The sequence below is a fragment of the Eschrichtius robustus genome, chromosome X, assembly GCF_028021215.1.
Source record: "Eschrichtius robustus isolate mEscRob2 chromosome X, mEscRob2.pri, whole genome shotgun sequence".
NCBI lineage: Eukaryota > Metazoa > Chordata > Mammalia > Artiodactyla > Eschrichtiidae > Eschrichtius > Eschrichtius robustus.
The window spans coordinates 19,084,022-19,150,131 of record NC_090845.1 but is presented as its reverse complement, the minus strand read 5'-3'; the positions used below and the strand labels follow the sequence as shown (position 1 = coordinate 19,150,131).

General features: G+C 38.6%; 1 protein-coding gene and 2 pseudogenes across 2 annotated transcripts; 2 read left to right on the top strand and 1 right to left on the bottom strand.

The window, feature by feature from the left end:
* Positions 1–17,878: 17,878 nt before the first annotated feature.
* On the bottom strand, positions 17,879–58,691 carry MBTPS2 (membrane bound transcription factor peptidase, site 2). 2 transcript variants are annotated; one of them, XM_068533616.1, is made up of 11 exons: positions 58,480–58,691; positions 55,491–55,639; positions 53,194–53,428; positions 43,534–43,637; positions 41,703–41,830; positions 33,877–33,995; positions 32,780–32,960; positions 24,565–24,659; positions 24,004–24,199; positions 21,874–21,949; positions 17,879–20,746 (listed from the first exon to the last, which is right to left on the bottom strand). In XM_068533616.1, the coding sequence occupies exons 1-11, from the start codon at positions 58,552–58,554 to the stop codon at positions 20,524–20,526; spliced, it is 1,581 nt and encodes a 526-aa protein (XP_068389717.1). In that variant the 5' UTR covers positions 58,555–58,691; the 3' UTR covers positions 17,879–20,523. The 2 variants fall into 2 exon arrangements, with proteins under 2 accessions (XP_068389717.1, XP_068389716.1); XM_068533615.1 differs by lacking the exons at positions 17,879–20,746; positions 21,874–21,949; positions 24,004–24,199; ... (1 more) ...; positions 32,780–32,960; positions 33,877–33,995 and adding an exon at positions 37,581–39,084.
* Positions 46,663–49,000, top strand: LOC137757366 (heterogeneous nuclear ribonucleoprotein A1-like; annotated as a pseudogene).
* A 4,329-nt stretch (positions 58,692–63,020) lies between the features above and the next one.
* Positions 63,021–63,480, top strand: LOC137756237 (nudC domain-containing protein 2 pseudogene; annotated as a pseudogene).
* Positions 63,481–66,110: the final 2,630 nt, after the last annotated feature.

The following is a 66,110-nucleotide window of genomic DNA, read 5'->3' as shown; positions in this document are numbered from 1 at the left end:
ACAATAACAAAGATAAGAAATCAATTGTAAAGGGCTTCCCTGGTGGTGCAATGCAGGGGACACGGGGTTCCCCTGCCAATCCTCCTGCCAATGCAGGGGACACGGTTCGAGCCCTGGTCTGGGAAGATCCCACATGCCGCGGAGCAACTAAGCCCGTGCACCACAACTACTGAGCCTGTGCTCTAGAGCCCACGAGCCACAACTACTGAAGCCCGCGCGCCTAGAGCTCATGCTCTGCAACAAGAGAAGCCACAGCAATGAGAAGCCAGCGCACTGCAAGGAAGAGTAGCCCCCACTCGCCACAACTAGAGAAAAAGCCCGTGCGCAGCAACGGAGACCCAACGCAGCCAAAAATAATTAATTAATTAATTTAAAAAAAAGAAATCAATTGTAAAGACTCCCAGTTTTGTTTCAATGGTAATGACTAACATGAAGCACTGAACCACCAGATAAACTAGAACCTAAGGGATCATGATGTTGACCTTTTCTGACCTTCATGACTTAACTAAAGCTTGGACTCTGTTAACCTTTGTCCCAATTCTATGTTGAATTCTCCCCTGCTCAAGCCCCTTCATGAATATGCATGTACTCTTAGCTTAAAACTTCCCCAATTTTGGTGTTTGGGGAGACTCTGCTTTGGGAAAGATCCTCGGGGTTCTCCTTACTTGCTGCAAGTAATAAATCCTTCCTTTTCCTGCTCTTCGGCTTGGTTATGTCTTTGGCTCAACACCCACCAAGAAATGAACCCAGTTTTTCGGGTAACACTCCCAACAACTATGTTTAGATTACCCACCAAAACTTCATGAGACATTGGACAAAAATCAGCCATCATTCTAAGTTATTTTTGTTGACAAATCCCATAACAGAGATAACATGGACTTATTTGAGTAGTAAGAACAGGTAGAATAAAAGTTGGTTATCTGCCTTATATTCAGTGTTGATAACTTTAAAGGCATGTCTTAACTAAACCAATGAACTTAAACTACCTTTTATTTACTGAAGATTATCCCAGATTACTTGAACTTGAAAAGCATCTGGGGGACTTCCCTGGTGGTCCAGTGGCTAAGACTCCGCGCTCCCAATGCAGAGGGCCCAGGTTCGATCCCTGGTCAGGAACTAGATCCCACACGCTGCAACTAAGATCCCACATGCCACAGCTAAAGATCCCACATGCCGCAACGAAGATCCTGAACGTAGCAATGAACGTCCTGCAAACCGCAACTAAGACCCAGCACAGCCAAATAAATAAATAAATAAATAAATAATTTTTTAAAAAAATAAATATTTTTTAAAAATCCTTTATTTAAAAAAAAAAAAAATGAAAGAAAAGCATTAGGGTTAGTTTCTGTTAATGCCCCATCCTTGCAAGTGCTTGCCTTCAAACCAACTAAATAGAGCTCTTTTACAAATTAATTTTGGCAATACCATCAAGAGGTAGGAAAACATCACACATTTAATATATATACATATATGTGTATATATATATATACACACATACACATACAACATATATACAGACAGATGCAAACAGAGAACTTACAGTTACTAACATCTGTGGAGAAGATTTGTAAGATTTTTCATTAGCCCAATTACAAAATACCCCTTTTTCTTTTTTTTTTTCTTTTGATGGGAAACTTCTTCCTAAAGTTTGCATTTCAAAGAATGGCTCTTAGGTGCTGGAGAAGATGGGGGTAGAAAATCTATATCACAAAGGCATAGAGTAAGCTCAGGACGATTCTGTTTCCAATGTCCTGATCTTTTCAAGCATTTTGAGAGGAATAGGTGAGGTCTGGGGGATTGGCAAAGAAAAAAACAGCAGGTAAACTTTAAACTTTAGGATTGCAGCCTAAATCATAAAGAGGCTGACCTGTTCTTACAACTACTTACAACTTTTCTCCAATTTGCATCTTTCCTTCTGGGTACACGGTTTTATTTTAGCTAAGGAGAGAAAGCATTTAAAAAAAAAAAAAATTCCTATCAGCCTCTGAATATCAGCTTCTGATTTGGGCAAATTTCTGACCAAATAGTTATTAAATCCTTTCAAATATCTTATCAGATTTCAGGTTGGATAAACAGTATTTCTGGCAGTATTAAACAATCCCATTAATTTTAATTTTAGTTTCCCCTTGCTGCTTAAGAGAATAATGTAGCAGTTTACCAAAAATTCCTGAGTTTCATCAATTCTAGGAGGAGTCCATACAGGTGCATTGGAGTTGATGTTGAAGAATTCACATAGGGCTTTTGAGGACAATCTGTCTTCCAGTGTCCCCAGTTGATTGCAATGGAGACATCAATTTTTGGGCCAGTGATTTGATAATGAATCCTAGGAGGGTGAAATGTAGGAGGCCTAGGTATTGTTTTAAATACCTTTTGTGTCTTTAATCTTTCATTAGCCTTTTGCCATGAATCTTTCAACAAAGCAAGTTTGGAATTTTGAAAAGTTTTGGAGCCTTCTGCATGCTAATCAAAATCAAAATCGGTATTCCATTCTGTTAGTTTGATTTGGGAGCCCTTGTTTTTAAGTCACATTAAAAAGGATCTTATCTATTTGGAACATTCCTCATAATGGTCATTGTAATCTCCCTGAGGGCTGGCAGCAGGTCGGTAGGTTCCTGGCTGCAAATGGAGTTTAACCCCCATTTCTATGCTGGGCATATTTTGGAGCCCCTACCCTTTCAGCTACCAAGCTAAGCTCTTAGGACACAGAACAAGCTTAGCAAGATATTACCATTTTTGTAACTATCTACAGCTTCCAGAATCACAGTTCTCAAACATATAATAAGCAGGTGTGCTTATTTTAGAGTGGAACGTTCAACTCGTTGGATGTAAAGGATCCCATTAGCAGTTAGCCTTTGTCTACAAAAAATAAGTCAAACAAATACATGACGATATTGGCAGTAACCAAGAGATGTTACTGTGTCCTGGCTGAAAGATGGCCTAGTGCACACGACCAACAATCCCTGTGGACCCTTGAATGGGGGAAGGATTGAACCAGCAAACCTGAAACAATGGGGACTGAGGACTGATTCCAAACAAAATGGAGAACTGCAGCTGCCAACAGTGCCAAATGTGGAATCTGGGGAAGGATTCCAAACAAATGGGGGGACTGCAGACTAAATTATCAGCAGTTCCCTATGTGGAATCTGGGAACTGAATCAAGGGCTGGGGTTTTCCATTAAAAAACTTGGGAATTGTGATCAGAAAGGCTAGGGGCTTGGCTCTGGGCAGAACTATCTGCTAGCTCAATTGAGCTCTGGGCAGAATCGTCTACCAGCTCAAGCTGACCTGCCCGGAAAAGGAAAGCCAGTTGGTTTGGGAGCTTGAATGCAAAGAGAGTGGAGCTCAAATTGAGAGGAACTTACCAATGGCCTTCAGAAACGGCGGGAAAAACAGTGAACTCAAAAGGGCTTGTGGGGCACCACGCCTGTGTTTCTTGTTGTCCCCGAATGCCATCGTAAGTTTGCTTTGGATCCCACCACTGCCAACAAATCTATTAAAAAACAAAATTAAACCAAGTAAGTTTGAAGATCTAATTGGCCCTATTCAATGATTCTTGAATCAGGTAGCATTCCATCTAGTAAACAGAAGGGTATTGTGAAGCGCTGTACAAAATGCAAGGTTTTTATAGGCAGAAGGAGGGTGGAGCAAAAAGGTATTAGCAAAAGAGAAGAAAGGATTGTTTCAGGCGAGACCATACTTTCTTGGGGGAAGGGAACAGCAGGGGTCTGTGTCATGCAGATGACCTCACTAGTGTTGATCAAGAAATTTCAGATTGTCTGCTTAAAGGTCACATTCCTGGGAGAGGTTGAAACTGCAAGTAAGTCTTGGTTTGCTGTTGTGGAGGCAAATGACTCCATTTTGGGCTTGTTGTTTCGTTTTATCAGTTTTGTCTTTGCGTGAAAGAAAATATAACATCAAAAGGAGTTTCTCATACAAAACACACAATACATACAAGCTGGATGTTAACCTAATGTTTTACAGTTTGTAAGAATCCAGCCTTCCCCTGAGAAAATGTTGAGATGATCTTAAAATGATAATTATCTATTCTTTCCTCTATAGGAATTCTAATGAACAAAGAACTGTTGTCGAACCCAAGTTCAGGTGCCCAATGTACACTGAGGCCAAAGTAAATGAAAAAGTCCGAGTTTGTTTCTTCCTTTTCCTTTGTTTCTGCATTCCCTCACTTCCCTAGTTAGTTTGAATCGACCCTTCGGAACTCAGAGAAGTTCTAGGACGCTGAAGCCGTTTTCGTACAAAGAAGAAAGAGGGGACACAGAAAGGCTTTGTACCTGGCAGGGCCTTGCAGGGTCCTGCTTGGTTTTAATCCCCTTCTTCTTTGATACTCCTCAATCTTGAGGGGAACAGGTGTCGGACAAGAAAGGGAATAAAGTTTTGGATAGAAAAGTTAATCATAAACTCGGCAGAGGAACTCAGTTTTAGGTGGACTAGGTTTCAGAACCAGTTTGTGCTGTATTTTAAACATCAGGGTGCTTGGTGTAGACCAGAGTTTCTCAAACCTGGAACTATTGATACTTTGGAGATCATTCTTTGTTTTGGGGGGCTGTTTTGTGCATTGTGGGGTATTTAGCAGCATCCCTGGCCTCTACCCACTAGATGCCACTGGCACCCTGCCAATTCCCCAGTTGTGACAATCAAAAGTGTCTCCAGACATTGCCAAATATCCCCTGGAGGACACAATCATCCCAGTTGAGAATCACTTGTGTGGTACATATGGTATATTAATTGTATTTGATAAGCTCTGATCATGTCCAGATGAGTAACAGATGGCAAAAGATGGAGAGCTTGGACACATCCTTTAACAGATATTTTTATATTAATTTCATTTTTTCAACTTGATTTGATGCATTTTGAGAAAAATATATGTCTTATCTTAGCAAAATAAATGGAAAAGGAAAATGGACATCAATTGCTAAGTATAAAGTGTTCCAAGTCTGCATATCAAATGTGTGGGTTCCATATAAATTACAGTAAATCTAAATGTTAATGAAGATAGTTTTCTAGCAAACTCGATAAAAACAATGGATTTGTTCATTACGTAATTACCTGTGAACGACAATACTTTATCAGTCGATGGCTTTTCCTGTTTTATTAAGAAAAATACAAGGTCAGATATCTAGGTTTTCTAAGATATTACAGAAACAACTTCTAAGCTGCTTTATTTATTAATTCTACTTTCAATCTGGATGATTTATGTGGCATTTCAAACTGGACAATTTAAAAACCTCATTACAATCAGAATAAATGACAGATTTGAATCCATAAGAAAATCCTTGACTAATTAAGATTGGCAGTCTTATCTTTGCCCTTAAAATTTAAACCAGTTAATTTTGGATTGTATTCTAATACTTGTGCCAATAAATGTGGCCAAAAAATTTTCCTAATACATATTTTCACTGTTGTAGTATGTCTTCCCTCATATGTTATGAACAACTCTTTCTGACACTACAGTGCCTGAGACATTCTAGGGCAATCTTCAGGGCTCTACCTTGGGAGCGTCCATTTATCTTAATGTTATAAAGATTTTCTTATGTACTTGCGTTCAGTAATATGCCCTCCTAATATCCGAGGGAAAATTAGTAAATATTTGGTGTAAAATAGTTTCCTCCTGGACTGTATTTAAAATCTCCTTGGATCAGTTAAGATGCTTTCAGCTGTGAATAACAATATCCAACTTAAAGTGGCATAGGTAACAGGAAGTTTTGTCTTACCTACAAGAAGTTTAGAGGTAGATGGTTGTCCGAGGCTAAACAGTGTCATCAGTGACCCAGACTCTTTCCATCCATTTTTGTTGCCATCCTCAGCACGTTCACTTTTGTCTATCGCTTAATGGCTGCAGTATGGCCTCCACAGCCTATGAAATGACAGGAAGGAAGCAGTGGGAAAGAAAGTTCTCCTTGAATAAATATCTTGCTTTCATCAGTATGGAAAATCTTTTTAGAAACCTTTAGAGAGAGTGCTGCTGAAACGCTCATTGACCAGACCTGGGCCATATGGCCAGCCCTACCTGAAGTGAGAGCGGGAGAGAGAGTACCTGGCAATTTTAGCCTCTATTGTGGGAAGCAGACCCTGCCAGAAGAGAAAAGTGACAGAGGATTGGCTTTTGGGCAGGCAACCAGAAGTGTACGCCAACTCGTATTTTCGGAGAACGTCCCTCAATTTAAAAACCTGTGGTGTTACCAAGTTCTACGAGCATTCTGAATAGTTACCTCTTTTCTATATTTCTTGTTTTGATTTGAAAATTAACAATGTAACCCACTTCACTATGAGAAATATTTTATACTACGTAACAATCGCAAGTAGGTGAAGGTTACAGTAGGTTACTAAAATAAAAGCCTGCTGATTTCCCTTTACTCAGGGAGATCCTTTGAAATCCTGTGTGTTGCCTTATTTCCACAGAGCTTGCATGTTCAAAAAATGTGCTAATGTTGTTTTTGCCGACATACAAAGGGAAATCATTTAGTATCTTCAACCGCTTTGCTTCTCAGGTTGCATCCAGTTACTTCATACCAACCACCCTCCAAAGTGTGCTAGAGGTCCTGGCTCGAAAACACTTGAGTGAATCCCTCAGGTTGCATCTCTTCTGGATGCCCTTGTTTGAAGTAGACTTAGGCTGGTTGAAGCATAGCTTTTCTCACTGGAAGTAGGTACCTTCTGCTTTTCAGACACACTCCTTGAACATTCTGCTTCAGGAGTGGGACTGGTGGCATGTGGTCCAGCAGCAGCTCCTGCCAGATGAGGCGATGAAGACCTGTGGGCTTCCTGGGGCTGCCCCTGACCTGGCCACATTTCCCACTGGGCTCTGAAGCCAGGTTTGACCTTGAAGCTCTGCTGCTTCATAGAGGTGGAGGCCCGGCATACTTGTGAGAAGGGTCTTGAAAGTCTTTACCTTCTGACAGTCACTAGTGGGTGGCTGAGCTAAACCTGGACCCCAAATGTTTCTTGTTCCATTTCTCCTTTTTTATTCTTTAATGTTTATTTGAACTATTTAATAATCAAATAGCATGACAAGGCAAATGCATCTCCAGTATACTCAGATGACACCAAAGATTAATGACCAATCATGTGAGAAGTTCATTCTTACCATGTGACTAGTCACTTTCATTTTTCTCAGAGGAGGAAAAAAAATTAGCAGACTCTCCCTCACCTCATATTACTAAAAGACAAGATCTTTTCTTTTCTTTAAAGAATATTGCATGTATATTTTTTTTACAGTGAGCAGGGAGCTACATGCCTAAAATTCACATGCCTGCCATACTTCCAACCTGGGGAAACATCTTAAGTTATGTCTGACTCCCACTGCAATGGTAGAGAGAACAATTATGCTCATCCACCTCCTTGTCTCCAATACCTGGGAGTCGGAGTGAAAGTGGAATGTACAAGTATAAGAGGGGATCATTTTCTGCTTTACAGTGGCCTGTATCTATCCACTCAAGAGAACTTGTTGAGTATTATTATAAACTAGGCACTATGAGCGTGGGCATACCAAGAGTAAGTACAGGATCACAGCTCTCAAGGAGTTTATAAACCAGGAAGGGAAATAGGATACATGAGAGCATAGGTGAATGTCATGAGCACAAATGATTTTAAAATCTGAGAAGGACACATCTTACTACATGGACGAACCTTGAAGACATGCCAAGTTAAATAACCCAGTCACAAAAGGACAAGTACTGTATGATTCCACTTATATGAGGTACCTAGAGATGTCAAACTCATAGAGACAGGAAGTAAAATGGTGGTTGCCAGGGGCTGGGGGATACAGTTTCAGTCTTATAATATGAAGAGTCCTGGAGAGGATGGTGGTGATGGTTGCACAATGTGAATGCACTCAGTGACACTGAGCTGTACACTTAAAATGACTAGAATGGTAAATTTCATGTTATGTATATGTTACCATAACTAAAAAAAAATAACCATTCGAGAAGGAGAAATATCAAATTATGGTGTAACATAAAGAACACAAGACTTGGGGCTAAAAAAACTCTTGAGTTCTCATCTTTGCATTTCTACCGACCGTGTGATCTTAGCCAAATCATTTATGTATTTATTTTTCTTTATTATTCATTCTTTTTTTATTGAGATATAGTTGATTTACACTATATAAGTTTCAGGTGTATAACATAGTGATTCACAATTTTTAAAGGTTATACTCCATTTATAGTTATTATAAAATATTGGCTATATTCCCTGTGCTATACAATATATCCTTGTAGCTTATCTGTTTTACACATAGTAGTTTGTACCTCTTAATTCCCTACCCTTAACTTGCCCCTTCCCTTTCCCTCTCCCCACTGGTAACCACTAGTTTGTTCTCTATATATGTGAGTCAGTTTCTGTTTTGTTATATACATTCATGTGTTGTCTGTTTCTTTTTTATTATATTCACTAGTTTATTTTTTAGATTCCACATATAAGTGACTTCATACGGTATTTGTCTTTCTGACTTATTTCACTTAGCATAAAACCCTCCAAGTCCATCCCTGTTGTAAATGGCAAAATTTTGTTCTTTTTAATGGCCGAGTAGAATTCCACTGTGTATTTATATAAATATACATTCTTTACCCATTCATCTGTTGATGGACACTTAGGTTGCTTCCATATCTTGGCTATTGTAAATAATCCTGCTAAGAACATCGGGGTGCATGTATAATATCTCTTTGAATTAGTGTTTTCATTTTCTTCGGATATATACCCAGGAATGGAATTGCTGGATCATATGGTGTTTCTATTTTTAGCTTTTTTGAGGAAACTTCATACCGTTTTCAGCAGTGGCTGCACCAATTTTACATTTCCACCAACAGTGTATAAGGGTTCCCTTTTCTCCACATCCTCACCAACATTTGTTATTTGTGGTCTTTTTGATGATAGCCATTCTGACAGGTGTGAGGTGATATTTCATTGTGGTTTGGATTTGCATTTCTCCAACGATTAGCGATGTTGAGCATTTTCTCATGTGCCTGTCGGCCATCTGTATGTCTTCTTTCAAAAAATGTCTATTTGGGTCTTCTGCCCATTTTTTGATTGGGTTGTTTGTTTTCTGATGTTGAGTTGTATGAACTGTCTATATATTTTGGATTAGCCCCATATCTAGCCAAGTCATTTAGCTTCATTAAATGTCCCAACCTATAAGGCAGAGAAAATGATTGTAAAGGAGAAATCAAAGAGGTAATGTATGAAATTTAGCCACTTAGCTAAACGTATGGTGTGATACAAAATAAGTTGTTATCGTGGGGGTGATGAGGGGAGGTTTCATAAGGGCAATGAGATTTGAACTGGTACTGGAAGGGTAGAGAATAACATTTATTGTGTGCCTACTCTGTGCCTATCTCAGTTTACATAGCAACATTTTTGAAGGTATTATCCTCAAAAAGAAGGAATTAAAACACAGAGATATAATTTGCCCAAACCTCAAAGTAGCTCCATATTTCAAATTCCTCATTTTTTCCACTCATAGGAAGTTGTGAAATAAAAAGGTGTCGATATTGGAAAGAGATGATAATAGAAAATAAAAAAGCAGAGATGATCAATAAATGCAGAAGCTGGTTCTTTTCTAAAAAACCATTTTATTTTGAAATAATTTCATACAAAAGTCTCAAGAAGAGTACAAAGAACTGCCTCATACCCTTCTTCCAGATTCAATAATTGTTAATATTCTGCCATATTTGCTTTATCATCTCCCTCTCTCTCTCTCTCTCTCAACCATCTGAGAGGATCATGCCCCTTTACTCTGTCAGAGAGAAAACAGTTTTTCCTCTACCCTCTTAGGTTAATGATTTGGGGCCTACAAATTAAACTGACAAAAGACAGATTAGCAAGAGAAAAAAAACACACCAGATTTAATTACGTATATAACACAGGGGTTCACCAAGAAATGTGACTCAAGGAGGCAGCTGGAACTTAGGGCTTATCTAACATCTTAATGGGGGATGGGAAGGGGCGGAGGGGCACTTCTAGAAGAACAAATGACTTCTTAGAAGCAGGGGAGAAAGGGCACTTAGGAAAAACAAATGACTTTTTGGAAAGATAAATGGGCCCTTAGGAGTATAGGTAGGAGATAGGGTAGTTTTGTGACAATGTTTGAGAAGATTAGAGGTGCACCTGGGGAGGCACTTTATGATAATTGAGCTCTTCTGGGAGGCTCTGCTTTTAGGCAGAGAGAGGGTTTTAGGAACTCAAATGCCTTCCGCTCAAAATCATTTTTATGCCACAATGCCTTATTCTGGACCTCTTCGACTTTTGTACCTCAGCCTTGTGTTTCCTGAGAATTTTGGTAAACACAAAACATTCTTGAAATCATGAAATTCAGTGCTGTTATCCCAGAGCTGAGCACTGTGTGCCTGTTCCTCAAGTGCCTCTGCTGGCAGGTCTTACCTAGAAGTGGGATTGGCTAGGCTGCTTCTTGCAGCTATGTGACGACTATCTTACTCAACAAAGATTTCTAGAGTGCCTACTCCGTGCCAAGCACTGTTCTAGACACTTAAGACTCAGTTGATGTTTGATGGAGAACTTCAACTGAGGTTCTCCATCAAACCCACAGATAACCACACCTGAATCCGTGTTTCCTCTTTCTCTCCTCTTAGAAAGGCATCCCTCTTGCTGCTCTGCTTGTGCTCTGGATCCCATCTCCTCCCTTGATGGTCTTTCTTTCTCTAGGGTTCTTCCCATTAGCACCAAAAACATGCCTCATGGACTTCCCATTGCTAAAGCAACGACAGTAACACTAAAAACTTTCCCCTACATCCTTCACCTAGTCCCTTCACTCTTTCTCCCCACCCCTTCCAAATGGAACTTCATGAGGGCATTTTCTGCACTTGCAGTCTCTATCTGCACGCCCCCCCCCCTTCCCCCATCCCCACAATTCCTCCATTCACTACAACCTGGCTCAGCTTCCCCTGCTGTACTGGTGCTGCTCTCTTAAGATCATCTATGAACTCCTGCTAATCCCATGGACATTTTGCAGCCTCTCAACCACAGCTCATATTATTGGCACCTCCTTCTTGACACATGCTCTTCCTTTTGTTTCTCTAATACCAAACTCTCACTTATGATTTTCTTACTAATTTTTCTGAAGCTCCTTCTGTTTCCTCTTCCTTGTACCCTTCTTACCTAAATGCTGGTGTTCCTGAGAGCTCCATTCTAGGACACCTTCTCTTCCCTTTTCCTTTTTCTACATTCTCCCTGGACTATCTATCCACTCCCATGGGTTCAATTACATATTTGGTTTGCATGGTATCGCCAACTAATTTCTTTTGAGTTCCAGACCTGTATGCCCAGTGGCCCACTTGAAGTCCTCTCAGGCATTCAGACTCAAGAGTTCCAAATTGAACTGTGCATTTTCTGATGCTCCCTAGCTCTGTTAATGGCACTGCCATCATTTAATTATCCAAGCCAGAAATGTGAAGTCCTCTTGACTCCCTCCTGAACCTAAACTATGTGTAACCATCAAATATAGTGGATTCTACTTTTGAGTTGGTCTTCTTCTCTCTTTTGATCTTTACGGCCACCATTCCATTCTCTCTTTCTTTTATTTTATATTATTTTTTAATTTTTTGGCCATGCTGTGCAGCATGCAGGATCCTAGTTCTCCAACCAGGGATCGAACCGCGCCCCCTGCAGTGGAAGCACGGAGTCTTAACCACTGGACCGCCAGGGAAGTCCCGTGCCACCATTCTATTCTACATCATCATCATCTCTTGCTGAGATTACTGAAATAGTCTCCTAACCAATTTTGTTGCCTACAGACTTGCTTCCCTCCAATCCATGCTTTACCCTCAGCCAAGGTGATCCATACAAAATGTAATTCTGATTATGGCACTCTCTTGCTTGAAACTTTCAATAACTTCCCATTTTTGATAAGAGTAAAGTCCACAGTCTCCTTATCATATTTGTAAGACTTGGCCTCTGCTAACCTTCGTTTTTTTTTTTGGCTGCACTGGGTCTTTGTTGCTGTGCGTGGGCTTTCTCTGTAGTCGTGGCGAGCGGGGGCTACTCTTCCTTGCAGTGTGCAGGCTTCTCATCGCGGTGGCTTCTCTTGTTGCGGCGCGCAGGCTCTAGGGCCTGTGGGCTTCAGTAGTTGTGGTTCGCGGGCTCTAGAGCGCAGGCTCAGTAGTTGTGGCTCACGGGCTTAGTTGCTCCGTGGCATGTGGGAGCTTCCCGGACCAGGGCTCGAACCCGTGTCCCCCGCATTGGCAGGCAGGTTCTAAACCACTGCGCCACCAGGGAAGTCCCTCTGCTAGCCTTTAATCTCTTGCCACCCCATGCCTACAACACTTAGTAGTAGTCAGCATATACTTACTGTTTTAAAACATAAATGGCATTTTTTTCTTTCAAAATACAAAAGAGAAAAATTGTCTTACTTACTGCAGCATCCCCAGAGCCCAGAACACTGCCCAGAACATAGTAGGTATGCAATAAATATTTCTTAAATGAAGGAAAGAATATATGTATCAGTTCTAGTGACAGCAGAATGAGGATGAGCAAGAAAAAATGGGACATTTTTAATCCAATAAGCATCTATTAGAGTAGCATACTTACAAGAGTCATACTCTAAAATATGGCAAGTTAAAAAACCAACTACAATGATCTCAGAAGCATTTTAAATGGGGGGGGGAAAAAGCACACTTAACCAACTTCTTTTAAACTGATCATTTATTATGAATAGAAAAAGTTAAATTTTTATAAGAAATAAAATACAAATTCATAGTATCCTAACCTCTTATTTTCCTGATTTTAAACCGTGACTAAAATTAACGCATATATTTGAACAAGTAATCAAGAAATGCAGTGTTCCATACTTAATCATTATATAACTAAAACAGATGAAGATAAGATACTTACTTTAAAATCAGGACATCTATGTCAAAGACAGATTTTTTTTTTTAAGCTTTAAAGACTAATATTTAAAATTCCACAGAAAGAGGAATTAATGTTTGAAAATCTCAGCAAAAAAAATTTTAATTAAGAAGTTGATGAAAACAGTACCTTTAGATAATGATATATATTAAGGATAATCTCCAGATTGCTAATCTATATTGTTTAGGAATGAGAAACACTATTTCAAAAAAAACAAAAAACCCCGAAAAACTTACCTTAAGGAAAATAAATTATTTAAGCACTCTATTCAATTAAAACACATGAGATATACTCTCAGTTCATTGTATTAATGAATTGAAAAAGTAAAATAATAAATAGTTGCTTCCTATATAAATAAGAATGATTTATCAAATGAGAGATAATTTCACTTATTATATCTATTCTCTCCAAGGGATATAAATTTATGCCTCTTCCTGGCTGGTATGAAAAATTTCTTAAGACTAAACCATCTCCTTTGAGACGACTGGTTAATCATTTGGGGATAACAAAACACAAGGTTACATCCGTACTTTGCACCAACATCAAAATACACTGCACGTAGATGAACGATTTGAATGTTTGAAAAACAAAATAATAAAAATATTATAAGAAAATGTGAATACTTATAAAATCTTGAGGAGACTTTCAAAACATATCATCAAAGGTGGAAAGCATAAGGCAAAGACTGACAGACCATGATATATGAAAACATAAAAATAAGCATTATACTTAAATGATGTTTTAATATATTTTCAAGTAACAAATCAAATGATGGAGCTGAGCTTATGAGGAAAAGCAGTAAGAAGACAATAATCACTCCCTTGCAAAATGGGCTAAGGATAGGGATAAACAAAAAGAATATAATGGCCAATAAATACATTTTAGTATTCAACCTCTTTTCTAATCAAAGAAATGCGAATTAAAATGAGACGCCATTTTACCTTACCCAATTAACAGAAAAAAATGTAAATGCAACAAGGCAATATGTATATATAAAACTTTGTTCATTTCAAGATAGCAAGTTTTCCTTTTAGTATTAAATTTCTAGAATTACCCAAAATCATAGATATGCAAAAAGATGTAGTTATAAGGATATTCCTCACAGCTTTGTTTATAATATTGCAAAATTGGAAATAATAGGGGCTGATTAACTTATGGCATATTTAACACTGCAATATTATACAGCCATTAAAATAACACCAGAATATTAATAACATTGAAAAATGCTTATAATACATTGTCAAGTTTAAAAAGTAGCTTACCAATTATCTATAATATAATGCTATTTTTTCAAGAAATTACAATTTACTTTCATTTAACATGTTTTCTATAATGAACTTGCCTTTCTTTTCTAGTAAGAAATATTCTATAAAGGCCCCCAAATTACATTATCTGTCTCTTTCTGTTCCAATTCCATATTCCCAAAGTTAACTCCTGATAACCAACCTCTTTTTCCCAGTTATTTCCGTAACAGAAAAGGGGATGGCCTGAACTGGACGAATGAAAATTCTGTAAATTGCTAAGTGCTACCTCCCACTGTAGATTGCTGGTGATACATAAAGCCTAGGAAGAAAATTAGAAGCCATTAAAGGATGGAAACAAAGTGGCTGAAAGGGAAGATAAGAATGCTAGGAATAAAGCATGAAAGTCAAGGGCAGGTAAAAGAAGTTAAGATATGGTCCAATATATTTGCAAACCCTTTGGGAAAATGTGAGTCTTGAATGATGACAAGCAGTAAGAAGGTGATAATGGCTGCAGGGAAATATGGGCAAAGGATGTGGATAAAAAAGATCTACGAAACAACAGACATTAAAAAAAAAGTTTAGCCTCTTTTCTAACTAAAAAAATACAAATTAAAATGAACTTGTTTAAAAAAAAAAAAGAGCTTACTTTGAAATGCAATATCCCAGACTGTGTACAGCTTTCTATTGTAGGATTTAGTCCTCAAAGTTCATCCTACCCCAAATTCTCTCCTACATTGGTTCATCACAGTGCCTCCTTCTGAGTTAAGACAGTTTGGGTTAAATGCCCATGTTACTATCAATGAATACACCCATGAACACAGATTATTTTGAATAGTTTCAGTGAGCAAAATCCTTAGCCAACACCTTAAACACGATTTTAGGTCCATTTTGATTGCAGGAAAAAAATATTTAAAAGGGTCAAGGCCTGGGGAGACACTCTGGAAAACCAGAGCTAGCCCGAAGGCACTGGAAGCCAAAAAGGCATACCAAAAGGAGACAAGATCTAATGCCAGTGTGGACTGAGATATGAGGGCAAATTTATAATTCTGCATTCTGAAAATAAATAAAGTACATAATAGTAACTTGAGCGTGTCAGGTGCCATATTAAGAACTTTAGGTAAACTGTTTTATTTAACAATATTATAAAGGAAGATACTATTATGTCTATTTTAAAGACAGTTCATTCTATACAGAAAAATAAACCTGGATTTCCTACCTCACACCATATATTCTAGATATTAAAGATCACATTGTGAAAGTACAACTCTAAAGCAAATAGAAGAAAGTATAGGATATTATTCCGACTTTGGGACAGGACAGAACTTTTTAAGTAAGACTCACAAAATACAAACAATGAATCAAGAAATTAATAGATCTGACTACATCAAACTAAAAATCCTTGTTCAACAAAGGATCTCATAAATAAAAATTTATAGACGGATGATAGACTGGGAAAAATTATTTGCAACATCTAAAATGGACAAGAGTTGATATCTAGAACTTGGGTTATTCTGTAAACAGATAGTAAATATTTTAGGTTTTATGGGCCATATGGTCTCTGTTGCAACTGTTCAACTCTGCTGTTGTAGCGTGAAAGCAGCCATAGGCAACACATAAATGAATGAATATGGTTGTGTTTCAATAAAAACTTATTTACCATAATAGCTGGTGAGCAGGATTTGGCCTTCAAGCTGTAGTCTGTTGATCCCTAATCTAGAATATACAAGAAATTCCTATGGATCAATAAGAAAAATTTAGGATGCTTGATGGAAAACTGAACAAAGGATATCAATAAGCAGTTGGCAGAATGAAAAATCCAAATGGCTAGACAAATATATAGATGTGCAATATTATTAATAATATGAGAAATGCAAGTTCAAAGGAAATGCCATTTTGCACCTAAGGGATTTGTCAGGACATGGAAGTCAGATAATTCAGGTGGAGGTAAGGGTGCGGGTAAACATGAAACCCTCACGCCTTGCCAATGAATAAGTTTCAGTTACAGAGAGCCATTAAGTGCTAAGTGAAATTATTGCATTTCCATACTCCAAATAAAGGAGGGCTCTTTGATAAAGGGCAGCAGGCAACCTTTTAACAACACACATACATTATCTTTATTTTGTAATTAGAGATAATACACATTATCTTTATTTCACTATGGATCCAAAAACACCAACATAGACTGTCACAAGTCTACAGACCAGCTGTTATATACTTTCTACCAATGTGTTTTATTTTATTTATTTTTTGGCCACACCGGGTGGCTTGCGGGATCTTAGTTCCCGGACCAGGGATTGAATCTGGCTCATGGTAGTGAAAGTGCTGAATCCTAACCACTGGACTGCCAGGGAATTCCCTCTACCAATGTGTTTTAGACATGAAGAAAATCTTAATATTCATAGGGTTTAATTCTTTTACAGTTTAGAGTTTCATATCTTTAAGAGGAGGACTGGCTTTATGATGCCTGATTAATGGAATGTAAAATTCACATGAATTTAAGATAAAGTGAGATTCAACTTTATAGGATGGAGAGCCAATTACAGGGTTCTACTCTTAGATACTTCTGGGTTTTCCCTTCTCTACAGTGTCAGGAGCACTTCAGTACAAAAGTCTGAGAAGCATTCAGATAATAAGGGACATTTATTGAATATCCATCAATCTTTAGCTAAATAAAACTAAGATATAAGGGTGTTTTTTTTTCTTTCTTTAATGGGAAATCAAATTACACAATATAACCTGCTTGGTAATTAGAAATGCAACTTCCTTTAGCCATTTTTTTCTACCTCCACCCTGAATATAACCTATTGTAGCATTAGGTTCTGAAATAGAGGCTTTCCCCTCATTGAATTCATTTGCCATGGTCTGATAAAATATACAATGGATTATTCAAATTAGTATGGCCTAAACAGCAAGAGTAGCTTGCATATGCACTGATTTAAAAAGGCTTACTGTTTAAATAAAGTATATCCACATGCTTTACCTTAAAAATAAATTTGTTAAAAATAAATAAATAAATAAATAAATTTGTTACTTAACTCTATCATTTATCACATGTTCATGTACTTAAAAGGTTAGATTATACCAAAGCATATGTATACTATTGTCTGATGAGTCATTAAAAGAAAACTCGTTTACATTGAATCGTACATTTTAAACAGGTGAATTTTATGGTATTTAATTATATTTCTGTAAAGCTGATAGATAATCAATCATCTAGTCTTGTGGCTCTTAACTGTAGTATAATGGGATCAGAGGCAAAGAGGAGGTGTGAAATGGGGCTAGCCAGTCAGGAATTGCGCTAAATTCCCAGCCTATTTTATCTGGCCCTTAGTAACCAAGAAAAGAGAGGAAGAGGGGGAGGGGGAGAGAAGGAAAGAGAATGTGAGAATGTTAGAGAAGACTTCTATCAGACACTAATGAAACATGATGGTCTTCTTTCTTTATCCATGAACAGGCCATTTCCAAAACAGTAGTGAGAGTACAGGGATTTCATTTAAAAAAGACTTCTTTCTGTGGCCTACCAACAACTTTCATATACGGATTGCTTGAGTGAAAACTGAGGCTGCTTTTAGAATCAAGAATTTTAAAACATCTAAGATGGTACTGTATGTAGAGGGAAAAATTTTGACAGAAAAGAATACAAATTAAAAAAAAAATACAACACATAGATGATAAAACATAGAATGCTGGTACACATTTATTCTTTTATTGCTAAACATTAAACGCCAGCAACTATGATATCTTCAAGTTAAAGCCTAAGAATGAATTACAGCTCAGTTGAAAGATTTATAGAAAAAAATACCTGTGTACCATTAGTATGTGGACATTCAATAAATATCACAGGACAAACTGATGACTAAGAGCCACATATCCATGAAGTGCACGGGGTTACAATTTACTGTCAGAACAGATAATGACCTGTAAGAGCGATTATCAGAAGGTCAAGTTTAACTGCATGTCTTTTCAAACTGAAATGCTAAAAAGAATATATACATCCTTTACGGATTTTAAGTGATTAAAAACAACCCTGAAAAATGTAAACAGTGCAGAGTAGAAACACTGAAAATAAAGTTTTACTGTTGAACAAGTGCCAACACAACACTTTCTTCAAATCCTCAAAATAATTCATTTTTCTAATTGCTCTACAGAAACCAAAATGGACTATTTTCATAAAGATGATAATATATCAGGGACACAAAGACCTTCCAAGTTATTATTTTATGTCAACATATATTTACAGTATATTCAACAATACTTCTTACAGCTTACTTAAATAGAAACATGCTTTTCTAATCCATAAATAACACTAATCATCATCCATTCAACCACATTTATTAAGTATTTTTGATGTCTCATGCACTGTGCCAGGGATGCAAAGATGAATATGACATGGTCCTCGCTCTAGAAGTGCCCACAATCAAGCTGAAGAAACAACACATAACATTTCCTTTCTTACACAATGAGGCCATTTCTGTAAAAATGGGACTGATCTGCTCAATATCCTAGTAGAGTGTTTGCCAAATCCTGACCCAATGTAGCAGAAGACCAAGGTGTTTAAAAGCCATAAGAAAATGACGTGCTTGGGGATTTTTTTCCACCCAGAAAAAGAAGTTTACAGGTAGGATTTCATCTATTAAATTTTTTTCTCAGTTTAAAAAAACTGACCTGCACATATATAGCATTTCCATTAATAAACTGCTTAGTTCATGTAATCGAATTAATTATGTAAGTATTTCACGGTATTCCCCAAACTTTACTACCTGAACAGGTCTGCGTATTACTCTGCTAATATACTTTAATCCTGAAAGACTGTCTGCCTGAAAATAGAACAAATGCCTTTTTCCTAGGATAAACCAATAATTTGTACAGTTTTAAGTAGTGGTAATAACTGATGACCTTGAGTCATTAAAAAAATGTTAAAATTATATTCAATATATAATTTCTGTTTAAGAAGGCAGGCAGATTTATAATACAATCTAAAGTTTCCTTAAAAATGGTTAAAAAGTTTTAGTGCCTAAAAAGCAACGCAGTGATCTGAAAGAGGTGAACCCCACGAATACCTCAATTAGTGAAAAAGTTGGATACATGACTATTCATGTTCTTGAGTATATGAGAGAAGCAAATATTTTTCATCAAAGAAACAGCTTGCTCATATACTTCTAATACCAACAGCTTCACACTGGCCTATTGACTTCCCAGATCTTCCAGGGCTGCATCTCCAGTCCAAAAGATCTCAAACTAGGCAGGGCTCTTTCGGACTCAAGAGTCAGTTCCCGGGCACTGGCAAATCCACATTTGTACTCACATGCAGCCATACTCACTCTACTACCAAGTCTTTCGTGGACCCACAGAGGTAGCTTAGGGGAAAGATGGAAAGCAAGGACTACATATTTAATTACCCAACACAGAGAAACATCGGAGCCACTGGTGAGGACAGAGTATGGTTCAGGGCTTAAGGTAATTGTTCTTGAAGACAGGGACCTAGGAGCTAGGCCCCAGATAGCTCCAGCAGCACAAGAGAAAATATCTACCCCGGAAGGATTTCAAGCTTTGAAGCTCTGTAGAGAACAGTAACCAGGACTGCAGAAGGTCCTGTGATCTGTCTTGTGACCTGCCGCAAGACCCACCTGGCTCAGTTCTGAGGTTCACCCCTAACTGTCTCAGCTCACATACTGCAGGTGGGAGATACTTCTGCAGCTCACTCTGAATGTCAAGGGTAGTGTGGCTTTATGAGAGTATACGGACATATTATCAAAGAGGCAACTCTTGTGGGGCAAAACACGTCTCACCCTATTACAGACCCTACTTCCTCCTTGTTCATTTATTTGGCGTCATTTGACAAAGATTTTCCCTTTCATGTCAGCAGATTCTTTTACAGAATTTTATTAATTTAATTGTAATCAGACCTCAGTTGTCAGAGTACAAAATAATACACAGTTTAATTTAAAAATACTTTTCAAACAAGACAAGGGACAAGAGATATAGACCAAGAAAATGCTCACCTTTCCACTTGGCCAAAGTCTGGTCTCCTTCAAATCTGGATTAATGATGCTTTTTCAAGAAGTTTTTCCCAATTAATCCTACCCAATTCTGTTTTCCTTTACATTATTTCAACATGATACGTAGCCACACAAAAATGGTTTAATATGAATTTGCACTTGTTTAGAAATTGTTCCACAAGCATCTGAAGGTTGTAGGTTCAGTCTTTGAAACTAGAATGTAATCAGGGACTATGCCTTTCATTTCTTCTGTTTATCCCCCATCCCAGAGTTTGGATACTCTGGATAAAGAACTTAAAGTTGTTGGCTAAAATGTAATTTTAAGGAAACACTTTATATTTCACACCAAGTAAGGTTTTCAATATTGTATATTGTAACTCAGAGATTCTATCAAATGAGTGCAAATATTACCGTGCTGTAACCATCCAGAGTCCCAGGGTCACATTGGCAGCCAAAAGTATACTGCCACCAAGCAAGATGAAAAATCCTATCAGATCTTTGACATCATTGTCTCCAATCACTGAGGTAAGAGTAGCATCTAGGAAAGAGTTTAAAATCCATTGTCCGTCCAAAGCAAAGCAGGGCACTGCATTAACAATAGCCAGAGCTCCCGAGAGGGAAATCAGGTACCTGGTTAAAATCGGTTAAGGAGCTTACGGAGAGGTCTGAGGGCAAAGCACATTTCTGGGAGTCAGAAGCAGGCATTTTACCAGGACTGGATTTGAGATTACAGGTGACTTCCTTCCTTTCTTTAAATCTCTGCTTACCAGTATACACCAATGCTTCTTAGATCTCTACTATTTAAAACAAATGACATATTATTTCGAAGTTCAAAAACCTTGACTAGAAAAATAAAGGCCAACCACTTGTAAACCAAGACAATCTGTAATGAACTCCTTCAGAAGACTAACTCTTTCTAATCCTTTAATGATACATCAAGAGAAAGGAATAAGAAATAAGGGAAAATTACTTTTTGATCCTTACGAAGTATACGTTATATTAGATATATAAAGATTTTGGCCCCTTGAACTCTATTTTACTATCATCTGTAAGCTCATAGTGTAAATACCTCTGAGAAAAAGCTGCAGTCTGCAAGGTACAATTTTGACTATACACATTTTTTAGTAACTCATTTGTTAACTAATTTGTTACTAATTTGCTCATTTGTTTTGTTTCATTTTTTTGCAAATCATTAAGGAAAGAAATTAAAAAGATTTAAAAGTGACAAAAATAAAGAACCTTTCCAAACTGTTCAGTTTATTCAAATTCTATATAATAACCAATTAAAATTTTTCTTTATATGCGAATATAATATGCTAAAGAACACATGAGATTTTGTCCTCTGAATGCTATTTTAGTAGTGGAAACCAGTTTGATCTCCCTTACGCATTCCTCCACTTGGTCAGAGCCAACAGGCTCAGAAGGGGCGGAATTCGTCACCTCATTAGTAGCTGAAGCATTCGTTCATCCTTTATAAACGTACTAAAAGGTTTTATACTTCTAAATTCAACTCTCAATTTGTATTCTAGGTTCCTTCCCTTCGACATCTTAACCTTTCTCTCTTCCCAATCAATCTTTCTTCTCTGACTTCTTCCTCCCTAGGTACAATCTGATCTTTTTCAACTTTAAAGTCTCTTTTTTTGGTATTAGCAGTTAACTGATACTTGTAAGGTCTGTTCATGTTCTCTAGTCAAGGTAAAACTGATGAAGTTCCAAGTAGCACATTTTAAAAACATCTTTCACGCCAGAAAGGATACTTGACAAATGTCTCCACAACCACAGGCAGATCTATGCTTAGAAAGTTGAAACGTGGGATAAAACTGGTGATGCTCACTAAAAAAGAAAAATAAGAAATAATGAATATTATTTATACAGATAAGCAACAGCATTATGAATTTTACCATATGACTAAAAATTGGGCTAGCCTATTAAATTGATTGAGAAAGCCCTTCCCAAACATATGCAGGCAGGCTCTATGGCCCACATATAAAAGCAACTGGCAATTCTAGAACATCTAATAAAAATACTGGAATACAGAAATTCACGTCTCAGTGTACTTATATTTTGAGGTGAGAATACGATAAAACTGATTATATAACAACTATGACTACCAAATACAGAGACTGACTTTAAAAATACACTAGAATTTATATCAAAAGAGTCCTTATTCCTTCAAAGAGGTATAACCTTAAAATCACATTCACTCCAACTATCAATATTATGCCACTTAATCTCCTTCTGGTCTCGGTGTTTTTTTCATTGCTAAAACAAGGATTAAGACTAGGGGATTTTTAAGGTCTCCTCCACTTTGTGGATTCCATGATCCTGTTTTTGTTCAAAACATTTAAAAACTCTGTTATAATTAAATAGAACCCATAGCACACATTTCTGAATTACCCTGAAAAGGGACATTTCTACATTTGTTGAGGAGGTATTATGCACTCTAGAGTCACTTAGTGTCAAACTAATAAATAAGAAGAATGACCCGACTTTTATCTTAGGATATGACTATGGAGAAATGAGAGAGCTTTTTAAAGAGTAACATAAAACCCACATGTCCATCAATTGATGAATAAATACAGAAAATGTAATATATCCATACAATGGAATATTACTGGGTTGGCCATAAAAAGGAACGATGTACTGACACATACTACAACATGGATGAACCTTGAAAACATTATGCTAAGTGAAAGAAGCCAGCCACAAAATATTCCATTTATATGAAATGTGCAGAAACAGGCAAATTTGCAGAAACAGAAAGTAGATTAGTGGTTGCCAAGGGCTGGGGGTGGGTGGGTGTAGAGAAGTAGAATGACTGCCTAATGGGTATGGGCTTTCTTTTTGGCGTGATGAAAATATTCTGGAACAAGACTGTGGTGATGGTTCCACAACTCTGAATATATTAAAAACTACTGAACTGTACACTTTATTGTTTATTTTAAAAAATTTTTTAACATCTTTATTGGAGTATAATTGCTTTACAATGGTGTGTTAGTTTCTGCTGTATAACAAAGTGAATCAGCTATACATATACATATATCCCCATATCTCCTCCCTCTTGCGTCTCCCTCCCACCCTCCCTATCCCACCCCTCTAGGTGGTCACACAGCACCGAGCTGATCTCCCTGTGCTATGCGGCTGCTTCCCACTAGCTATTTTACATTTGGTAGTTGTATATATGTCCATGCCACTCTCTCACTTCGTCCCAGCTAACCGTACAATTTAAAAGGGTGAATTGTATGATATGTGAATTATATTTCAATAAAACTGTTATAAAAAAAGGAACATAAACAAAATCTTGTACAACAAAATAAGTTAGACTGTATGATCTTCAGCCATATGGAAAAGCTATATGTTTAATCCAATCATGTTGCCATTGTTAAAACAATTATGCTGGCCCGGTTTTGAAATTATATTCATATAAAATTCATGTGTCATGCACAACTTACTTTATCATCATTATCACTATGATTCCAATCGCTTCTCGGCCTTTTGGCTAAGATCAAGTGTAGTGTCACTATGATTCCAGGCATTCTTTGACATATGCTGCTCTTGCTACTGTTTTGGGAGCTTGGATAAATTTAATAAACGCTCAGAGAATATCTGAGAGATCATCTATGTGACATAAACGGTAGCGAAGGAAAAATGCGTCATGTGTCACTCTCCATAGGCAGACATGGGGTTCAGCTCCATCCTGCTTTATAAATTCAGATTATTTTCCTACTGCTTAAACTTCATTTCGTGCTTAAGAACAAGTTAACAAGACTTTGAAAAGTGATCAAATATAATAGATAAAATTAATGCAAGATGTGTACTGAGTTGCTACCACTGAGAATACATGCCATTGAAGCGATATTCTGAGGGTCTACCACAATAATACCCACCTGTGTAGTGAAGGTGCAGTGGATGTCCTACATACAACATATCGATTTGAGGTGGGTGTTTCACTTTTATTAAGCGAGTATGAGTTTCCAAAGAAGGTATTATACAGAAACTTGAACTTGAGCTTTTTTTACAATCTTTATTGGTTCTACAAACTTGGGTGGCTTCCACTGCTTTCCGGGCAGGTAGACATGTATGCTAGGGATAGAACATTAATTAGTCAATACTAAAAATGACTTGTTAACAAGAAAAACACCAAGTTACATTACTTCAATATCTTTCATGTCACCTAGCATATTAGGAACGAAGTTCACATAAAGGAAATGCCATTTATGTGTATCTACTATAAATTAGATTCAATTATTCCACTTTGGCCAAATAAGATATTACCATTATAAAATTTTTAAAGATTCTCAGATGAAATATGACATGTGAAATGTAGAGATTCTAATAAAATGATACAAAGCAAAAGGGCAATGGTTTCGTAGATTCCATTTTAGTTCTATATGCTTATTTTGTAATAATTATATCAGGCAAGCAAGACTGCTTCAGGGACAACTTACCAAACGCTTATTAAAATTATTTCTGTAGGAAAAGCACACATCTGTAAGGCTGTGATTGTTACAGCATTCAGTCGAACCGTCTAGCCGTTTGTACGCTGAAGAGAAATGGTTTATTAAAATCTGTTATTTAAAAAAAGAATCCATTACATAGAAGTACATTTGTAATAAGAATTTTGCTTTCAAGACAAAAAGAATTAAGTAAAATGCATATGAATTCAGAAACAACTGTATAATTGACAGTTCAGCTTGTCAGCTACTCACTGCAGAGTTTGATTTTACATTATAAAAAGAGATACATCCAATTTGAAATCAAGAAGCATCAATTACCCTAGGTTAGTTGTCTTCATATAAACTTACCCACTCGTAAAGCTGGAGTTCCAGGGTCTCAGTAGGTTTTGCAATAGCTCCAGGTGGTCAAGCACAAATATCGAATGAGCCACTATTAGATGTCCTAACGCTGCTGATCCACTGATCCAATTGCACTACTGAACTCCTGTGCTGTGCTGTTAGCAGAGTGAGCTAGAGCAGGGGGTCCCCAACCCCGGGGCCGCGGACCGGTAGCGGTCCGTGGCCTGTTAGGAACCGGGTCGCATAGCAGGAGGTGAGTGGCGGGCGAGCGAGCGAGCGAGCGAGCGAGCGAAGCTTCATCTGTCGCTCCACATCGCTCCCCATCGCTCCCCATCGCTCGCATTACCACCTGAACCATTACTCAAATTACCACCTGAACCACCACCCCTGCCCCCTGCCCCGTGGAAAAATGTCTTCCACAAAACCGGTCCCTGGTGCCAAAAAGGTTGGGGACCACTGAGCTAGAGGATGCCTAAGAGACTCTCATCCCTAAGGACATCCCTATTATATCAAATATCTATCCCACCTCCAGGCTTATCTTGAGGCTTTCCCCACAGAACCAGGGCAGCCCAATTTGACCCCACAGATATGCACATATTTGCCTGCATACTAGTAATCCAGTTACCATTTTTGGGAGATAAGAGAAACAGGGCAAGTATCCCCATTATTCATTTATTTTTTCAAGTTCTTTGGTAGACTGCTTCACTTGTGTCTAGGGTAGAATAAGGAAGCTAAATCACTGATACAGCTGGGACACAAATTTTTTTCCACGTATTTATTTTGGAAGGTTTCCTGCATTCAGCACATCAAACTTGTAAAGCAAAATTGATGTGTGGGGACTTCCCTGGCAGTCCAGTGGTTAAGACTCCCAGCTTCCACTGCAGGGGGCGCAGGTTCGATCCTTGGTCGGGGAACTAAGATCCCACATGCCACGGGGTGTGGCAAAAAAAAAAAAGAAAAAGAGAGAAAAAAAATTGATGTGTGGCAAGGACCAATTAAACTTAGAATCTTATATACCTACTACCATACTCATATGTGCTGAAGAAGAGAGAGTAAAGTTATCCCCGATTTCCAATACTACGAAAAGCATTATTAACAAGAGTGTCTTTAGGAGCACTGGCATGAAAATGGTTGTTGATATGCAATCTGACTTTATAAGGATTTTATATTTCAGGCAAAGGTTTTTGTTTGTTTTTAAATCTTTTCTTTTTTTTCTTCTAGATCATTCGGTTAGACTGGATGTCCTTAAACACGCACTGTTGCCAACACGAAGAACAAAACAGAGGTGAAGTAAACTAACAGATGCATCAATTTCTCCTCTGCAATGGCTGGCTGTGTGGGTAGTTTTGCTTTGTTTTCTTACCATAATTGAATGGGTATTTAAATTCTGGGTGATGAGTAATATTTAAAATATGAAAGCAAACTGTGAACATCTAATGGCACAAACTTGTGCCTATAATCACTCATCAGCCCTAACGGTAAACTATAAGGTAAAAAGGTGTTTAGGATTAAAAAAAAAAAAAAGATCCAGGCAAAAGCCCTCAGTATTTTTTCTCATCAGTTGCCAAGTCGCACCAATTTTCACCTCCTCATTATTTTTCTCTTTATTCCCACTAAAGGGTAGACTCCAGTTCTTTCTCACTTGACCCATTTGAAGAGAGTCCTAACGCATCTAGTTTACCACCTAGCTCTCACATGCAAACTTGTCCTACATACTGAATGCTTCAGATTAACCTTCCAGTGTAGAACTCTGAGAATGTAGCTCTTCTAATCCAAATATCCAAAGACTCTGCGCTGCTCCCAAACAGTCTAAATGCCATGGCCTAAAACGTAAAGACTTCTACTTTTTTTTTTTAGTCACCTTAGCTCATACTCTTCTCTTGCTGAACCAAATTATTAGCAGTTCCCTGACCAACTTCTGGTCTGTGGCGCCGAGGTTTATTTATATCGGTCTCCGGAAATTAAACTCACTGTTGAAGCCCAGCTCAAGAGCTGCTGCTATGAAGCCTGTCCTCATCTTTTCAGTCAAGACTGACTGCCATCAACTCTCACAACTCCCAATACTTTTTGTCATTAATTATATTTAACCTTGTACCGTAACGTGGGCATGGTCTAATTCTTCGATTAGACTGTGAGGTCTTTGAGGGAAAAGTTTCTCAGTATCTTATATAAGGTGAATAACTCAATATGCACTGAATACATAAATGGTGTTCTATGCCACTTGCCTTTGTATCAGTAATGATTTTTAAAAATTTACATCTGATGCTTGATCCTAATTTCTTCTTGGAGGAATGTATGCAATACAGAATTGAAAGTCAAGAATTTGATATCACTGTTGATATAGCATGTCTGATAATACAACAGCTTAAAGGGGCCAGGCAGGTATCAAATAAATGAAGTGGATAGTGTGTGGAAAAAATAGGAAATGGTGGGGGCTGTGATGAATTAGAGAATATATACCTTGTTCTAAGTAGGGTTAGCAGCCAGGCCACTCAACTTGGGGCCGAGAGTCAAGAGATCATCTATTTTATTCCATGAGAAAGAAGTCTGGACCCTCATGTGAAACCTTTTCTTTTTTCTTTTTGGCCGTGCTGTGCGGCATGCGGGATCTTAGTTCCCTGACCAGGGACTGAACCCGTGCCCCCTGCAGTGGAGTCTTAACCACTGGACCACCAGGGAAGTCCCGAAACCTCTTAAATTTAAATGTTGGCAGCCAATTAAGAATTTAAAAAATATTGTGCAAGCCAAACCATACACAACTGTCAAGGCTGGCTGGATTTGGCCTCTAGGTTACCACCAATTTGTGACCTCTAGGTCATGGCTTCTTCCTATGGTGATTAATCCAATTAAAACATAAACTGATGGCTATGGCTACCCTGACAAGATGAAGTGCCTCCTGACATACAGAATTTCCCATTATTTTGTTATCATGTGAGAAATAAACTTGATATTTCTCTGTTTATCAATTAAAAAAAAAGTTGTACGTTTAAAAATGTATTTTATTTTAGAATCTTTTCTACTGGATCACATTAAAGGACAAGTCACTTAATTTCTGTGACTCAATTCTTAACCTATAAGACGGGTATGCCACAGGTAATTTTCACATTAGTATACTGCTATCAACATGAGAGACCAATCCAATTCTACTTTGGAAGGCACATTCAAGACTGCAATGGGAGGTCCCAGAGGCATTCATGGGTTCAGTTTAACTCTAGGAAATTAGAATTCTCCCTTAAATCTCCCCAGACTGGGAAACGATTAGGGAAATTAAGACCAGAACAGTTTCATAATTCCATTACAAGGAGAACCTGCATATTCTGAATGTACCCTAAGATGGGCCCTAAGATACTTGTAGAAATAGTCTAGTCTTCAAAGGATGGTCTAGACCAGAGGTAATTTTGGAATAAGGCTGGAAGGAAGAGACTTTTTCAATCTATAGTTCACAGTACTCACTACTTTCTACATCACTAAAATGAATTGAACAATTTTCTTACCCTAGCTTAATAAATATATAAATGTAACTAGAGTTCCAATACAGGCATGCAAACCTATTTATTCTATTTATTTATTTATTTATTTATGGCTGCTTTGGGTCTTCGTTGCTGTGCGCAGGCTTTTGTGGCGAGTGGGGGCTACTCTTCGTTGCGGTGCACGGGCTTCTCATTGCAGTGGCTTCTCTTGTTGTGGAGCACCGGCTCTAGGCGCGTGGGCTTCAGTAGTTGGGGCACACGGGCTCAGTAGTTATGGCTCGCGGGCTCTAGAGTGCAGGCTCAGTAGTTGTGGCGAACGGGCTTAGCTGCTCTGCGGCATGTGGGATCTTCCTGGACCAGGGCTCGAATCCGTGTCCCCTGCATTGGCAGGCAGATTCTTAACCACTGCGCCACCAGGGAAGTCCCTTTACTCTTAGTTCTATGGTAGAATTTATACCAGCACCACCTAGTATCAAGTAGTTAAAAAATTATAAACTCTCTTTCTCTCTTCAATTGGTGAGAGCAAAGAAACCTTGGATGATACCTTGATATTCACAGTGGGAGAACAGATACTTTTTTCTAAACATTAGGGAAGATTTGAGCATAAAAACAATCTGGGTACTCAAACTATGTGGAAAAGATTTCCAGAGTTTTCCTTTTATTATCTTAAACTAAGTCAGGAACGGTCTTTTCTCACTTCAGTTAAAGATGCATAAGACAGGACAATACTCCCTGTGCCAGGCAGTTACAGGTATATACCCTCATCTCCTTTGAACAGGAATATAGGCTATTCAAAGGGGATGCCTGTGTCTGGACTCATAGCTTCATTTTAGGGAGCAGCTGCCTTTAGTATTCAATCTCACTCTTTTTAAAATGCCATTCAAATGCTGGACTTAGTAGTCTTTCTTATTGAAGACAATGCTTCCAAGAAAGAAAAAAGGAATTTAGCTTTAGGCATGTATGAAGAGTATCCCCTCAAACTAAAGAAAGAGGATGCAAGCTACTTGTTAGAAAATAATCCCCAACAAGAAACAAACTAGTTCTTGTCTGTAACTTTGAGTTTCATTCAAATCACTAAGTGGCATATGGATACACAGCAATCTTAAATTAAGCAGAGGCTTGAATATGAAGAGGGGAAAAGTTTGTTCTGTTCTGATGCAGAATGAAACCAGAGATTTATTCCACGTACAAAGGGCTCTAAGCCTCACCCAGTGTCCTTTTTGGGGCTTCCTGGAAAGGCCATTCAATCTCCAAGGTGTGTGTGGGACAAGCTCCGTAGGCTTGCCCCATGTACCAGGGGCAGAGGTGTAATTCAACCAGCCTTGGTTCTGTTGGTGCTGCTCATAGTCTAGCAGGTTAATGTTTAAAAATCAAAAACGAAAGGACTGACAGAAGAAAAAAGTAGTTCCCAACAGTTTCATAAAATGAATAGTCATTTCATGTAGATTAACCACATTTTTCTAATTTGCCAGAAATATACCTGTAAATATTTTAAGGAGAACATCTAGTCTGCTTAATTAATACCTTAATTAATTAATATCTTAGGGAATATCTTTAAAAATTTAAAATTACACCTGGGAGAGTCAGGGTATGAAATGAGGCCAGAAATGATTGGCTGGGACAGCTTATGAGCACTTTCACGGTCAGATCTTTCCAAGGTGGCTTTATTGTTTTCAAGTGGTATAAATTTTTAGAATTTTAATTATGTATACTGAATTCTACTCTAAATTGAATATGAATCACTTTTGGATTATGAGCTACTTTGTATTACCATATTTGGCTATATCTTTGCCCTCTATTCATAATGTAGGATAACAAAGGTCCCTAGATACATGTAAAATAACATCAATCCGTAGTTTTCTTAAATGTCCATAGCCACAGTGGTCAAGTCTGCCATTAAAATTAACCTAGTATATATTTTAAGTTACATTTACAGTCATTAAGATTCCTACAGTCTGGCTAAGTATATGTACTCCATTTAAAAATGATTAAATGGGGCTTCCTTGGTGGCGCAGTGGTTAAGAATCCGCCTGCCAATGCAGGGGACACGGGTTCGAGCCCTGGTCCGGGAAGATCCCACATGCTGCGGAGCAACTAAGCCCGTGCGCCACAACTACTGAGCCTGCGCTCTAGAGCCCGCGAGCCACAACTACTGAGCCTGCGTACCACAACTACCGAAGCCCAGGTGCCTAGAGCCCGTGCTCCGCAACAAGAGAAGCCACCGCAATGAGAAGCCCGTGCACCGCAACGGAGAGTAGCCCCCGCTTGCCGCAACCAGAGAAAGCCCGTGCCCAGCAATGAAAACCCAACACAGCCAAAAATAAATAAATAAAATAAATAAATTTATATATTTAAAAAAAAATGATTAAATGGAGGTACGGGTTTATCAGATACAGTCATCATGTAAAATCAGCAAGTATCCTAATACAGTCGCTCCTACGGAAATGAAACATATATTGAAGAATTATTATTTTGGGATTGATTTTTTTTATTAGTGTGGGAAGAGTAATATCTGCTTTGGGTTTTTAAACAAATACCTCCAAAATACAGCATATGATCCATAATAGTGAAATACTCAAAAAGTTAATAAGGAAAGAGTTTCAGAGTATTTCAAGAAAAATTTCACTTCCATTCTGTTTGCCGGAAAGACAAAACCTTAAACATCTGAAATGCAGATATTCTAAATAAAACAATCCTACTGGAGAGAGCTTTATTTGATTACGATGTCATTTTGGCTTTTGTAACTCAATACAGATTATACCAAATTTAGAGAAACTTGAGGAAAATGATAAAGGACTTAAGAAGTATGAAATTATGGATTATTCCTCTTACAGAAGAACACACTGTGGATTACACACCCAGTTGAAAAGATGCGATACATGGAAAAACATGAGATGCAGTATGAAGTACTGAGTGCTACCTACGAGGTATTTTTGCCCCTGCCAAAAATGGATCCTGAATCTAATCAAGCCTCTGGACCTAATTACCATCTATAGGAAATTCGGGGGATACCGAACATGTTAATGATAAATTTGACAAAACAAATGACTCAGTTTCTTCAATAAATGATATTAAAAAAAAAAAGTCAGGGGGAATTGTTACAACTTAAAAGAGACTTAAAAGGCATACCATCCAACTTAAACCAACTATAAAAACAAAACCAGGGAAGAGTGTAGGTATTAGGAATTATTGTTAATTTTGTTAGGTGTGATAACAGTACTGTGGTCATGTCTAAAAGGTCATCATCTATTAAAGATATGCTGAAGTTTATGGATGAAATGACAGGATACCTGGGATGTGCTTTAAAATACTTCCCTCAAAAGTGGACAGGCTGGATAAAAAAAATGGCAAAATGTTGATAATTGTTGAAGCTAGGAGAAGGATACATGAGGTTTCATTTATACTACTCTCTCTCTCTTTTTTTTTTTTTTTGGGCCGTGCTGTATGACTTGTGGGATCTTCGTTCCCCGACTAGGGATTGAACCCATGCCCTCGGCAGTGAAAGCGCAGAGTCCTAACCACTGGACCACCAGGGAATTCCCTGTACTACTCTCTTGACATTTATGTATGTTTGAAAAATGTTTACAATAAAAAAAATTCTTAAAAATGGGTTATACATGGAAGACTACATTTGAAAAAAAATTTTAAATCAGTTCTTACTACTTTGTCACTGTTGCACGCAGTACTTTAATACAGTTATTCTTGATAATTAATCATATTTCTTAACCCCAGTAGATGTAGACAAGTATCCAGGCATTTCTTGACTTAAAGATGTAGTCTGTGAGCATAATTTGTGCTTTCCAGCACTTTCAATAATTTGGGTCCCCATAATTTTGCATGAAGAGTTGGCAGACTGATTTTTCAGAGCTGGAAGAGCTAAAAATAAACTCGGAAGCTTCTGAGAATAAACTTGCTTCACCCTGTCGCCTACTACACAGAACAACAGATGTGACTTCAGTGGGTATTTTCGGACACCAAGATGACTTCCTCTGGATGACTGCCACACAAAAAAACCCTACCCCAAATAGCTTTGGACATGCCACCATCCATACAGCACAAGGGTATTTAATTGCTGGAATTTAGTTAATTGGTTATGTTTGAGCTTGAATGCTGACTTAACACAAGTGTTTTTTAAATGCTGAAAGAATTAGATACTGGAGTTCTGAAAATCAAATATGAAATTAGTTAGAAGTTCAACAACAATATATAAAAAACAAAACTTACATATTAGTATCTAACTTACCAAGAGAATGTTTACTAGTTTAAGCTTATTATTACTTTACTGATTTGTTTTAAAGAAGTTAGGACAAAATACATCTACAGACATGATCTAAGAATTAGCAAATGGCAAGTACTGCTGCTTGAAGCATTATATTATACTGAGGAAATATACACACCTCTAACTGGGAAGCTTAACTGCTGTAAAGTTGATGCACTTATACAGTAACCAATTTGGGGCTCATAGGCGATGGTATCTAGACATTCATTCCAATCTTGTACATTTGTAACAGGACAATCCTGTAGATGGGTGACAAGGTCTCCCACAAAAAGGCCTCTGGGTCCAATGGCAGGTGAGTCCTTGGGAAGAGGGCAGAAACAAATCAGGTAATGTGTGAAGACAAGCTATGATTAATCTGAGCAAATAATAAAGACACTGACTTAATTAAGTAGACTATTTTGAATAATGTAGAAAATAATCCAGCTTTGAATCCAAAATGTATAGTCCTAGAAAATTAACAAGATAACACCCAACAATTATAGTTACTTTTCATATTTCACTAAGATTTTGAATTTTTCACCAATGAAAACCAAACAAACCCCACTTGCCAACAGTTAAGATTAAAATGACAAACTTTTTCCCAAACCGCGAATTAAAATTTTTTGTGAAAGTAGTCATCAGAATGCCTTCATTGTCCTATATCATCAATGGATAGAATTATAAGACTTATCTAAACACAGTCTCAAATATGCAGACAGTACCGTCAGCACAATGAATACATGAGTACGTGAGGCAGTTGCTCACAAGGTAATTTTCCTTGTCCCAAAGTGTGAAGAGAAGACTTGATACCATCACAGTAGTCTAAGGGAGTGAAATACAGAGTTGAAGACATTCATTTAAACTCCCACGAAATGTTCTGGCTGGCTAGCCTACGTTCCATCTTTCTTACTTCCTAGGAGTAAAGACATCTGACTCAAAAGCAGAGTTATAAAAATAAACAGTAAAGGTAAATGATGCATTTAATCAACAAACTACAGGTGGAAAGTCTTGATACTATCCTTGTAATTCAGAACAGAAACAATTTTCAGTATTTTAAAAGAGCCAATGTAGTTCACAAAACTATTTCTTTGATTTGAAAGGATTACAGTAATTTCTTCAGGAGAAACTGAGCATTCTGTATATGAGAAGAGTTTGAATAAAAGTTCCTGACATAAAATGCTAAGTGTTACATCACAAAACCTGGTGAAGGAATACCCCAAGTAATCTATTTTTTACCTCAGCAACTTCAGTGATAAGCACCCCGACTCCAGTGTAGTAAAACGGCAAGAGAATTACAGGAAGGAGAACAAGAGCTAAAATACCCAGGAGTGCAAGGACGAAATTATGCCAGATACCTGAAAAGAGGGAAAAAAAGGAATAAGCTCAACCAGGGGCAGGGATGATATCATTCCAGGTAGTTGTACTTCATAATACTTAGGCATTCTGATAAATTAGTAAAGTAACCAGAAGAAGCTGTGAGGCAGATAGATCTACTTATTAGTACGGAAGACAGATGTTCAGTTAGAGGTTTCTTCCATTTCAGATATTAAAATCTAAAATGAGCATGTTAATACAATACTAGGAAGACCACATGCTAATATGATTTAACACTATTAGAACCTATATTCTATTACATATATATCTCTATTATATATGTAAAGGTGTGTGTGTATATAATGAATAGACTATCTTCTACTTACTATACTCTTTTCTCAGAAAATGTATACATATTAATTTAAACATACTTGTGAAAAAAAAAACATACTTGTGATCTTTGAAAGGAACTTCAGAGCTATCAAATAAAAGTTATGATGAAGTAAAAAACATTCTTGCTGAACTGGGGTATGTATCTTACATCAAGACTATAACTATCTCTGCCATCTCTGTAGAGACAGTTAGGTGAACCCAGTGGTGTGCTGGAGCCTGCTCCTACCAGCTTGCCACAGCTGAGTGGGCCTCTTTAACCAACTCCTCCTTCAGGAACTTCAAGTTGGCGCCTTGAAATTGGCCATGGTGGGAGTATTCACACCACAGAAACCAGCAAATGCTACATATCAGAGCTCTCCACCCTCTCCTCCAGGGCTAGATGTTAAACATTCACTAGCATACCTCTAGATAACCCCCCCTCCCATACCGATCCTTGCCCTCTAGTACAGTTTTTCTCATAAGGCAGGGTGGAAGCACTACCCGCTCTCTGAGCAGTGTGATTCTTAGTTGTGCAGGTCTTGTCCCTTACAATACAGGATATATAGCATTCCCGACTCCACCCTCTGAATGTCATTAGTGTTCTCCAGTCACTGAGTCAACCAAACAACTGCCCCCACCCCACACATTCCAAATATCCCCAGGAGGGTGACAGCACCAGTGGTTGAGGACCAGTGTTCTATAATGATAGAAACATAACTTAAAAGACATCTCCCAGACTCTCAGGAGGCTGAGTATGGCCATATGACTATGTTTCGGCAAAAGGATGCAAGTGGAAGTGATGGGGATTGTCTGACTGGCTGGAATGTAGCTAAACCTGAGTCCATGACGTAGAAGCTGCATGTTGGGAATAGTAGAGCTAAGACAGAAAGAGTCTGAGTCCCCCAAATCATAGAATTATCATATCAGCATTGAACTACTTACATTTGCAATGTTTTATGAGAGTTTAAGTCACTGTTATTTTTAGCTTTTACAGCAGCCAGATACCTAGCTAATATGGACCATATTCACATTGTAAAATGTTCCTCTAGTCCAGGACACATTGGGTAAACAATATTATCTGTTCTGCACACAGAAAGATCTTTTAAAAACACTAATGGTATCAAGCTATTTATCACAAACTATATTTTGCTTTTTCATTTATATATTTTGGACTTCTTTCTTACCTGCACATTCATATCTAACCCATTTCTTATATCCACTACAGAGTAATCCATTTAAAAAAAAACATATTGACTTATTTATAAGGTTCCCTACTAATGATCACTTAGGCTGTTTTAACTTTTTCATACAATGCTGCAACAAACAGCTTTGCTCATATTGTTATGCATCTAATTAAGAATGCATCTCTGAGGGTATGGAAAATTGCACAGACATGGAATTACTGGGTCAAAAAATACGTGCATTAAAATTGACCTCCAACAAGTTTGCATTATATTCTCCTAAGTGGCATATGTTTCCCCACCCTCTAAACAATACTGGATGGGATGCTATCATAACTTTAGACTGCCATCTGCTAGGTGAAAAGTAAAATCTCATCCTGATTTCTATTTCTTTAATGATGAGTGAGCTTGTACATTTTTCATGCTTATTAAGTGGTTATTTGTATTTATGTCTGAGAATCGCTTACTTCTATCCATTGTCAGTTTACATTTTTTGACTGGGTTGTCTTTTTTTTCTTAAACTAATTTATATATATTATTATTTGTAATACATACACTGAGGAATTTGTTCTTCTGTACGAGGTATTATAATCATTTCCTCCAGTTTGTTTGGCTTGGTTTATAGTTTTGCCTATGCAGACATTTTAAATTTTGGTGAGGTCAAATGTCTCCTTTTGTATTAAGCCTTTCCCAGTTCAAGATTATGGAAGACACTCACCTGTGTTTTCTTGTATTGTTTTCATAGGTTTTTTTTTTTTTTTTTTTTAAATTTTCACTCGAGGCATGTAGGTTCTTAGTTCCCCGACCAGGGATTGAGCCCATGCCCCCTGCAGTGGAAGCACAGTCTTAACCAGTGGATGGTCAGGGAAGTCCCTAGCATCATTTAAAAAACAAAATTAAAACAAACAGAAAAAACCTCTAATTCTTTGACCCACTGGAATTTACTCTAGTGAAACTAATTAGGAATACAGCTATACCACCCCACCACCCTGTGGCTAGTCCCAAAACAATTTCACAAAATAATCCAGCCCCATTGATTAGATTTGCCACCATTACCATGTGCTAAATTCAACTTTCCCCTTAACCCCTCAGGATGGCCTGAATGCTTGCACCCTACCTCTCCCTTATCAGGATGACACCACCATACGACCCTGGCTTTTCTCATCCAAGCAACAGTCAGAGGGGCACACAGCAGCACTGATTCTTTGACTCTCTGGGAAGGACTCTCGTATCTCTTGTCAGGGATGCAGCTGGTACCAGACCACCCTGCTAGATTCCAGATTTGCCCATGACGGCTAAATTGCAATGCAGGTACCTTTATTTCCTTTATTTAAACAACCTCTTGTTCATTAATGATTTGCTTTTTGAGTATACCAAACAAATTTTTCTTACAATTTTTACTTTCTCTAGAGCAGGGTTTCTCAACAGTGGCACTACTGGCATTTTGGGCCAGATAATTTTTTGTTGTGGGGGACTATCTTGTGCACTGTAAAATGTTTAGCAGCATCCCTGGCCTCTACCCACCAGACGCCAGTCGTACCCTTCCTGTTTTCTCTATTTTCTAGGTACAATATTTATACAGGCAAGTTTTTGTCTTTCTTTAGAACAGGTATTTTATTTTTTGCTTTTTCTATTACAAGGGATGTATGTACCAAGTATTGAAAAGTCAATACATACACAACATATTCCACAACTGAGCACCACTCCTTAACTAAACAGGCAAAGAAATGACACTAAAAGACAGCACCTGGTAGTATTTGGGGGAAAATAAAAAGACTAAAACAAGTTTAAATCAACTACTACATCCCATCCAACATTCAATACTACATAATCCAGTGCGTCTAAAAGGTAGTTATGCAAAATGTGTTAATGTCAAAGAATACAACCAAAATTAAGATGGCAAACCAAACCTATATAACTTTTTTTCAAAAGGAAAATACTTTACATATGCATGTAACTGTCCTTTTTTTAAAGAAAATCTGCAAGCAACGTTATCTACTTCCAGAAAAACCATATATAGAACTACTAAACATATTCTTAAAAGTATAAACATGAACATTTAGAAAACCCAGAACTTTAAAAACTTATCATCAATAGATGAACTTCCTATTCAAAAGAATGTGAAAAGAAGTCCCATTTTTAGCACAGTTGTATAAACAACAGTCTTTTGATGTGAGCTTCATGAATTGTCCTCCTTTTGTGACCAAACATTACAAAAACATAACGTTTTTCAAACAGTATTACAGAACAAGACAGAACATCTTAACAATGTTACCTTATATAACTTACTTTTTTTAAACTTTTAAATTTTACTTTCACTAACCTATCAAAATCTGACCCTTAGATGTGTTAGAATCATTAAAAAGGTTCTTTTCTAGGAACAGTACACAAAAAAAAGGCATATTTGTTTCTCATCACATTTCTGGAAGATGCTTTCCGAGCCTGAAAAGTTTCTTCTCTCCTTTTTACTGTCAATTTTTATTCTTAGTATGTGTTAAGATATGAGATTTCAGGTTAGTTGACTGAGCAAACTTCTTATTACAGCAATCGAAGGGGCACACGAAGGGCCTGTCTCCGGTATGGATTCGCACATGGGTACGCAAATTGAAATCCAGGGAAAAGCGTTTTCCGCAGCCTTCGAAGGTGCACATAAAGGGCTTCTCTCCCGTATGCACCAGGTGATGACGTTTCAGTTTTGAGCTCTCAACAAAAGATCTGCCACATTCTGCACATACGTGGACCTTGGGACCATGGGTGTGCATATGTTTTCTCAAAGCGGAGTTATCCCTGAACATCTTCATGCAGCCTTTGTTAGGGCAAGCTATTGATCTCGGGAGCTCGTCTTTGGTTTTCTGGGGCTTCTTTCTAGTAAATTCTGCCACTTGTTTGGGATCTGAGAGATCAACGCCAGGAATCCCTCCAGGAGGCAGCTTCTTCCCCATCACGTACTCTGAATAACCAAGAGCTGGGTTCTCATCAGCCTGTCCAGTCTCATGGTCTCTCTTACTAGGCGCGCACCACTTGGGGACGGCAAACTCGCCTTCCAGGGTTTTAGTGTGCACCTGCTCCTGCTCCCCCTTATTGCTGCCCACCTCAGAGCTGCTTCCCGCCCTGGCCTTGCCGCCGGCGTAACTATTCTTACCGCTGTGCTTCCTGCCGTGGCTGTAGGCCGAGGAGGACGTGGAGGGTGACAAGGGAGCCAGGGTCTCCTGGATGCAGTCGTCTACGTCGGCCAGGATGACCGTCTTGTTCTCCAGGTTGCTGACCTGCAGGTGGTCAGACTGGTAGTAGCCCACCGCCTCCTCCTGCATCCGCACCATGACCATTTCCTCGTTGTAGTCCCCTTGGTTTGGGGTGCTGATAATGAAAGGCTGCAGCGCGATCAGAGACGGATGGTGCTGGCCATCATGGACACCGCTGCCGCTGATGTCCTCGTACTCCTTGGCTGCCTCAACCGCCATGGTCTCCTCAGGGACGGCCTCCACAAAGACGGTCTCCACAGGGACGGTCTCCTCAGGGACGGTCTCCACAGGAATCTGGTGCAGCTCCACAGCATCTGCATACACCTCCGAGTTTTCTACGGTGATGTAGAAAGTGTTGTTTGAGGCCATGGCCGAGGGCTTTTCTGAGGCTTTGGCTACTGGGCAGCAAATGGCTGACCGGAAGGCCGCGGAAAACAAAGGCTGTGGAAGAAAAGCCCGCGCTCCAGAGGAAAGAGAGGGCGCGGCCGGTCCCGGACACGGAAACCGCAGAAGACGTGGAAGCTTCTAGGTGCGCCTCGCACATGCGCTTTGGGGCACCCCACCCCCCACATACGCTTTGCGTCACCACGCACACGCGCTTTGCGTCACCCCCGCACATGCGCTTTGGGACACCCCCCCCCACACATGCGCTTTGGGGCACCCCAACCCCCCCCCCCCCCCACACACACACATGCGCTTTGGGGCACTCCCCCCACACATGCGCTTTGGGGCACTCCCCCCACACATGCGCTTTGGGGCACTCCCCCCACACATGCGCTTTGGGGCACCCCGCACATGCGCTTCCAAGCTGGGGGCACCCCAGCAGAGTGCGCGACCATGCTCATGCCCACGCTCACGCGCTCGTGCGTGCGCCAGCCCTCCTGCCACTGCATGCCTCTTCGCTCAGCGCGCCAAGCTATTGGTTTTTTTGAATACAGCAACCAGGCTCTACAGAATTTTTCTGTATTTCATTTCCATTGACTTCTGTGTCCCGCCCCCTCGCCCCCGCCAGGTATATAATAGTATGGGGGGGAAGGCCTACTCCTTTCTAATATTTATGCTTCTTTTTTTTTCTTATTTGATTGCAGTGACCCACATTTACAGGCCATTTTTAATAGTATCAGTGGAATGCTTGTCCTGTCCTTTAACAGGAATGCTTCTAAGTGTTATACTATTAGGAAGTAACCAGCTATTTCTATTCAATACTTCTACTAAAGATTTTTGGTTTTTAGCCATTAATGGCTGTTGAATTTTGTTAAATACCGATTTCAATATCTGCTGAGATGATATTTTTCCCTTAAGAGTGATTAATGTTTACCACATTCAAATAAGATTTCCTAACTTTAAGCCATCCTTGCACTGTTTAGATACACCAACTGTCTATAGAATTTTTTTTGTGCTTTACAAGTATCAGTGTTACACTGACTTTCAAAAAATTCTTAGTTTCCTTCTCTATGCGACCTGGAAAGTTTATACTAAATTGGAATTGAAAAGAAAAATCTTTTCCTTCAAGATTCCTTCAAGATTTGAAAGAATTCTACCTATGAAACTTTAAGGGCCATTCTTAAACTTTCTTAATTTCTCCCATGGTAATTAGCCTATTTACAGTTTTTTTTCTGTCTGCGCTGGGGTTAACTGCGGCTGTTTAAAAAAAAGATAATTATCCAGGTTTGTGAAAATTTTTTGCAGAGATGAACAAAGAACACTTTTATAATTGTTTAAAATTTCTCTATCAGTTGTCATTCCCCAATCTGACTGCTAATTCTGCCTATAAATGCTTTCTCCCATTTAATCTTTTTTTGTTCTTCAAAGAACTCTTTTATTTAACAGTTCTATTTTTTCTAATTTATTATTTTTTGCCTATATGCATGCTAATTACATCATTTCTTACCTATTTGATAGTTCTTTTCTCACTTATTCAGTTTAACTGATTTACTTTCATTTCTTATTTCATAATAATTGCCTAAGGCAGTGACTTTTCCTTTTACCAAAACTTTACACATTATTTCATTATCATTTTTAAACATACCGCAATTATGGTTTTGAATTAAATTGGCCAATTTTTATAAGTTTCATGGGCACTTGAAAAGAAATTGTCATGGTATAGGGTTTGACATAACTATTGATTTTGACCTTGCTAATTAGAGCTTCGATGATTAAGACTTTTTCATACTTACCTGCTATGTGTTGAGAGATGAGATAAGCCTCCTTTATTACATTTCTGTTTTTCCCTTGTACTTTTTCCATTTTTGTTTTGATGATTTGTTAGTTTATTCAGTAAGACTCACGATTACATTTTCATTGTGGATTACACTCATGATTATCAAGTGACCTCCTATGTCTAATTTAATGCTTTAGTCATATTTTCATGATATGTTCTCATTTTTTCAATCTTTTAAAAATAACTCATGTTAAAAAAATGTAAAAACTGGAATGTAAATTATTTTGCTCTACCACTTTTGACTGAGAGTCTTTTTTTAAAAAAAATTTATTTATTTATGTATTTATTTTTGGCTGCGTTGGGTCTTTGTTGCTGTGCACGGGTGTTCTCTAGTTGTGGCGAGCGGGGGCTACTCTTCGTTGCGGTGCGTGGGCTTCTCATTGCAGTGGCTCCTCTTGTTGCGGCACATGGGCTCTAGGCTCGTGGGCTTCAGTAGTTGTGGCACACAGGCTCAGTAGTTGTGGCTCACGGGCTCTAGAGCGCAGGCTCAGTAGTTGTGGCGCACGAGCTTAGTTGCTCTGTGGCATGTGGGATCTTCCCGGACCAGGGCTTGAACCCGTGTCCCCTGCATTGGCAGGCGGATCCTTAAGCACTGCGCCACCAGGAAAGCCCTGACTGAGAGTCTTATAAACTGAATTTATCAACCAAAAGGTGAGGTGTTTTCATTTGTGATGTACTTTCCATAAAACCACTAATAACACACAGATGAATAAAGAAATTTAAGTCTTTTACCTGCACAAAATATCCTTAGCTGCTGGACTGGTGATATAAGTTGCAAATGAGTGGTGAACAGATCAACAAATGCTCCAGGATAAATAATGAAGAGAAAAATCCCAAAGCCATTAAATCGAACTTGTTCCCTAAGAAATCACATAAGAAAAAGGAATTTACTACTAGTATTGCATTTTTCAGATTAATAATGCATGTAATCTTAAAACTTCCCACTGTAATTCAAATTCTTGCTTAAAATACAAGTCTCTCTGGACAGTCAAAAAATTATATATGATATATATCATCGTAATTTTATAATAGCATACAGATTTAGTTACCAGTGAAATTGCATTTTGTAAAACAGGGCATTCTGAAATAGACTTAACAACTTCAAAAATTTTTAGAAACCAATATGCTGAGCAAATAACTTAAAATTAGTCACTTGTATAAAGAAATAGTTAATATTTCTATGAGAAACTAAATGAAAAACACTTTTATGGTTTATTCTGAATTATTTTCAGGGAAGGAGATAGTAGAAAATAGAATTCAAGTAAATTATCTAAATATTTATACTTCTCTTAGCCATTATAAAGGTGGAGGTTTATCTAAGTGTATTCCTGTTGAATTAATGTTAAAATAAGTACTACATTTAAAAATGCATAATGCTCAGACTGTCCTCAAGAGAACTATTTTTTATCAATTCATTCTCTAAAAATGGAATTACATTTAAAAGCCTTGTAAGACCACACAGCTACTCTAAAAAAAGCATCACCTAAATATATTGTGCTGTCACCTAGCATTAACTATATAAGATGACTGTAAAATTCACTTTTTCTTGGCAGTGGGATTTTATAAAATATTACCCAAACTATTTCACAAACATATTATGAATGATTAAACTGTAATAACAATGCTTTTCTATGTAAAACCCTAAAAGCTGCGAAGTTAAGGTGGAAGTAAAGATGAAAGAGAGAAAAGAAAAAGTAGCCGACCACTTAAACCACTACATGGCACACCTGTGTAACAGTATATGCTCTGTCAAGATGAGGGTTTATTGCCAGTCAATAGACTCTTGTTCATAAGCAACTGGAAAGTAATAAGAAGTGATTAAATCTTCTCCTCTAAAACCTTTTATCTGGTCCACACACCCAAAGGATGAAACACATTGCCATCAGTATGTGTGTTCATTATGTGGGAGTGAAGGGGAGCTGTGACTCAATCTCTCCCCCCATCAGGATTTTACACATTTAGGAGTCTTTAAAATGCTCAGGTGTAATTACAATGATACATTTGGATAGTCAAGACAAGAACATGGCATGATACTTGAAGCAAGTCCCAGGTCTCATCCTCCCTTATCTTCTTCCACTTGGATTTCTAGATAGGCTATGATATTTGTTAACAAACCCACAGCTTTCAGTGTTCTTGCTGTAGCCAGCAGAGGCCATGAGTAGAAGCAGGAAAGTATTTCAGATGATGAGCCAAAGAAAGTACTAAGAAGGCAGGTGGATGGGCTTTGAGTGCAGTGGTTATCATTCTGATCCAGTGATGAATAGAAAGATTAGGTTTCAGGACTGGATGAAAATAGTGAAGAACCATGAGGATATAACCATGCTGGCAAAGGACAAAGGATAGAAAGACCCAGATTATAGATGTGCACATAGTTAATTGAGCATATTCATCAATATATTAATCTCTACAAAAGAGAAGTTACCTTAAAATAATAATGGTGGATATGCACTGGGCAGTATCCAAAGAAAGAAAAAGTATCAAATGTAGCAGATTTTAGTAATAAATCCTCCTAAATGAAAAGCTTCTTTGCATGGAATACAGAGAGAGAGGTAAATATCATTACCTAATAGCTGCTATCCCATGTCCAATTTCATGTACAACACCACTAATGAGGACTGCAGCGAAGAAATAGGTCAGTTGGTTGACGGGTAAATTTATGCCAGGAACCTGTTCACAGACACAATGATAAAGACACACTTGGGCACCAAGAGACCACGATGTTCACTCTGTACTAAAACTTAAACTTCCAAACTCAGTGTTCGGTAAGCTAAAAGTAATATGAACACCGATGGTCCACTTTTCCATTTCTATCATAATAAATATAAAAACACCAGTCAGTTTTTTTGAACTAGGCAGTTTTTGAGCTAAGCACGACACCAATCTAAAGAGAATAGGAAACACCAGGTTAAAAAGTTGAAACGTTAGCTTCCTGAAGTCTTTACCACGGGAAAGAATTAGGGAGCCTGGCATAGTGCCAGGGAAGGCAGAGTGGCAATGAAGGAGTCAGCAGCTGATCCACCCTCGAGGGCTGGCAGCCCGATTTGGGAATTCTTGTTACAGTTCCCACTCCTTCCGCTAAAGTGTCATTGCAAGGCTCCAAGTACTTATGTGAGTAATACAGGATGTCCCCACCCCCCTTCAATGAGTTTCATTTTAGTATTATCAAGTTATATGAGAGTTGATCATTAAAGGCAGTGTAATAAAGTGCCTTATTGGTGTGGGAGCACCAGGCCCTTCATTTCTTCTATCAGTTTGTCTAGTACATTGGTTAGAAAAATCATATCAAAGTGATACATAAATATTATACTAAAATTGAAATTTAATGCAGAAAGTAAGGCATTTGGAACATACAGACATGTTAAGGACCCACGTGCTCCTGACTGTTATGCACTTAAGTTTGCTATTTTAAGGGCTGCAGAGTAAAATTATTTTTAGATACCCAAGAATCTTCTTGTAAGATAAATAATCGTTCCTAAGTTCTATTTCTCACAATCCAGGCAGTGGGACTCTAAAGGTATCCTTCTGGAGGAAAGTTCGTCTTTCTTTCATTAGTTAGTATTTTAAATTAATTACAAAATATGTTTAAAGCAGGAAAACTTGAAAACTCAAAGAATAATAGAAACTGTTCCTGTTCCCCAAACACAAAACAAAAAACCATTCTCAGTGTTTCAATGCATGTCTTTCCAATCTTTTCATGTACACATATTTTAAAAAATTATACTCTTTTATTATAAATATGGTTTTGAAATCTACCCCTTTCACTTAATAGTATCACAAACATTTTCCCATGAGTATTTCTGGTTCAACATGATTTTTAATAGCTGCATTGTATTTCATGGAATAGACTGTTGGGCATTTAATTGTTTTAAAGGTTTCTGCTCTTATAAAATACTGTGATAAATATATTTGGACACATATACACAAATATTTGGGGGGAATAAATTGTTAGACAAGCACGGTTGGTTCAGGCTCTGGGGACATATCATTTGGGTTTGGTGTTCTGGCTCCATCATAACTAGCTAAGGGACCTTGAGGAAGCTTGGATTATTCCTCCAGTACTTCAATTTCCCCATCATTAAAATGGAAATCTCCGCATTTACATAAAAGGGTAATTCTGAGGATTACAGGAGATAATCCTTGTCCACTGTTTAACATTACGCCTAACAGAGAGGGTAATTATACACAAAATTTAAAGGACTTTGATACATATCAAACTGCTCTCCAAAAGCAGACACTTCAATAACCTTGGTTAAGCTCATTTTATTCAAATCTTCAATTTGAGAGGAATAAAAAGCATCCCATTGTTTGATTTCTATTTCTTTGATGATTATTAAGCTGAACATTCCCCCTACTTTTTGACCACTGATAGATCTTTTGTGAGTAGCCTACTCCCGACTTGTCAATTTTTTTCTCCTTAGAGTGTTCATGTTTTTCTTATTGTCTGTAAGATCACTTCAAGTATCAATTATCAATTCTCTGTGATACACATCACAGATGCATTCCCAAGTTTTGCCTTTTAATTTTATTTTGCTTTTGGCTTTTTGATATATAAAAAATTTTATGTAGTCAAATCTATCAATATTCATGGTTTCTGCCATTAGTTTTATGCATATGTCTTTCTCATTCTGTGTTCCTATAAATAGAAACCTGTTTTTTTTTTCTTTCAAGGTCTTTTATGATTTCACATTTTACTTTTAATTCAGTTGCAATTTATTTTTGTGTATAACAAAGGAATTTCACTTTTAAGCCTTTTTTAGTAACTGAAGAGGAGATTCAAACCATGCTGCTTGGATTGCTTTCTAAATTCATTGATTCCAAGAGTCCTTTCTCTAGTTATGAAAGTAGCTTTCATAGTCATCATTTTTAATGTATTCATAACATTTCACTGAATGACAATCCCATAATTTAACCATTCCTCAATTACATATTGTGGTTGTTTCCAATTCTTCATAGTAATAAATGTTAGGATAAAGAGCTTGATGAATACTAATTTTTCTATAATTTGGAAGTGTTTCCTTAACCTAGAGTCCCAGATGTGGAAGTAAATGGTCAGAGGATATTTTTATGATGCTCATTATCTGAAGTTCTCTCTACTCAGACCCTACTAAGCAACTCTTTTCAAGAACATCAGTGTACCTTTTTCTACATATCTGCTCCATTCCCATGTTGTCAGGCATCTGTCTGTTCAGACCTGCAGTTTCCTTTTCTCTGATTCCTCTCTAAATTTATGTACTTAAGATTAATACTCATACATTCCCTCTATATCACAAAGTATTCAGGTTATCTTACCTTTATTTCAAATAAATCAGTAGCCTTGATCCAATAGGATATTGATTTCTTCTCTTTATTACTTCAGTGATGTAATAATGAAATAAGGTAAGGATCTGAACATGTGACTATACCAACAGATGGTAGGTCTTATTTGCTGGCAACAATACTCGACTGCCCATCTGTCTCGGCCGTGATCACACAGGGTATTAGATGTACCAAAATACTGATCTCTCAATAACATAGAGTGCCAGGTTTTGGAGAATTAATACTGAATGAGGCTGTAGGGAATTGTAGAGTAAACAGAAAGTATGTCCTCTAAGCTACAAGAGCTCATATCAAAGTCAGGAGATACAACAAACTTAAACAAAAATATGCCGGGTAGATATACAGAGGGCAGCTGACTTCTTAATGGTTCCAAAGCATGGTTCTCCTAACAGAATCAATATTTTGTGAGCTCTATGAGTAAGCTGAAAAGCAAACAGAAGAAATAATTTCTTCTGTAAATAACACTTTACCATTCAGGCAATGACTCTTTGGACATGATGCCAAAAGCACAAACAACAAAAGCAAAAATCAACACATAGGATTACATGAAACTCAAAAGCTTCTGCATAGCAAAAGAAACAACCAATGGCAGCCTACAGAATGGGAGAAAAGTTTTGTGAACCATATACTGGATAAGGGGTTAATATCCAAAACATATAAAGAACTAACAAAACAAACAACCCCCCCGCCCAACAATCTGATTAAAAAACGGACAGAACTACTATTTAGTAGTTCCAAAGAAGACAGCAAACTGGCCAAAAGGCACATGAAAAGATGCTCCACACAGCTAATCATCAGGGACATGCCAATCAAAACCACAATGAGATACCACCTCACACCTGTTAGAATGGCTATCATCAAGAAGAAAAGAGACAACACGGGTGCTGGCAAGGATGTGGTAACCCTTACACACTGTTGGTGGAAATATAAATTAGTCCAACCACTATGGAAAACAATATGGAGGTTCCTCAAAGAGTTAAAAATACATCTAAGGTATGATCCATCAATTCCACTTCTGGGTATATACCCAAAGGAAATGAAAATATTTCAATGAGATATATGCATATCTCTGTTTATCACAGCATTATTCACAATAGCCAAGATTATGGAAACAACCCAAATGATCACCAACAGATGAATGGATAAAAACAATGTGGTACATGTACATAAACAATGGAATTTTACTCAGCTATGAGAAAGGAAGATATCCTCCCATTTGCAACAACATGGATAGACCTTGAGCACATGATGCTAAGCGAGATAAATCAGAGAAATACAAGTACAGTATGATATCACTTATATATGGAATCTAAAAAAGTCAAATCTATTAAAAAACAGAGAGTAAAATGGTGGTTACCAGGGGATGGGAGGGATATGAGTGACGGTAGTTAAGGGTACAAACTTGTAACAAGTAGTAAATAAGCCACAGAGATCTAATGCACAGTATAAAGAATACAATCAATAAAATTGTACTATAATGATATGTGATAAATATTGCTCCAATGGCAATCATATTACAATAAATAAATGTATGAAAGTAACTCGCTGTACACCTTAAATTTGTAAATTGTAACATGTCAAATTTATCAAATAAAAAAATTAAAAAAACTTGTTAGCTTTCTTTCTGCCCGTGGACGCTGCCGAGTAAACATCATTAAAGTCTCCCCAGCTCCACTGTTGTCACGTCTAAATCAGAGTCTCCCAAAGAGCCCGAACAGCTGTGGAAGCTCTTCGTTGGCGGTTTGAGCTTTGAAACAACCGATGAGAGTCTGGGGAGCAATTCTGAGCAATGGGGAACGCTCATAGGCAGTGTGGTAACGAGGGATCCAAACAACAAGCGCTCCAGAGGCTTTGGGTTTGTCATGTATGCCACTGTGGAGGAGGCGGATGCAGCCATGAAGGCAAGGCCATACAAGGCGGATGGAAGAGTTGTGGAGCCAAAGAGGGCCGTCTCAAGAGAAGATTCTCAAAGACCTGGTGCCCACTTAACTGTGAAAAACATTTTTGTTGGTGGCATTAAAGAAGACACTGAAGAACATCACCTAAGATATTATTTTGAATAGTATGGGGAAAAAATTGACTGGCTGAGGCAGTGGCAAAAAGAGAGGCTTTGCTTTTGTACCATTTGATGGCCATGACTCCGCAGACAGGATTGTCATTCAGAAATACCACACTGTGAAGTAAGGAAAGCCCTATCTAAGCAAGCGATGGCTAGTGCTTCATCCAGCCAAAGAGATCAAAGTGGTTCTGGAAACTTTGGTGGTGGTCACGGAGGTGGTTTTGGTGGGAATGACAACTTTGGTCGTGGAGGAAATGTCAGTGGTCGAGGTGGCTTTGGTGGCAGCCATAGTGGTGGCTATGGTGGCAGTGGGGATGGCTATAATGGGTTTGGTAATGACGGAAGCAATTTTGGAGGTGGTGGAAGCTACAATGATTTTGGCAATTACAACAATCAATGTTCAAATTTTGGACCCATGAAAGGAGGAAACTTTGGAGGCAGAAGGTCTGGCCCCTATGGGGGCTGAGGCCAATACTTTGCCAAACCACGAAACCAAGGTGGCTATGGCAGTTCCAGCAGCAGCAGTAGCTATGGCAGTGGCAGAAGGTTTTAATTACTGCCAGGAAACAAAGCTTAGCAGGAGAGGAGAGCCAGAGAAGTGACAGGGAAGCTACAGGTTACAACAGATTTGGGAACTCAACCAAGCACAGAGGTGGCGGGGAGTTGCTACAAAGACATGTTTTAGACCAGCGGTCCCCAACCTTTTTGGCACCAGGGACTGGTTTCATGGAAGACAGTTTTTCCACGGACCGGGGAGGGGGAATGGTTCAGGTGGTAATGCGAGCGATGGGGAGCGATGTGGAGTGGCTCGCTCGCCCGCCACTCACCTCCTGCTGTGCGGCCCGGTTCCTAACAGGCCGCGGACCACTAGTGGTCCGCGGTTCAGGGGTTGGGGACCCCGGTTTTAGACAATACTCCTGTGTTTGGGCAAAAAAACCCCGAGGACTATATTTGTGACTAATTGTATAATAGGTTTAGTTTCTATTCTGTGGAAAGTGTAAAGCATTCCAACAAAGGGTTTTAATATAGATTTTTTTTTGTACCCACACTGTTGATTGCTAAATGTAATAGTCTGAATAAATGTGACACTGAATAAATGTGTCTTTAAAAACAAACAAAAACAAAAACAAACTTGTTAAACTGAAATAAAACCAAAAAGCCAAAAAACACCTTTTGCCATTCTAATCCTAGCAGGCAGACAGGCCAGTGATCATATTTCCTCCAAGCCTGCTTCTTTCTCTACTATCCTCTTTCTTGGCAAACAATAACCAGTCATGCAGCCTGAAAGTCATCCTCGACTTTCTTCTCCTTCCAGCCTCACATTCAATTAATGACTGAGGTCTGAGAACTCCACTGCAAAAGATCCCTTGAATCCAGCCCCTTCATTCTCCTTACCACTAATTTAGTTTAGATCTTTATAACTTCTAACGTGAATTATTCCAAATGCTCTCTTAAATGGTCTCCCCATCTTTGGTGAAACCCTACTCCAGTCCATTTTGCACAGACTTGTTATCTACAGATAAAATCAAAACTTCTTAGAATGGCCCTTCATAACTCAGACCCTACCTATATCTCCCATCTTATCTCCTACACCATATACCTTCCACCATATACCACTTAGATACAGGTCAAAGTTACTTTATAGTTCCTTGAGGAATTATTGGTCTTTTTTAAGGGAGTAGAGCATACTGTGCACAGGCTCTGAGGTCAGTGGTGGGTGAGTGATGGACCCACCATTTACTAGCTGTGACCACAGGCAAGTGACTTAACAGCTCTGTGCCTTGGTTTTCTCAACTGTGAATCAGGGATAACAACAATACTTACCTCTAGATTGCTGCAGGAATAAAATAAAATAGGCACAAAAACCTCACATGGGAAGCACTGCATATTAACTAGGTTTTTTGTTTTTAAAATAAATTTATTTATTTTATTTATATTTATTTTTGGCTGCATTGGGTCTTCGCTGCTGCGTGCGGGCATTCTCTAGTTGCGGCGAGCGGGGGCTACTCTTCGTGGCGGTGTGTGGTCTTCTCATTGCGGTGGCTTCTCTTGTTGCGGAGCACAGGCTCTAGGCGCATGGGCTTCAGTAGTTGCGGCACGCAGGCTCAGTAGTTGTGGTGCACGAGCTTAGTTGCTCCGTGGCATGTGGGATCTTTGCGGACCAGGGCTCGAACCCGTGTCCCCTGCACTGGCAGGCGGATTCTTAACCACTGTGCCACCAGGGAAGCCCCTAACTAGGTTTTATTATTAGTACTATTATTCCCTCTGCCTTTCCATGTTATATGGTTCCCTCTGTTTCTGGCATGCTCAACTGCCATCTTCCTTTCCCAGGCTATGTGGACTCTCCTTACCCTTCCCTTCTCCTCTACTCTCTTCCCAGTGCCAGGCACACCTCAGCAGGGCTTGTCTTTGTTCCTGCAGCACCTTGTACTCTGTCCAACTGTAGAAAATCATAGCAGCTCTCCCTCTAGACTAAAAGTTCTGTAAGTGCTAGGATTGGATTTTGTTCCCTGTATAAGCAGGACCAAGCACAAGGCCAGTAGGCAGACTACACTCAGTAAATGTTTGCTGAAGAAATAAATCATCTCGTCTGAGGCCTCACCCCCCTGAATCCTTTTAACCTCTAAGAAAGAGCTATTACCATAGGAGAGATTCTTTATTTTTTGCTACGAATGACTTGTAATCTTCCCATAGTGACCCAGCTAGTAGAGGCCACAAAGAGATGAGTTAAAAAAAATATCTGTCAATCTTGAATAGACATTTTTCCAAAGAAGACATACAGATAGCTAACACATGAAAAGATGCTCAACACTGCTAATTATTAGAGAAATGTAAATCAAAACCACAATGAAGTATTACCTCACACCTGTCAGAATGGCTATCATCAAAAAGTCTACAAATAACAAATGTTGGCGAGGATGTGGAGAAAAGGGAACTCTTGTACACTGTTGGTGGGAATGTAAATTAGTGCAGCCGCCATGGAAAACAGTATGGAGGTTCCTTAAAAAGCTAAAAATAGGACTACCATATGATCCAGCAATCCCACCCCTGGGTATATATATATGAAAAAAACAATAACACTAATTCGAAAAGATACACGCACTCTAATGTTCATAGCAGCACTATTTACAATAGCCAAGACATGGAAACAACCCAAGTGCCCATCAGACGAATGGATTAAGAAGATGTACTTATATATATACACTGGAATATTACTCAGACACATAAAAGAATGAAATACTGCCATCTGCAGCAATGTGGTTGGACGTACAGAATATTATGCTTAGTGAAATAAGACAGAGATAGACAAATACTGTATAATATCACTTATACGTGGAACCTAAAATATAATACAAATGAATGTATATGCAAAACAGAAACAGACTCACAGATATAGAAAACAAACCTGTGGTTACCAAAGGGGAAAAGGAAGAAGGGAGGGACAAATTAGGGGTATTAACAGATACAAACTACTATATAGTTTGTATATTTGGGATGAAGTGAGAGAGTAGCATTGACATATATACACTACCAAATGTAAAATGGATGGCTAGTGGGAAGCAGCCGCATAGCACAGGGAGATCAGCTCAATGCTTTGTGACCACCTAGAGGGGTGGGATAGGGAGGACAGGAGGGAGGCTCAAGAGGGAGGGGATATATGTATACTTACAGCTGATTCACTTTGTTGTACAACAGAAACTAACACAACATTGTAAAGCAATTATACTCCAATAAAGATATAAAAATAAAATAAAATAAAGTAAAATAGATAAGTAACACGGATATACTGTATAGCACAGGGAATTACACCCATTATCTTGTAATAACCTACAATGGAATTTAATCTGCAAAAATACTGACTCACTATGCTGTATACCTGAAACTAACATAATACTGTAAATCAACTATACTTCAATTTAAAAAAAAGTCACTAACTCATATAGTCTATTTCATTAATAAGAACACGATTAAAAACATAACATCCATGACTCACGGAAATGGAAACTATTAACGTAAAAAATTTAAAATTGAAGTTAGTCAGTGGTAAAGCACCCTTTCAAACTCTGGAAACATGAATTGATAAGGTATTGGTCTACACATGTGCTTTAAAGTGGGAATTATTTTAAGTAGCTTACAGTCAAAGGAGTACAACTCAGCACATTATTCTTCATATCAAGAAATCACAGTGATCATTCAAAAGGTCTTTTACCTTTAATTGAAAGGATATTATTGCTTAAGAATCTGAAAGCCATGAAGAAGAAAGGGGAACATTTTGCATAGGATTAAGATGCAATTTATTTCTACATTACAGAGATCTTAAATCGGTATGCTTATTCCTTGACAGTAACAATTATTCAACACCTCAAGAAGACAACATGAATTACCAAGTTAGGTATAAAACAAGCTACAAGTATGTATTTTACAACACAGGGAAGAGAGCCGATATTTTATAATAACTATAAATGGAGTATAACTTTTAAAAATTGCGAATCACTATATGGTAACACCCACAACTTATATAATATTGTACAGCAACTATACTTCAATTAAAAAAAAAACCTTGCACTGAAAAAAAAAAAGACAACATGAATTAAATCGAATACTTGTGTAACTGTTGACAGTCTTAGTGGTGGTCCATTTGTTCTATTATTACTACCACTACTCCACATTGCAACAATTCTTTGCTATACTCTTACTAACGATTTTGTTTAAGCAAGTAATTTGAGAAATTGTGAGACTTTTCATTTATTTCATATTTATATTATAGATAGGAATTATGGTATCCAGAAGAAATTTCTTATATCTATGTTTCAATAAATCTACTTAAAGCAATAAGAAGGCACTTACCACAACTTGTAGCACCTGTTCGTTGTGAAGTGAGGAAGAGGAAGAGGATGAAGAGGAGGAGGAAGAAGAGGAAGAGGAGGAAGAGGAGGAGGAGGAAGAAGAGGAAGAAGAGGAGGAAGAATAAGAAGAGGGAGAGTCAGCCATCATTTGGCCTAAAGTCTGCATCAGCGTTTTCCCCAGAAGAAAAAAAGAGCTGAACATGGCAATTACACCAAACACCATTCCAAAATTGAACCTGTCAAGAGGAAAAAAATTACATAAATGTACAATTCCTCACAATTCATGGACTAAAAAATTCATTAACCAGCCACCTTTCATAGCTTCAAAACAATATCTAAAAATTTCAATAACTCTTCTTTTTCCTACTTGAAGTTCAGATACTTGACTGAAGCATGGGCACTAGTCTCTTTAAGCAGTTATAATTTACAATTCTCTCATAACTGAAGAGGCTGAATGTTGTTCCCAATAAAAAGTTTGTTTCCTCTCATATTTTTTTGCTCATTTATATAGCATTGTTTTGATCTTGTTCTCATGTAGTTATGAAAGCTCTTTTGACATTATAGACATCCATTCTTTTTCATCTACCAATTCTTTTGTTTGCATTTTGTTTTACTTGAATTTTGTAATGAGCTTAAATATTAACATGGTGAAACTTAAGTTTCTTTCTTCTACTCTTTTAATAATTAGAAATCACTCCTCTATAGTTGGGGATAATCTATTACATTTTCTAACTTTCTGATAAGTTGTGTTTTTCAAGGCACTTGTCCATTTCATCTAAATAGTCAAATTTATAGGTATATAACTGTTCACAATAGTTTCATTTTTCAAAATGAGTCTCACTCCATTCTCTCATTGACAAGGGCTTGGGTTCAATCCCTGGTTGGGGAACTAAAATCCCAGAAGCCGCATGGTGTGGCCAATAAATAAATAAATAAAAGTAAAATAAAACAAGTCTCAGAATCTGTAGTAATGTTTCTCCTTTCAATTCTGATTTTTAGTTATTTTGTTTGCTTTTTTTCTTGATCAGTCATGGTAGGAGTTTACTAATTTTATTAATCTTTTCAAAGTACCAACTTCTGGCTTTGCTGATTTTCTCTACTGTATACTTTCTATTTCACTGATTTCTGCTCTTATCTTTATTGTTTCTATTTTGTTTGCTTTGATTTGCTGTTGCATTTTCTGCTTTTTGATGACCTGATTGTTTATATTTAGCTCTACTCTAGTTGGAGCTAAATTTTTAACAAAAAGGAATTTCGACAAAGGCCCCCTACTGCCATACTAGAAATTCTGTCAAGTACAGAAAATGTCAGTCTCTAGGGTGTCCCAGAGATCATCGTAAACACTATAAACACTATAAACCATGATTTTAAAAATATTTTAAATTAAAGGGATATGCCTGGCATAGCCAGAGGGCTCCAGGACCCTGCTGCTGTAACCTGGCTGGCCATTTTCCTGATTGGTTTGTGTGTATGCCTTACTGGATGATAAGTATTTTATTTTATTTATTTATTTTATTTATTTTGTTTTGTTTTTAGTTAGTTAATTAATTTATTTATTTATGGCTGTGTTGGGTCTTCGTTTCTGTGCGAGGGCTCTCTCCAGTTGCGGCGAGCGGGGGCCACTCTTCATCGCGTTGAGCGCGCCTCTCATTATCGCGGCCTCTCCTGTTGCGGAGCACAGGCTCCAGACGCGCAGGCTCAGCAGCTGAGGCTCACGGGCCCAGTTGCTCCGCGGCACGTGGGATCCTCCCAGACCAGGGCTCGAACCCGTGTCCCCTGCACTGGCAGGCAGATTCTCAACCACTGCGCCACCAGGGAAGCCCCGATAAGTATTTTAAATATCCTTGCCCTGGATGGGTATCACAGAAGAATTATAGAGGAAAGCCTGCAGACTTTTGGGAGCCCTATGACTCCCAGGACCCTTGTTTCTATCTGTCATGATGGGGGAGAGAATTCTCCAGGATTATTTTCCTGGTGGAAAATGCTCCATATGCTTTTTGCCTTTCTATTGGTGTATAACTTACACAAAGTGCCTAAGTCTGAAGCATACAGCTCATTGAATTTTTACATATGTGTACCGACGTATCCACCACTCAGATCAAGACATAGAACCTTGATTTTGAATGTATGCAAAAGCACAATGATGCAATCCCATGAATTTATATAAAGCCAGAAAGTTTTTACATTGTCAACATTTTAAAACTCAATAAATTGAAAATGATGGAAACAGTTCACTTAACAAGTATTTCTCATGATCACAATGACTAATTTAAACCAAAAAGAGAAAATAAAGAATACCACTGGTAAAGCATCCTTGCTTTCCGCCGTCCCCAACTGTAAAAGGCACGATTGAAAACAGCAGTCTGCCATCTTATGTGAAAAGGGGAGATGCTCAGTCCGTTGTTTTCCAGCCAGTCTTCATAAGAATGTTTAAAATACACAGATGACTAAGAGAGAAAGAAAAGTTCCACATCACTGAATTTTGAAGAATAATTTATAAGGTTTAAGAAAATAAAAGTGTTTTCTACAGGAACGCAAGATACTGGCTAATCAAATGTTTATAATTTTAAAACTTTATTCTTCAGGATATTAAAGTAAGAGTCTTGGACTAGCTGATCTGCTGAAGTCAGGGTCTGGCAAACTATGGCCCACGGGCAAAAAAGTTTGCTGACCTTTGCTTAGAACAGCGTTGTCCAATAGACATACAATGTGAGCAACAAGTGCAAGCCACATATGTAATTTTTAATTTTCTAGTAGCCGAATTTTAAAAGGCAAACAGAAACAGAGGTTAATTTAAATGTATTTTTAACTCAAAATATCAAGATATTATCATTCAAAATATAATTAATATATTGAAACACCTCACATTCTATTTATTTACTTACTTACGCATTAAGTCTTTGAAATTCAGTGTCAGCTTTACACTTATAGCACATCTCTATTCGGACTAGCCCCATTTCAAATGCTAGATGGCCACATGTAGTTAGTGGCTACCATACTGGACAGCACAGGTCTAGAAGCCTTGTTACCAGAGAAAGAGGTCTTTTGTTGTAATTAAAAAAGATCCCCAGCCAATCCAACAGAGGGGACAGGTTAGTTGGAATTGGTGCTTTCTATCCTCTTCTGAGCAACAACCCTAAGAAATTAGGCTGAATTTGACCATGAAAAAGTACAAAACTTATCTAAAGCCACCTTCGTCTCAGTAACTTCTTACATTCTTCACTGTTGGGGAGACAGCTGCTTATACGCAGCCTAACAAAGAGTTTCATCTTTAGGGAAGTTCGAAGTCCTTGAGTAATGTAAGATTTTGGATAACATAAGGCTGTTTTACATGCACTGCCACTGACCTCTTACCTCTTACAGTATGTATGGTTAAGTATTTTGTCATATAGATGCCCATCCATTTGAGAAACTTATCTAGAAGGATATTTCAGCCCTATCACAGTCATAAAATGACCTGAGTCTGAATATAGGTATCTGTTTGCCTTTGGATCCACAATGCTCTCTGCTCTCAATCTTCAGGTGAAGCTATTAAACCTGCTTGTCTTCTAGGACTTGGAAAAGGAGAGTGACACACCCCTCCAGGTGTCTACTGAGGAAATCCTAGACAAACCAAGGGTGGAACAGCAGACCAAGCTAGAAGCAGAGAAGCTGAAGGTGCAGGCTCCTAAAACCTGAGGTCTCTCCATTTCCCAAGCAGATACTCTGAGAGTTCGGTCTTTCGCTCCAGGAATAGTGCTCTCTTAGCGAGTTAGGAGCTGTTACTGAAATTAAAGTGACATCCTGATCACCTCACACACTGGACCAGAGACTATAGAGGTTTGAAAAATTCTTTTTATTTTGGATTTTTGTCACACATGCAACATGAAGAAATCATGCGGCTTTGTTTTTTCCAAACAACAAAATCACTGTTTAAACAAGCAGTGGCCTGTACTGCTCATGACATGCTAAGCACTGTGCCAAGTATGTGCAGAGAAAGCACCTGGGGATCTTATGAGGATGCAGATTCAGATTCTGTGGGTCAGGAATGAGGCCTGAGATTCTACATTTCTGACAGGCTCCCAGATAATGCCAAGTGCTGCTGGTCCTTGAATCTCAGGTTGAGTAGCAAGGCTCTATGTGGATGAATTAATGAAATCCTCCCTACAATCTCAGGAGAGCTTTACAATTATTATGCCTATTTTAAAGATGAAGTAATGGAGGAACAGAGAGTAATTTGCCCAAGCTCTCAATGGATAGGAAGTGGCAGAGCGCAGCCCTTGCTCTAAGGATTCAACTGTATAATCTCCTCACTTTGCAAGTTTGAATGCAACAAAGCAACAAAAGTATCATTTTGCTGTTAAGCCTAAACCACACAATACTAAACTACAGTATTCTATTTAAAACAGTATTCATAACATGAAGGTTTTACTAGTCATAATTGGAATTTTCATTAAATATTTGAGAATTGACATGATTTTATTCCACGCATACAATACTCCCACCCCCAATATGCAATTCCGAAAGGCTGCCTGAAGCATGTGGTCAGACAACTGTCCATAATATCTGCTACCCAAATAAAAATGGGCCGTGCACCCAGGGTGTGTGTGGGGCGGGGGTGGGAGTATTAAGGGGGGGTTAGTGTGAAGAAACGGCGTCTAAGATACAAATGAGAATTCGAGTAGTCAGAAACTAGTTATCTGAAGCCTTGCTACTTTGAAGTATGGTCTGTAGATTGGCAGCATTGGTAGCACTTGGGAACTGGTTAGAAATGCAGAATCTTAGGCCCCCGCCCCAGACCTGCTGAATCAGAATGTGCATTTTAACCGGAACCCCAGATGGTCATAAGCACTTTAAAGTTTGAGACCACTGATGTAAATCACAACTTGATTTAGATTCATTCCAATACCAGTCTCTGGAGGGTCGTGGCCTTAAAGACAATGAGGGCAAACAGTGTCTTTCCCAGGAGGATATTTTATTTCCTTCCAGGTGCAATGCCGCGGGGTTTGGCAGGGCCCCGGCCCTCCCGAACCCACTACCGGCGCCTCCCGGGCAGAACCCGAAGGCTGCGGGGCCTGCAGAGCCCCGCAATGAGACTGCGGCAGCTGCGCAGACCGCCACACCCCTCCCGCGGCGAGCCGTGCTTTATTTACTCCATGGGACCGGGCGCCACGCGGAAGGCCGCACGTGGGTTCCGGTCGCACGGCTTTCAGCCCGGGAGGCACAAGGCAGGGGAAGAGAAAAGGCCTAGGGCCTTGCGCCCCGGCCCTGGCACCGCGGGCTTGGGCCTTAGGCCCGAGGCCCTCACCTTCAACACCAAGTCGGTCAGGTAGACGGCAGTCCAGCCGCCCACCACCACCACCACCAGCGATACCGGAATCATGGCAGCGGCGGGGGCAGCGGAGGGAAGGCGAGCGCCGGCGTCCTCCCTGCGAGCCGCAACCAGCCGGCCGCGCGGCGCCTACAGCCCCAGCATCTGCGCAGGAACCCAGCTGCCGCCGGCTCCTTTTTCGTGGTGGCGTCGTTTCCTTCCGGATCCTTCTGGTGGGTCGCACGAACGGCAGTGTGCGCACCGGAAAAGGGCGTGGGGGCTTATTTTCGCGGGGCACTCGGGCGCCGCTGTCTAGGTATCAACTGGACTGCGGCTGCCAGCCCTCTAGCGATTTCTTAGGCTTTGGCCCTCCCTGCTGTCTGCTCTCCATTCTCCGGTTCTGGTCTGGGGTTTGCGGTTCCTTTTAATCTAGTGGGGGTTTGGGTAATCCCAAATAATAATCGTCTCCGCCGCTCAGACTCTGTCATAGGTATCCAGATTTAAGTTAATTATGTTTATTCGTTCTTTTAATTGAAGCGTAATTTACATATAGCGAAAACACAATACGGATCTCAACTATTTCGATGAGTTTTGATAACTATATATCTGTGTACCCTAATAAAAATAGAGAACATTTCCATCTCAGAAGTTTTCTTCGCTCGCTTCCCGGCTAATCCTCTCCTCGCCCTCCCATCACCCCTTTTCTAATTTTTAAATCTTTGTGTAAATAGAATCATACAATAAGTACTCTTTTGTGTCCGGCTTATTTCGTTCAACATGATTTTTTTGAGCTTTAGGTTCTTTTCTCAACCTCTTCCATTATAAAATTTGAGATTGGTGCTACATTAAAAAAAAAAGTTCTGAACATCTGTACATATTTTTTTGTTGACGTGTACCTGATTATATTGACCTGGAGCAGTGGTTCTCAACCTTGGCTGTAACATTAGGATCACCAGGGGGCTTTAAAAATTCCTGATGCCCGTTCTGTAGCTTAGACCACTTGAATCAGAATTTCAGAATGAGATCCAAGCATCAGTATTTTTTAAACTCAGGTCATTCCATTGTGCAGCCAAGACTGAGAACCACGGAAGGAAAACTAGTATTTATGGAGTTTTGTTTGTTTGTTTGTTGTTTCTTTGTTTTTTGCATTCTCTTAAGGCCCAAGTCTTTAAAAGTTGTTTTTACTTTTCTGGAAAATCATCATTAGCAATAGTAATACTAATACCGAAATATTGAGAACATAATACTAGCTTAAGAACAAGTATGCCAAATAAAAATGCACCCTCAGCCTTCTCCAAAGTAAAAATATAGTGTCATACTAGGAACCTGTATGACAGATACTGTTACCCATTTGCCTCACTCTCCCATACTTTTCCTAAAGTTTTAATAATTTAGCACCATATGTCCCTAGCTTCAAGAAACCTTATGACTCAGTTTTACATCTTCTTGCCTTTATGTGTGTATATGTGTTGTTTTAAAATGTTTCAATTTATTTTGGACAAAGCTAGGTATAATTATAAAAGTTTATATTCAAGCACCCTGTGACTCCACAGTTTTCCATGTACAGGTATCCCGAAAGTCTTAGTGCAGTTTTAATACTTTCAGAAGTATAAATGCCGAAAACTTGCAAAAAGCATCACTTGAAAATTTATTTAAATTTCTTTTACACTATTTAACTTGGTGAATTTTGAGTAATTTTAAATTTCAAATTTTTTAGTCCCCCTAACTGAGGATGGCAAACGTTGACTGAAACAAAAAATTGAATTACATTTATTATTCAAAAATTCCCGAGACCAAAGAAGCATGAAATAAATTTAAATAATTTTATTTTTCAAGTGATGTTTTGTGTAAGTTCATAGAGTTTGTACTTCTGAAGTTATTAAAGCTTAAAACTACACTAAGACTATTGGTACACTATTGTATTTGAACTGACCTTTGTTTGCTCTTGTATAATGACTGTAGTTTTTAACACTGTTCTTTCCTAGGATGAGAAAATTTACTTAAGAATTAAAATGTCTTCTCTTTTGTTAGCCTGAAGCCTTGTCTGGACCACTTGCTGGGACAAAAACCAGTTACCGTGTGGCTGATTACCCAAAATATGTAGGAAATGAGTTGATTGTGTTTTTCTGTTCCCAACCTAAAATTTTACTTGTTCAACTGACTTGGTGTTCTCATCAGGGACCCAGCAGTCAAAACAAAACACTGAATAGAATCCTGCTGGTTTCTGGAATTTATCAGTAGTGGAAGCCAGCTGGTGGCAGCAGAAGAGACAAGACAGAGGATGCAAGGTGGCAGCAAAAAACACCTGTATTCCATAAGATCAAGGTATTCTTCCTTAGAAGAAATGTGACCTAATTTACAAATAGTTTCAGGTTTCTGTCAAGTAACTATCTTGAAGGACGCACAGCCAGGCTTTTATTCATATCATTTTTATTTAATATATATATATATTTTTTTTTTTTTTTAAATTTTTATTTATTTATTTATGGCTGTGTTGGGTCTTCGTTTCTGTGCGAGGGCTTTCTCTAGTTGCGGCAAGTGGGGGCCGCTCTTCATCGCGGTGCGCGGGCCTCTCATTATCGCGGCCTCTCTTGTTGCGGAGCACAGGCTCCAGACGCGCAGGCTCAGTAATTGTGGCTCACGGGCCCAGCTGCTCCGCAGCATGTGGGATCTTCCCAGACCAGGGCTCGAACCCGTGTCCCCTGCACTGGCAGGCAGATTCCCAACCACTGCGCCACCAGGGAAGCCTATTTAGTATATTTTTTTTAGAGGGGCACCAAAAATACATCTTGGCTGAATGCAAAACAGCTACTACATGTTAGGGACTTCCCTGGCTGTCCAGTGGTTAAGACTCCATGCTTCCACTGCAGGGGGCACGGGTTCAATCCCTGGTTAGGGAACTAAGATCCCACATGCCACATGGCGTGGCTGAAAACAAACAAACAAAAACCAGCTACATGTTAAAAATCAGTATTTGGCTGAAGCAGAATATCACTATTATATAATAAGCTTCTGAGATACCAGAATCAACATGAAATATAAAAATTAGATAATATTAATTTTAAAATATTATAATTTTGTTGTTAAAATGTAAGTATTCAGATTTTTAGAGTTTGACATCCCCTTCAGGAGTGTTTATTTCTCATCAATGTAAGCTGATAGTTTGCTTCTGGGGTCATTATACTCTATGTTTATGACACTAACTTACACCAGTCAGGATAAGCTAGGTTATGCTTAGGAAACAAGCCCTAAAATCCCACTGGCTTAAAATGACAAAGATTTATTTTTTGTTTGTGCTGCATATCCAACAGGGGTTGGTAGAATGATGGAGACTCCATTTTATCATGCCCAGTTCTCAAAGCGAGGCTCAGGATTTAATGCAGCAGAGAAAGAGAGGACTAGAGTGTTTACCACTGGCTGCGAAATGCTATGGCCCAGACATGCACACGTTCCTTCCACTCCAGCTTCATGAGCCAAAACTAGTCAAATAGCTGTTCCTAACTTAAAGGGCAGAACGAGTGTAATCCTCTGTATACCTAGAAGTAGAGAAGAATATACCTGGAAGTAAACAGTAGTGCCATCTACCACATAAATAGATGCTCTCTTTCATCTATGGAGGGCAGTGTAACAGAAAATGTTTGGTTAGTGCTGCCATTATGGGATACTGCTAGTATTGATGCCGCCACAAAATTATTAAGCTTTCCTTTCTCTTTAATAGGAACTGACTAAGATAAAGGCTCATGTCTGTTTTTTTTTTTTTTGGCCGCGCTGCGCAGCATGTGGGATCTTAGTTCCCCAACCAGGGATCGAACCCGCACCCTCTGCAGTGGAAATGCTGAGTCTTAACCACTGGACGGCCGGGGAAGTCCCTCATCTCTATTTTATATCCTCAGCTTGGTGTGGTTGCTGATGATGGTGCAGTTTGGTTGAAGCAGCCCCACAGACGCAAGCTTCTAGTCCCAGGTGAAGAAAATATTTTTTGAATCTTTTCTGAAAGTATTATCCGCGCTTATATTTTTTACTCCAAATATATATATATATACACACATACACACACACACAATATTTGCCTGCAATTGCTGCTTTACACAGTCAACATGAATAAAATTTGTCCTTAAACCTTGGTTCTAAAACTGTGGCAAAGGAGCAGTACAATTGGCTTTCAAGAAACCAGTCATCTGGGTTTTTCCATTTATATTTCAGTTTCATTTCATGTACACCAGTCTCAGCATCTTCCTGGAGGAGAATGATAAGAGAATCTTTTCAGCCACTGTCATGTAAGAAATACTTGTACTGTGAAATCATCAGTTTGATTACTTCTTCCTCAGGTTCCAGAAAGCAAAGTATTTTTCTCTGCAAGCAGTTTTAATAAGTTAAGATATATTGTTTTCATCTAAAAAGCATGTTTAGTTTTGCTCTAGATGGCTTTTAAACACGTAGTAGCTGCTATTCCATCTTGTTTAAACATCTTGTTAAATATATGACAAGGCGATTCAAAAACCTTTGGATGGCCACCGGGGCCAGGAGGCGACCGGAGTATGTCAGCCCCGTTTGAGGAGCGCAGTGGGGTGGTTCCATGCAGAACACCGTGGGGCCAGTGGTACCAGATCTTGGAGGAGGTGTTCATTGAAGTTCAGGTGCCGCCAGGCACTCGCGCCCAGGATATCCAGTGCGGCCCGCAGAGCCGGCATGTGGCGCTGGCTGTGGGTGGCCACGAGATCCTCAAGGGCAAACTCTTTGATTCTACAATAGCTGATGAGGGAACGTGGACTGTGGAGGGTAGAAAAATGGTCCGTATTGTTCTTATAAAGAGAGATGCAGCAAATTGTTGGACTTCTATTCTGGAATCTGAGTATGCAGCTGATCCTTGGGTGCAAGACCAAATGCAGAGAAAACTTCCAGAAAGAAAATCCTGGTTTTGACTTCAGCGGAGCGGAAATCTCAGGAAACTACACTAAAGGTGGACCAGAGTTCTCAAATCTTGAGAAATATCTGTGAACTTGCTGCATTTTGTGGATCCTAGCAAATGTTGCCAGCTTAATCAAAGGAACAGATTATGTGGTGGAAGAAAAATGTGGATGCCTACAGTTAACAAATTGCAAAATATATTTAAATATGGTTCTGAAAATTGCATTCAAATATGATTTACATAGGAAACAAATACTGTAGGAACTATTCTACTGATATACGGTAGCTTATTTTTTGGACTTGTTTTTGCTCAGCATGAACTTTCATATGCTGCGGTTTACTAATATCATATTTAACCTGTATTTTTAATACAAAAAGCTTTAGGTTATAGATCATGTGAAATGACAGGGTGCCTTCAGGGAAAATTAAGTTTTTCTTTCAATAAGTGTGATGCAGGAATAATGTTCAATAAACTCTTCTAAATAGGAAAAACAAAAACAAAAACCTTTGTACATCATGTATTCTTGTCTTTGACTGAAGTATGAGGCAGTGGCCCACTATCTTTCTGCTTATAGACAGTTATAATTGCTTTCGGATTACAGTACTGAAGGTTATATGAACAAAACACTGTATGCTTATGATTCCTAAATCACTCTTACCCTTTACCATGTTTGTTCTATTATCCAGAACAATTGACACATTTTGAAACTGATTTTCCATCCTATAAGTAGTTCTTCAGTCAGAATGCATTATGTTGATAGCTGTGTGAGGGAGGCCTCAACAATCTCTCAACAATTGAACAGAATCAGAGTTGAATTCATTATTAATCTACAATACTGTTAGACTTAAATATGACTTATAGTCGTTTTTGCATATCCAAGTGTCTGATGTCCAAGATATAGTGGCACATTTAATACTATTGCCTTTTTGTTCATAGCAGAATACAATTCAGGAAGTTTTTCAATACCATATTTTCTAGAAGGAACTTAACAACTAGGATTTATAGCTTCAGCAAATATGAAAAATCCATCATCTTCAACTACTGAAAATAGTTCATAGTCTGTAGCAGGAATTGTCAAATTATGGCCTGGGGATCAAATCCAGCCCTCTGCCTGTTTTGTAAATAAAGTTTTATTGGAAAACAGCCATGCTCCTTTGTTTGCATTACCTTTGGCAGCTTTGCATCACAACAACAGAGCTGAGTAGTTGTGACAGAGACCTAATGGCCCACAAAGCCTAAAATATTAACTATCTGGTCCTTAAAGGAAAAAGCATGCTGGTTTGTGGTCTGTAGTGATATTGTCAATAAGATTTTTCTTTAACTTTAGCTTCCCTAGACATAGAACTATAAGGAATTCTCTACCTTTTTTTTTTTTGGCCGCACCGCACAGCCCTGACCAGGGATCGAACCCGCGCCCCCTGCACTGGAGGCACTGAGTCTTAACCACTGCACTGCCAGGGAAGTCCCAGGAATTCTCTTCTTAAAGCCTTCTCATAAAGTCTATTATTTTGGACTTCCAAAGGCAAAGTTGAGGGGAAACTAAATCCCAAATCCCAAGGCATAAACTAAACATAAGTGCATCCCTGTTATTTAACTCAGCAGGCTCTAAAATTAATCTCTTACTGCTTCTCTGAACATATTTTGATTTCCCTCTTATTTGCAGATAATAGTTCTATAGGGCATATAATTCTAGACTGAAAGTTGTTTTCATTCAGCATTTTGAGAATGTGACTTATTTTCTGGCTTCCATTGCTGCTGTTGAGAAGTCTATTGTTTAGTCCAACTGTCACTTCTTTTAGGCAATCTGTCTTCTTTCTAGCTTCTTTCTACTGTTCTGAGTTTGACTTTGGTGTGTCTAGGTGTAGATTTCTTTTGTCTAACTTGCTTGGAATTTGTCATTATATGAATCAGGGTCCAGGCAGGAGAACAAAAGCCCTGCTAGGTACTTCAAAACAGAGAGGATTTGATAAGGGAGTCGGCTACACATGTATTGGGAGATTGAAAGAGGAACAAAGGTCAGGTAGCCTGGAGATTAGAAAGCAGAAAGTATTAATAGCTAGCACATCCCTAGGGTTCAAGGCACCAAAAGGAGGAGGTTATGTTACCAGAACCTAGGAGGGTGGAGCAGGTGGCCACCATCTCAGGAACAGCTATGCTACTGGGGATGGATGGGTGGCGGTTGCTAAGGGCTTGGGACCAGAAGGAGTAAAAGGAAGAGAAAAAAAAAAGAGAGAGAGAAAGAGGAACTCCTGCTGTTACCCTCCTCCTACCTTTTGATCACATACCAGCGCTTCTTATTGGTGGAACCCAGGAGGAAGCCAGCTGCTAAAGGAGCCTGGAAAAGCATTGTGGACACCCAACCCCAGTGCTGCCTTGCAGGGAATAGAAGCCTGGGTGTGGAGCTGAAAGACCAGCACAGTTTAGGTTCCTGAATTTTAAGATTTGTCATCTTCATCAAACTTGGCAAATTCTCAGCTATCTTCTCTTTGAATGTTCTCTCTCCCTTGTTCATCTCATTTTGAAAGTCTGATTGGATGTAACAGCTTCTCTATCCTCCATGTCTATTTTCCTTTAATATTTTCCATGTCTTTACCTTGCTGCATTCTGGGTAATTTTCTTTCTTTCTTTTTTTTTTTTTTGGCTGTGCCACGCAGCATGTGGGATCCTAGTTCCCAGCCAGGGATAGAAACTGCATGCATTGGAAGTGTGGAGTCTTAAC

What these genes read in the sequence shown, in the direction of transcription:
- MBTPS2 (XM_068533615.1), bottom strand. Translation starts at nt 58,554, where the DNA reads ATGATTCCGGTATCGCTGGTGGTGGTGGTGGTGGGCGGCTGGACTGCC. An exon ending in TGACCGACTTGGTGTTGAAG is followed by an intron (nt 55,640 to 58,479) that starts GTGAGGGCCTCG and finishes TTTCTCTCTTAG; the next exon opens with TCATCTGTGTATTTTAAACA. An exon ending in GCAAGGATGCTTTACCAGTG is followed by an intron (nt 53,429 to 55,490) that starts GTATTCTTTATT and finishes TCCTCTTGACAG; the next exon opens with GTTCAATTTTGGAATGGTGT.